This window comes from Ahaetulla prasina, chromosome 13, assembly GCF_028640845.1.
Source record: "Ahaetulla prasina isolate Xishuangbanna chromosome 13, ASM2864084v1, whole genome shotgun sequence".
Classification (NCBI taxonomy): Eukaryota; Metazoa; Chordata; class Lepidosauria; order Squamata; family Colubridae; genus Ahaetulla; species Ahaetulla prasina.
In genome coordinates, this window is record NC_080551.1 from 20,085,344 (window position 1) to 20,154,546 (window position 69,203).

At 44.7% G+C, this 69,203-nt stretch overlaps 1 protein-coding gene across 5 annotated transcripts; it reads left to right on the plus strand.

Moving 5' to 3' along the window:
- The first annotated feature begins 4,355 nt into the window (after positions 1–4,355).
- On the plus strand, positions 4,356–54,182 carry AP3B2 (adaptor related protein complex 3 subunit beta 2). 5 transcript variants are annotated; one of them, XM_058156350.1, is made up of 29 exons: positions 4,356–4,584; positions 14,068–14,143; positions 15,070–15,144; positions 16,143–16,238; positions 17,627–17,787; positions 19,988–20,054; positions 23,978–24,160; positions 27,036–27,212; positions 29,285–29,382; positions 30,546–30,600; positions 30,808–30,879; positions 31,919–31,981; positions 32,115–32,247; positions 32,701–32,810; positions 32,919–33,095; positions 34,738–34,924; positions 35,017–35,135; positions 35,389–35,445; positions 36,982–37,093; positions 37,691–37,880; positions 39,521–39,716; positions 40,630–40,705; positions 42,211–42,317; positions 44,041–44,272; positions 45,429–45,513; positions 48,363–48,460; positions 49,755–49,778; positions 52,408–52,546; positions 53,752–54,182. In XM_058156350.1, the coding sequence occupies exons 1-29, from the start codon at positions 4,472–4,474 to the stop codon at positions 53,903–53,905; spliced, it is 3,432 nt and encodes a 1,143-aa protein (XP_058012333.1). In that variant the 5' UTR covers positions 4,356–4,471; the 3' UTR covers positions 53,906–54,182. The 5 variants fall into 5 exon arrangements, with proteins under 5 accessions (XP_058012333.1, XP_058012334.1, XP_058012335.1 ...); XM_058156348.1 differs by lacking the exon at positions 4,356–4,584 and adding an exon at positions 10,427–10,813; XM_058156351.1 differs by lacking the exon at positions 49,755–49,778.
- Positions 54,183–69,203: the final 15,021 nt, after the last annotated feature.

Below are 69,203 nucleotides of genomic sequence, written 5' to 3' on the forward strand. Positions count from 1 at the left end.
ATGGAAAGATAATTTAATCAATGAATGTAATGCAATTTACATTTAATTACAAGAATGTAATTTACATTTACATTTACATTTACATTTTAATTACAAGAATGTAATGCAATAACTTTTATGAAGGGTTTGCTATTAGAATAGCAGTTACAGTATAAAGAAGAAAAGTGAAACACGTAGAAAAAAACGAGCTATACAAAAATTATCACCATAGAAAAAAGGAGCTATGCAAAAATTATCACCATGTCAGTTCATACTTGGTTGGGTAACCTTTAGCATGAATGATGGCCTTACCACATCTTCCCATGGAGTGAACCAAGTCTTTGAGTTCTGCAGCTGTTATCATGTGAAACCCAGATTGAAGGATGGCTTCTATTAACTGGGTTTTATTGCTGGGTCGCTTCTGATTAACAAGTTTCTTTAGTCGGCTCCATAGATTTTCAGTTGGGTTCAGGTCTGGGCTATTCCCAGGCCATTCCAGCAGTAGAATAGGATTGTCTTGAAACGTCAAAAAAAAAAAAAAGTGGTGTTATTAGCCATCAAACCTCAAAAACGCACTTTTCCCAAAAGGTTTCCACAATTTTGGCCACTACTGTAGATTGTGAAGTCTGTTAAGCAGCAGCCCATACCTTGGTCTTTCCTTGGGAGAACGGCTGACTCGGATGCTGTCTTTGCACCTTGGTCTTGAGTCCACTCAGTTGAGGGGGAAAAAAAAATCCATCTCTCCAGTGGGGATTTGAGGAGGGGGAAGAGAGATGGTGGATTAGCTTGGCCCACCATCTGTCATTAGGCCAATAATCACTGCCTGAAGCCAATCCAATTGTCATTGAAGTATTTAAAGAATAAGGCCATCCTTTGCCCCTCAAAATCATTTAGTTAACCCCATTAAGCAGAGAGAGACTTAAAATGAAGTCATCTGGCAAGCCCCCCCCCCCAGGAAATGCAAGTAGAGCAATGGGAAAGTCAAACGACTGGAAAGCTCTCTCTCTCTTTATTCTCCATGTGTTGGTAGAATAAATAATTAATTTCCCCCCAAGCGTGGTTGCATCAGAGTCTACTCAAGCTCACCATCCAATCCTGGTTGAAGATAGAATAGAATAGAATAGAATAGAATAGAATAGAATAGAATAGAATAGAATAGAATAGAATAGAATAGAATAGAATAGAATTTCTTTATTGGCCAGCTGTGATTGGCCAAACAAGGAATTTCTCTTGGTGTATATGTTCTCAGCGTACATAAAAGAAGAGATACATTCATGAAGAATCATAAGGTACAACACTTAATGATAGTCATAGGGTACAATGAGCAATCAGGAAACAATATCAATATAAATATAAGCCTAAGTGTTATTTCTATCTTCCAGGCATAAAGCAAGGCTTTATGCTCTGCAAAGTCTTTGGTGGCGACATGCGAGAGCTGAGTTAGTCCTCGTTTGGGAGGGAAAAGAGACGGTTGCATGCCAGGCGCGGAGGATAATCTAAGGGGTTTGCGCAGAAAATTGCAGCACAGAACCTGCTGCAACCCACCTCTGCTTATAGCACAAAATGCTTCTAAAAATGTAGATACGTTTTGGCAACTATTAGAGTTGAAAGCAATTCTCCAAAATGGAACACAAAGAATGTTTAGTTGTGTTATTCCCATATGCAAGATGAAATGATTGAGTCCAAAAAGAGGATGCACTTTCTGCCTTCTTCTTGGATTACCTTCGAAGTATGTTTTGTTCATATTTACAGGCTGTAGATTTTCCACTGGTTTATTGGCATGAAAAGATTAGCCAAAAGGTCTTGGTAGAAATACCAGTAATGGTGTGTGGCTCCCTCTGCTGTTTTAATTTGGAATTGCAATATATATTAGATTTGCATTGTGTGTATATACATCTATCTATCTATCTATCTATCTATCTATCTATCTATCTATCTATATGTAAGTCTTGGCGTATTCGGGTCTTTTCCTGTATAAGGTTGAGAGTATCTTGGCGATGATATATATATCTTGAAACCAGCAATAAAATCATAAAAACAGCATTCAGAGTTGGCCTCGGTCAAGGTAACGTATTTTTAGCAACAGACACTCCAAAACAAATTTTAAAAGGCCACGGTTGTTGTCACAATGAGTGCAGGCCAACTTCCCAAGTGAACACCAAAAGCCAGTGGTCACCAACTGGTGGTCCATGGACCACTGGTGGTCCATGAGAAAATTTTAGTGGGCTGCAGAAAAATTATTTGCACTTTTTATATTGCACTAAATCAGGGGTCCTCAAACTATGGCCCCTGGGCTAAAATACTGTACATGTAATGAATGTTTGTGTTGCTGCAGATTCTCCCCCTTTGAGGTCTTTTTGTGAGGGTCAGAGGGGGACAGAAATTCCGACCTGGGGTCTGCTTCGGCCTCCTGGTGCGGGGCTTTGGGTGAAGGCTGGAGGGAAGAGCTGGAGGACCTTGTTCCAGTGGGACTGCATCATGGCCTGGAACTGGCTGACCATTTCAGCCTGCTGAGCCTCCAGGCGCCAGTACCTGGCCTTGCACTCCCGCAGGTCTTCCCTCTGCTTGAAAAGCCTATGTTCGTAGTCCTCAGTGAGGTGCTTCTACTGAGCCTCCTTCTTTGTCAGATCCAATTTGAACTGAGCTGTTTTGCCAACTCTTTCTCATCGTGGCTGCTTAACTCCAACAACTGCTTCCTGTTGGGGCCCTAAGGACCCTGGGCGGGGAGGCGAGGAGTTGGCCATGCCCACCCAGTCACATAACCACCTAGCCATGCCCACCCAGCCGGTTATTAAACAGATCATATTAGTGGTCCACGGGATTTAAAATTGTGAACTTAGTGGTCCTTGAGGTCTGAAAGGTTGGTGACAACAGCTGATTGTCCGTTCTACTCCAAATCTACTTTTAACAGTGTCCTGGAAATCAGACCAAGTTCTCTTCCTTCTATTAGCAGGAGAAAGGAAGTTTGTCTGAAAGACCGTTTAGGGAAATAACAACACCGGTTCTGCATTTCTGAGGTTAGAGTGAATGCCGGGACTTTCCACTGAAGGGATCCATAAAACAAAGCAAATGTTTGAGAAAGAAAGGATGACTATTTTCTGTGCAAAACCCTTAGATTATCCTCCACGCCTGGCATCCAACCTTCTCTTTTCCCTCCAAAACAAGGACTAACTCAGCTCTCGCCTGTCGCCCCCAAAGACTTTGCAAAGCACACCGGCCCCTCGCTTTATGTGCGGAAGATAGAAATAACACTCAGGCTTATATTTATATTGGTATTGTTTCCTGATTGCTTATTTGTACCCTAGGACTATCATTAAGTTTTTTACCTTATGATTCTTGATGAATGTATCTTTTCTTTTATGTACACTGAGAGCTTATGCACCAAGACAAATTCCTTGTGTGTCCAATCACACTTGGCCAATAAATAATTCTATTCTATTCTATTCTATTCTATTCTATTCTATTCTATTCTATTCTATTCTATTCTATTCTATTCTATTCTATTCTATTCTATTCTATTCTAAACTTATTTACCACTTCACAGGGCTTTAGAGCCCTCTTAAAGCGGTTTAGAATCAGCATATTGCCCCCAACAATCTGGGTCCTCATTTTATCCACTTCGGAAGGATGGGAGGCAGAGTCAACCTTGAGTTGGTCAGGATCGAACTGCTGGCAGGCAGCAGAGTTAGCCTGCAATATTGCATTCTAACCACTAGGAAGGAAGGAAGGAAGGAAATAGCAATAGCATTTAGACTTATATACTGCTTCACTGTGCTTTAGCAGCCCTCTCTAAGCAGTTTACAGTCAGTCTCTTGCCCCCACCAATCTGGGTCCTCATTTGACTGACCTCGGAAGGCTGGAAGGGTGAGTCAACCTTCAGTCGGTCAGGATTGAATTGCTGGCAGCCGGCAGAGTTAGCCTGCAATACTGCATTCTAATCACTGGGAGGGAAGGAAGGAAGGAAGGAAGGACGGAGGGGGGCAGGAGGAAGGAGGGAGGAAGGAAGGAAGGAATACTCCATTCTAACCACTGGGCCACCAAGATGCCCATCGTGGCTTGCCGAATCAACCACCATGGGCTCCCTAACCACACTGCCACCCTTCTTCCATCCCGGCTTATAGGCCCCAAGGCTGAGTCCTGCCCTCTTTGCAAACCAAGCAAAGCTCCGAAAGTGGGGCAAGCGCTTCTTCCCTCTTCCCGCCCCAGTCCAGGGCTGGCTTCACCGGTTGGACGGATGGGTGGGTGGGTGAGGGGTGGGGGGAGGTGCGAGCCTTTGCAAGCCGTCCTGCCTCTTTAAGGGGCGGGGAGGCGCTTCTTAGCCCGGCTGCAGCAGCCGCTCCCCCGCGCCGCTGACATCAGCCGCATCCAGAGAGAGCGAGAGCCGCCGCCGCTGCTGCTGCCGGGGCGCGCCGCCCGCGTCCCCCGTGGAAGCCAAGCCAAGCCAAGGCAGAGCAGGCCGGCCCAGACGTCCCTTCTGCCTCCGGCCGCAGCCATGTCCTCCGGCCAAGCCTACAACGAGGAGAAAGGCGGCTCGTCCAGCCTGGGAGAGCCGGAGTACGGGCACGATCCGGCCAGCGGGGGGATCTTCTCTTCGGATTACAAAAGGTGCGGCTCTCCCCTGGGGGAGGGAGGGAGGCGGGAGCGCAGCCCCGATCGCGATCCAGAGACCGGGGTGGGTGGGGGCGCAGCGTTGCAACCCCAGGCCTCTCCCGGCCCCGGAGCACCGGTGGGTGGGTGGGGGGGGGGGGAGGTGGGACTGATTTCTTCTGCTCGCCCCCCCCCCCCCCAGCGCCATCCTCAACCCGGCTAATGGGTCCCTGCTTTGCAAAGGATGGCCCAGATTTTCGGCTGCTCCTTGGCGACGCTTCTTAGACCCCCCACCCCACCCCGCCCACCCCCCACCCCATCTGGGGGAATGACGCCAGGAGCCTCCGAGCCAATCTGGGTCAGGAAAGGGGTCCGGCAGCCGGGAAGGGGGTTGCCGCCTCCTCCTCCCTCCCCTCCCGCTAAAAAAAATAATAAAATAAAATCCCGGCAGGGGAAACGGCGGAGTGGGTGGGTGGAGGTGGGCTTTTGGGGATGATGCCCTTCCTGGGTGGAACGTCCTTGGCTGGTCTCCAAAAGGCCGAGCAGGTTGGACCTCGTTGGTGCTGGGATGGGAGACCACCCAGAATCTTTAGGATTGGCTGGGAAGTCAGGAAAAACATTTTGGAAAGGAGTGTGGGAGGCGAGGTGGGGGGCGGGGGGAACACCTGTCCCAAAGCTTCGGAGCTGGCTCTGTATGACGTGCCTTGCTGAGCCAAAGAATGTTGTCTTATTTAAAGAATCTCCATCTACCCAGGATAAAAATCAGAGATATATAAATATCAGAGGTATATAAATCTGATTTTTATCCTGGATAGATGGAGATTCTGGACAATCCAGAAGTTCAATAAATCATTATCTATCTATCTATCTATCTATCTATCTATCTATCTATCTATCTATCTATCTATCTATCTATCTATCTATCTATCTTCCTTCTATCATATCTATCTATCTATCAAAGTATATATGTATACTTTTTCTCTTCCCCTCCTTTCACCTGAAAAAAATCTTTACTTTTCATTTTCATGTTCAATCTTGTCCGTTTTTCTCTTCTACTTGTACAGCAACTTGCAATTTCCATCCCATTCGGTGTGTGAGCCACCCAGGGCAGGTTGTTGCTTTGTTGCATTTTTATTTCCCTTTTTTCCAAATTTTTGGGGTCCATTCCTGGAGTGCTCCCCCCTCCCCCCAATATTATCCCCAGTCATCCTGAAAAATGGATGGGGAAGAATTAAGAAAAACCCGGCCTAACATTTCTGAATGAGGTTATTTGGCTAATCCTGGGCTTGAGGCTAAAATCCCCATCTTGCCATTGGTTCGTACCGTTTCTCTGCTGTCGGGGATTCTGGGTGGTGTAGTCCTGGTGCATTTGCAAGGCACCAGGTTGAGGGGGGCTGAGCTTTGGGGGAGACTTGCATGTTGGATATAATGGTTAATGCCATCGCACAAGAGCTTTTATTTGTGATATTTGGATCCTCTTTGGAGCGGCCTAATTTTTATTCTGGTTCTGCATCGCAGCTTTGCATTTATAAAATCGAGTCATCATGTTAGTTTCTTGCACTGGCCATTATTCATTTCTGTGAGTAGAAGCTGAGATGTTTTCTGCATAGGATACTGATGCGAGAACAGCCTTTCGGTACAGGTGGTATTGCTTGAAGCGGGTTTTAGCACTGAAAAAATAACCCAGCTTTTTTCAGGCCCTTTGGTTCAAAATATCCTGGAATAAAGAAAATCACGCTTTGATTCCATTGTTTGAAGAAAAAAAAAGTCACAAAAATCGAATCTTTTCGCTGACCGGGCATATTGTGTAAATCAGTGTGGTTTTGACCTCATGTAGTGCATCAAGAGTTAAATTATGGTTTATGGCTTAGCATGTTGTAAGAATTCAGTCTGTGTTGGCTTGTTCAGTGAACCATGCCCTAATCCCATGTCAGGACTCAGCCTATATGCCACATCTGGGTGATTTGGCATACCATGAAGAGATCTAAGGCCTGGTAGGGCAGGGAAAACATGGCTGAATAAACAGGAAGGCGGAGATATGGCTGTGTCAGCAGAGACAGTCTCTGAGGGCAGGCCCTTTTTCCAATACATGTGAACAAGCTGTGTGGCCTTGGATATGGTAGCCCTGGTACCTTCTCCCCTGGTACCCAATTCAGCCTAATAATTGGAATGATATTTGGATCAAGGCAGGTTATTTTTACTGTCCTTAAAAATGTGTTCTGAATCTTTCTTCCAGAATAAAAGAAATCTTTGGATGGATGGATGGATGGATGGATGGATGGATGGATGGATGGATGGATATGAGACTAAATTAATATCAGGTCATATTATCCCTGTTTGTTGAAAGCAGCTCCTTAAAAGTTTCATGCAAAAATGAGCTTTTCCCATTTTGTGCTTTCTGATGTTTTCCTTCCTTTGCTGAGGTCCCCCTGCATGAGAAGCAAGATTTCTTCCATCAGTTGGTTAACAACGATAACTTATGTGTGTTGGAATGTTTTGGTTGGTTTTTGAACCCCATAAGGACTAGAAACTTGTCAGCGCTTTCACATGGAAGTTGGGAGTTCCTAAGGATACTGAATCCTTCTGCCAGTTACAAACCTTGTGTTTTTCTGGTAGGGTGTGTTTAAAAGTAGGAAAGTTGTTGTTATAACGTTGAGGCACACAGCATATATCCTTGCGTGGTCGATCTGCATGGGTGTTCTGCTTGGCTGCGCACATTACCGGCATAGTGCCTGGTTGTTTATTCTTCAGTGGAAAAGCTCAGCTGCTCAATAATTCTGTAATTTGTGTCAAGGTGAGTTTTGCTCAATTGGGCATTTGCCAAATGTGTTGACTTTTCTGCTCCTGATCACCCAGCATTGCCAAACAAGACATGCTGTTACGTTTGTGTATGTGTGTGTGTGAGTGTGTTAAGGGAAGGGCTGGCAGATTAAAATCCAGGGTCCAGGTTGAGAAAGACTTCTCCCTTAGGAGTGAGGCTATAAATATAGTTTCGTCACTTCTGTGTGGTACATTGGACAGCTCACGTGCTCCTTGGATGAATGAATGGACATGTCTTCCCTTTCTCTCCGCTTGCTTCTCTTGGATGCAAGAGGGAAGGAATTCATTATTGGGAGGACTTCTGAACCCTCTTTTGGGGAGTGGGCATCTGCAGCCCCTTTCTAGTTTTGTGTTCTTTAGCTGAAAACCGTTCCTCCCATCTCATTTTTTGTCTCCCTATAACTCTCATTTCCCATTTCCGGCACTAGGAAGCCACCCAGAACTGCAGATCTGTCCATGGTGCTGAACCTTTTATCTGTATTCATTATTATTTTTTTGCTGCAGGCTAAAAACCAGCCAGCCAGCCAGTTTCTTGACATTTTGATGCAAGAGAAACACACACACACACACGCGCACACACACACACACGGGAACAGAAGGTTCTGTCTTAAAGGAAGCTTAGAAAGCAAGGCAATAAAAGGCAGTGTAGAAAAAAGAAAATAGAAATTCCTGCTGTAGGCAAAACAGTGTGACAGTCCCTTGGCTGTGGTTGGCTTGATAATGGTTTCTTGGTTAGAGTTGGTTAAGTTCAGGGAAGAAGTCACAGAGAAGCAAATCCCATTATGGGTTATAGAGTTGTGTGGAGAGGGCCTTTGTGTATTGTTCAGCCAATAAGGCCCCTACCCTCAAGCTGCCAATTGCAGCCGGGACCCCTGAAACACTAACTGTGGGGAAGATGAGAGAAGTGCCTAGAAGTGGGGAAAGTTGATGGGGAATAAATTGAGGTCTGCTACTTGGGAGTTGCTGCCAAATAGCAAACATCCTCTTTACATGCCAGACCGGATGAGGAAACTGACTTCATAGGAAGAGCAAAATTACTGAGAAAGGCTTTAAACGTATTTGTCAGCTTCAGCCGCTTTAAGATACAAGACTTCCAACCATTCATTTAGAGACCATTCGAAGTTATAACAGCACTGAAAAAAATAACTTACAACCGGTCCTTCCATTTATGACCGTTGCAGCATCCCCACAGCCACATGGTCAAAATTCAGGCTGCCAGAATCACACTTGGCCAATAAAGCTGTTCTGTGCTGTTCTGTTCTGTTCTGTTCTATTCTATTCTTCACTATGCTGTTCTGCTCTGCTCTACTCTATTATTCTATTCTACTCTACTCCATTCTTCTGTGCTATGCTATGCTATTCTGCTCTACTCTATTCTTATATTCTATTCTATTCTAGTCTAGTTTAGTAGTCTAGTCTATATATTCTACTCTACTCTATTCGCTTTTCTATGCTATGCTATGCTATTCTGCTCTGCTCTACTCTATTCTACTCTATTCTACTCTATTATTCTATTCTATTCTAGTGTAGTCTACGCTATTCTTTTATTCTGTTCTATGCTATGCTATGTTATTCTATGCTGCTCTGCTCTGTTCTACTCTATTCTATGTAGTTAATGATGATTGCAGTGTTCTGGGGGTCATGTGCTCACCATTTGTATGTGTATACGCGCAAAAGCCTTTTGAGACACTTTATTGTCCCAAAAGAGTTCATGGCCAGTAAGCTCAAGTGTTAATTTGGCGTGGCTTTCGGTCACTCCTCCTAGCCTACTTCACAGGGTGGTTGTCCCAAAGGTGCTGTTTTCAAGAGGTGACTGGACTTCCTTGTTTTGTCTTTGAGGACGTTTCGCTTCTCATCCCAGAAGCTTCATCAGTTGTGACTGGATGGTGGGGAATGGAAGGATTTATACTTTTTTGTTTTTCTTTGAAGACGTTTTGTTTCTCACCCCAGAAGCTTCTTCAGCTCTTAGCTCAGAACTGAAGAAGCTTCTGGGATGAGAAGCGAAATGTCTTCAAAAAAAAAAAAACCCCAGAAAGACCAGTTGCCTCTTGGAAAAACAACCAGGATCTGGATGGCTGAGAATCTCCACCGTCACAGGGTGGTTGGAAGAATTTAAGAAGGGAAGGAGGATGCTTGGAGGAAATAAACGCATGGGCATCCAAAATATTTATTTATTTTTATTTATTTAGTCAATCATATATAAGATAACAGGTAAAAGTATAAACATAATTTGAATACATGAAAAGAGTAAGTAAAAAAGGAATATTAGGACAGGGACGGTAGGCATGCAGGTGCACTTATGCACGCCCCTTACAGACCTCTTAGGAATGGGGTGAGGTCAACAGTGGACACTTTAAGCTCAAAGTTTTGGGGGTTTGGGGAAGAAACTACAGTCAGGCAGTGCATTCCAGCCACTGACCACTCTGTTGCTGAAGTCATATTTTCTGCAATCGAGTTTGGAGCGGTTTACCTCGAGTACCTCTATTATGTGCTCTTGTCTTGCTGTGGTCGGAAGCTGAAGTGGTCATTGACAGGTAGGACATTGTAGCAGATGATTTTATGAGCTAGGCTCAGGTCAGACTGAAGTCGGCGGAGTTCTAAGTTGTCTAAGCCCAAAATTTGGAGTCTGGTGGCATAAGGGATTTTATTGCGAGCAGCGGAGTGGCACCGGAAAGCCTGCTTAAGCGGGACCCACAGGCCGTCTCTTTCCCCCCCACCCCACCCCGCCCCGCCCCCACTTCCCAACATACCAGGAATTCGCTCCTCCCGGTCCGCCCCCCCCCCCGCCAACTCCAGCGCCCCTTCGCAGACCCCAGCTGGAGCTGCAGGCCGGGACAGCTCCTCCCTTGGGCCGCCAGGTGGCGCTGCGCCCAACGCCTTCGTGGCTGCCGCTGCTGCCGCTGGTGGAATCGGCGGCCGGCGCGGCGTCTGGTTTCAGCGGAGCAGCCGGCAGGCGGGCGGGCGGGGCGGCTGCGAGCGGAGTGGCTGGCGGCTCCCCGAAGCCCCGCCCGCGCCCGAGCAAAGCCAGCGAGGCGGCGGAGCTGCTAACGTGGCTGGGCGGCTGAGCCGGCGAGCTCCAGCGCTTTGCAAGGCGTCTGTGGCCGTGGCGAGAGCCGCTCCGGGGGAAGCCCAGCCGCCTCCTCCTCCTCCTCCTCCTCCTCCTCCTCCGGGCCATGCAGAAGCTGCTGCAACAACTCCCCGCCGGCGCAGCCCATTTGGTCAAGGCGCCGCCGGCGGGCACCGAGGAGGCCAAGAGCCCCGTGCTGGTGCCCGATGGAGCGCCGCAGAGCTGGTACCGAACCCTGGAAGGCGACGAGCTGAGGCTGCTGAAGGGCCCCGACCCAGAGGCCGCCCCCGCCGGCCAACAGCAACAGCAGCAGCAGCACCAGGAGCGCAGCTTGGAGGGCAGCGTGGCGCAGCCGCTCCGGTATGGTGTTGCGGGGGTGGGGAGGCGGGGGAGGGGCTTGGCTCAGGGGACCACCGCCCCTGCCTCCCCTCCCCTCCCCCCATCCTGCCAATCAATCAATCAATGAAGGGGAGGGTCAGCCAGCTGAGTCCTGGGGTTGCATTCCCAGGACCAAGTAGACCCGGGTCTGCCCAGCCGCTCTCGTGTCAGACTTCACTTGTGAGAAGTGAGCTGGTGCGCGCTCTCTCTCTCTCTCTCTTAAGCTTAGAGGCTGTTGGGTGTGCAGCAGCTATTCTCACAATGGGGAGCTTCCCTTCAGCTGGTCCCAGGCTAGGGTGTTGTGTGAAACTGGCCTTTTGGGAGAGATTCAGGTCAGTGGTGAGAACGGAAGGAAAAGGGTTAAGTCTTGTGTGTCATGCAAAGGCTGGGTGAGGTGGGGGGTGTTGGGTTGGGTTCACATAACTCTCTTAGCCCAGGGAAGACCTAGCACGGTAGCTCTGTTGGTCCCAGAAGGCTAAACTGGGTTAGCATCCGACCTGAGTTAGTGGGATCCCAGCTTTGTGCAAATGTAGTTTGCAGCTCAGGGTGGCATTGCCGAAGTCTTGAAAACGGATGATAATTCAGTTAGTGGGAAAAATCACCACTGACTGACGTTATAAACACCAAAGCTGTGAGTGTTGGGTGAAACTTGAATGGTGTTTATTCAGCTTAACCCCTTCTGCATAAGGGAAGGGGAGAACTGCAAAACATGCCCTGCTGGGTTTGTGTTTTAATGTGAGAGAGGCAGGATGATTTTGATGAGATGAAAGATGAGATGAAAATCGCACATACATAGTGGGATTCTCTAAACTGGATAATCCGGAGTTTTGATGCAATTCCATGCCCCCCTTACTGAAGCCCCTCCCCGCACCGAATCAGTTCAGAGGATGGTCTGTTTTACTTCCTTCATCAGTTGGGTCCGCCAATCATGGCTTGTTTAATCATGGTCTCTCTCTGTCATAACACACCATGTGAGCTCGGCCAGCGTGGCTTATAAAACAAGGGCTAGGACTTAGTCACACCAGTGGGTGTTTTTACTGTTGCAGATATTTTGGGTGCGTTCATGCGAGAGCAATTGTGTCCAATTATTCGAAGTTGATTAATCGTATCAAGAAAAAGAAAATGGGCTTAGAATTGGTTGCGTTTTGAGGCTTCGTTTCCAGAGGTGGGACAATTTTTTTTAAAATTTGAATTTATATCCCGCCCTTCTCCGAAGACTCAGGGCGGCTTACACTATGTCAAGCAATAGTCTTCATCCATTTGTATATTATATACAAAGTCAACTTTTTATTGCCCCCAACAATCTGGGTCCTCATTTTACCTACCTTATAAAGGATGGAAGGCTGAGTCAACCTTGGGCCTGGTGGGACTTGAACTTGCAGTAATTGCAAGCAGCTGTGTTAATAACAGACTGCATTAGTCTGTTGAGCCACCAGAGGCCCCGTACGTTACCATTCTATAGTATTATTTCACAAACACCTCCCTTCCCCTCTACTGTTGAATTATCCCCTTTCTACTGCTTTACACCATTTTATATTGGGGGTCTATGGGCAGGGGTTTCATCGCAATGTCTGTTGAATGCATTCAGACATGCAAAGGATTCCTTGACTGGCTTGGATGTTACTGTCAGCTTGGAGCAAGATGTGCTCCAACGTGGTTTTAAGTGTGGCTTATTGGATCAGCTCTTGTTGGCTGGATTTGCTGGTTCTCCTGAGCTGTGAACCAAGCCAGGTTCCTGCAACCTGCTCCTGTCACAGTGAAACAAGCCATTTTCTTAGTGCTGTCTTTCTCACTGTTTCTGCCTTCTCACTTTCCTGTTGCTCTGGATGAATTCACCAGGTGTTAAATATTTCACAGCCTTCTGTGGGACTGGATTGCTTGGGTATAAACAAGTCCCACAGATCAAATTCTTTCAACAAGGCCCCGAGATCAAATTCCTCTCCAGATGGTGTGACCGATAAGCTTACCTTCTACAGGTAGGCCTTGATTTATGACCATAATGAAGCCCGATATTTTGGTTCTGAGTCATGATGGTCATTAAGCATGTTATACATGTGATTATACATCCAATTTTATGACCTATTTTGCAGAGGTCATGAAATTAATGCTGCGATTATTAAGGGAACCTTTAATTGTTTGCTTTGGGGCGTTTTTTGTGGGGGAAATGGGAAGTTAAGTGACAATTTTGGGCAAAAACATTGTAAATTGTGGTCATGTGGTTGCAAAATGCTGCAAATGACTATAAATCTGGGCTGGAATATGATCCAGGTTGACCGTGGGCCAGGTTTGAATCTGGATCATAAGTAACTTTTGGGGGTCCAACATAACTTCTGGTCATAAGAAGCCTTACCTGTATTCCTCCATCTTCACTCTGCCATGTTTTGAAGTATCCTGGCAAGCACAGCTCGAAGAAACAATTGTTGGGTTCACACAATACAATAAGCCCTTATCTTGGTGGGTAGGGATTGAGGAAGGTATATGAATCTAGCCATCATGTTTTATGAGTCATAGCTTGTACTGTAGCTCAGCATTCTGGCCTGTTGACCAAACCATGGCTCTGCTTGCTTGAATCCTGGCCATTGTGGTATTCATGAATGAACTCAGCAATGATTGGTTGACTTAACCATGATTAGTTGGATTCACGTAACCTTCAGCTAAAATCTGAGCAAACCCCATGGTGGCTTATATGCCCAGTTGTATAAACGCACTTGAAAGATTTTTTTGTTGGGAAGAAAGAGAGTTGAATTCTGTTTTGGATGGAATAGCCATAGAGTTACTCTTCGTTATTTTCATTAAGCCTAAATATGTTGGCGTGTTGTGAGTATCTTTCTTTTTCACCCAGTGAATAAGATCTTTCATCTTTGGAAGGTGGACAGAAATTGACCAGTCGTTTTGGCCAATGTTTCTCAACCTTTTCAACTTTAAGCTCTGTGGCCTTCAATTCTCAGAATTGCCCCAGCCAGCATGCTTAAAATGATGGCGGTTGAAAAACGTTTGGCTTCCTTTTTCCAGGTTTTCTTTAGTTTAGAATTGGGAACTTAATCTCTTCTCCTCCTTCCCTTCCATCTGTCTTTCTTTTCTCTGGCTCCCTCCACTGAGTTGGACATAGCTCCCAGCTCAACCCAGGTGAGAATTCAGCCCCTGAAGTCTACCTAGTTCATCAGAAACTGGGTCAAATACACCAGGACTCCCATTGTTTTGAATTCCTGCAACCGTCTCTCTGTTTTTCTTTGTAGACATGATGATCTCAAGGAGATGCTGGACAGCAACAAGGATTCCTTGAAGCTGGAAGCGATGAAGAGGATTGTGGCGGTGAGTAACTCTTCAGTGCTGCTGTCACATCTCTTTAAGAAACTCAGCCTTTGATTGTGAGATGATGGCCAAGACCCAGCTTGTGGTCCAGCATGAGGTTCTCTCCTTCTGAGTCCAAGATCTAGCATCCTCTCCTCTCTGGTTTGAAGGACTTTGGTGAAGGTTATCCTGTCTTTTTTTCCCCTCTCCACTTAATGACAACCTTTGGGAATTGTTTCCTTGTTAAAAAAAATACAAAAAACCTCCTTTGAGGTTTTATGAACAGGTTAAGGTAAAGGCTCCCCTCGCACATATGTGCTAGTCATTCCCGACTCTAGGGGGTGGTGCTCATCTCCGTTTCAAAGCCAAAGAGCCAGCGCTGTCCGAAGACGCCTCCATGGTCATGTGGCCGGCAAAGGCGCATGGAACGCTGTTACCTTCCCACCAAAGGTGGTCCCTATTTTTCTACTTGCATTTTTTACATGCTTTTGAACTGCTAGGTTGGCAGAAGCTGGGGCAAATAATGGGAGCCCACTCCATTACGTGGCACTAGGGATTCGAACCGTTGAACTGCCAACCTTTTGATCGACACTTTGATCTTAGCCACTGAGCCACCGCTGAGCCTTCTATATGAACAGGATCTTGAGGCCAAAAATGACCATGAGAATGTGTCATCTCATACCTTCTATCTAAAGCAGTATTTCTCAACCTTAGCAACTGTAAGATGAGTAAATTTCAACTCCCGGAACCCATGGCTGGCTGGGGAATTCTGGGAGTTGAAGTCCACTCAAATCGCTAATGTTGAGAAACACAGTTTGAAAGTTTTCAGAAAGAGGTAGGTTGCCATCACCAAGAAGGGTCCAAAGGGACCACAACATTTCATGATGGAAGCTCCTTACACCGCATTCTCCACTAACTAATCCCATGGCTGTTTGTCCTGCCCCCAGATGATAGCTCGAGGCAAGAACGCATCAGACCTCTTTCCAGCCGTGGTCAAAAACGTGGCTTGCAAGAATATAGAGGTAAGTTGTCTTGTTCCATGCATTCCCTCTGTCTACACATTGCACTAAACTGAAAAAGCAGGTGCTTGTTTGGAACAAGTTATATTCTATGACTCCAGTCGTGTGGTTAGGAAACTATGGCTTGTAGCCTAGTGCAACCTACACACTTAGCCAAGGAGAGCCCGCTAAGAGTGTTTCTCTGCTGAAGATGCTTATGTCAGGGTTCCAAGTAACACCCCCAATGAAAAGAAAACTCCAAGGCTAGAAGTTCCTCAAAGTTCCACTTTATGGGAGCTCTCATATTGGCACATCTGGCAAAACCCGAATCTGAAAGCTTCCAGGTTTTTCCCACCCAAAGGGAAAATCCAAGTCCCTTCCCCCTGCACCCACATGTCCATCACATGGTCCGATCAATGCACCATCCCAACTGGAGATGCCTCCCAGCCACGCCACTCCAGGGGCAGGGCAAGATGTCCTTGACTCTCAAGAGTTTTTTTTTGATGGGTTTCAGCAAGGTGGAGAACCCCTTAGATTTTCAGATTGTAATTTTTATTATATGCACAGGGCAACAAACAGAAACAAACATTTTCTGAGGTCCCCGGGTTGCCTCCCCCTGGCCTAAGTAAATATTAAGTAATAGAGCAGGGCTCTCCAACCTTGGCAACTTTAAGACTTGTGGACTTCAACTCCTAGAAATTCTGGGAATTGAAGTCCACAAGTCTTACAGTTGCCAAGGTTGGAGACCCCTGGAATAGAGGGAGTTTTAGTAAACTCAAATTGTTTTCCGAATGAAGGTCCATGCGACATATATGCTAATGCTGCTGTGGACTTCAAGTTTAAACCAGGAAGCAATTGTTTTGGTCCAAACCCCTTAATCCTGAATCCTGTGGATGTTGGCGGTTGTTCTTCAGTTGCTAAGTCGTGTCCGACTCTTCGCCAAGCGGAAAGGTTGATAGCTGAAGAAGAACATAAGCCACGTCCTCAGTTCCTGCCTGATCCTTCTGCCATTTTCCTGCCAGGTGAAGAAACTGGTTTACGTCTACCTTGTCCGATATGCAGAAGAACAGCAAGATTTGGCCTTATTATCAATCTCGACGTTCCAGCGAGGACTCAAGGTTGGTCACTGAGATACTCGGAGGACAATCTCTCTTGTAGGGCATGTGCCGATATAAAAGGTCTTCCAATTATGACTGTAGTTGCGAATAGAATAGAATAGAATAGAATAGAATAGAATAGAATAGAATAGAATAGAATAGAATAGAATAGAATAGAAAGAATAGAATTTTTATTGGCCAAGTGTGATTGGACACACAAGGAATTTGTCTTGGTGCATATGCTCTCAGTGTACATAAAAGAAAAGATACGTTCATCAAGGTACAACATTTACAACACAATTGATGATCAATATATCAATATAAATCATAAGGATTGCCAGCAACAAGTTATAGTCATACAGTCATAAGTGGAAAGAGATTGGCGATGGGAACTATGAAACGATTAATAGTAGTGCAGATTCAGTAAATAGTCTGACAGTGTTGAGGGAATTATTTGTTTAGCAGAGTGATGGCCTTCGGGGAAAAACTGTTCTTGTGTCTAGTTGTTCTGGTGTGCAGTGCTCTATAGCGTCGTTTTGAGGGTAGGAGTTGAAACAGTTTATGTCCAGGATGCGAGGGATCTGCAAATATTTTCACGGCCCTCTTCTTGATTCGTGCAGTATACAGGTCCTCAATGGAAGGCAAGTTGGTAGCAATTATTTTTGCTACCAATAGAATGAATAGAATGAGAGGAGAGGAGAGGAGAGGAGAGGAGAGGAGAGGAGAGGAGAGGAATAGAATAGAATAGAATAGAATAGAATAGAATAGAATAGAATAGAATAGAATAGAATAGAATAGAATAGAATAGAATAGAATTCTTTATTGGCCAAGTGTGATTGGACACACAAGGAATTTGTCTTGGTGCTTATGCTTTCAGTGTACATAAAAGAAAAGATTCAAGGTACAACACTTACAACACTTAATGATAGTCATAGGGTACAAATTTAACACTTAACGATACAACAGTCACAGGCTACAATTAAGCAATCAAACACAGCTGTCTGTCATTAAGCCAGCCCATTATTCATTAGGGGCCAGCAAAACCGTCATAAATAGCGGTCACACAACAGTGTAAATTACTGTAAATGAGAGCTGGTTGCTGAGCACCTGAAATGTGGTCATATGACCACGGGGGAGCACCAGATGTTGGAAAACCAGGTTGAAAGTAGCTCTTGGGTTACCTGTTGTAATTTTGAGCAACTGTTCGTAAGTCAAGGACGACCTGTAACAGGGACAGGGGTGGAATGGGATTTCCAAGTGCATTGAGCACTGGAGGCGATTTCCTCCGACTTCAACAGGTTTACCTGTGTCCTTACGAAAGCAGGATCAGGTCAGCTTGAAATCATCTAGCTGGGAAGAACCTTTGGCTGCCGTTGAGGGTCTCCTTCCCAATTTCTTCTTGGCTCCAGGATCCCAATCAGCTGATTCGAGCCAGCGCCCTCCGGGTCCTCTCCAGCATCCGTGTCCCCATCATTGTCCCCATCATGATGTTGGCCATCAAGGAGGCAGCATCGGACATGTCTCCGTATGTGCGCAAAACTGCAGCTCACGCCATTCCTAAGCTGTACAGGTAAGGGCGATCTCTTCAGAAACATGGCTTGGTTGTGCCAATTGCAGCTGCAGTTGAGAGATTCGGGCAGCAGGCAAGGGTGCACAAACCAAGGTCTTTTGAGCTTCCTTGGTCTAGAGGTGAAGGCATCAGACTAGAAACCAGGAGATGGTGGGTTCTAGTACCGCCTTAGGCCTGAAAGCCAATTGGTTGACTGTGGGCTAATCGCCAGGAGAACGTGAATTCTAGTCCCACTTTAGGAATAAAATCCAGCTGGTTGATTTTGGCCCAATCCCCAGGAGATGGTGAATTCTAGTTCCGCCTTAGGCATGAAAGCCGATTGGTTGACTGTGGGCCGATTACCAGGAGACTGTGAATTCTAGTCCCACTTTAGACATAAAATCCAGCTGGTTGATTTTGGGCCAATCCCCAGGAGATCGTGAATTCTAGTCCCACCTTAGTCCTGAAAGCCAATTGGTTGACTGTGGGCCGATTACCAGGAGACTGTGAATTCTAGTCCCACTTTAGGCATAAAATCCAGCTGGTTGATTTTGGGCCAATCCCCAGAAGATGGTGAATTCTAGTTCCGCCTTAGGCATGAAAGCTGATTGGGTAACTTTAGGCCAATCCCTCTCTTTCTCAATCCAATCCACCTCACAGGGTGGTTGTTGTGGGGAAAATAGGAGGAGGAAGGCATATTAGATCTATTTGCTGCCTTGAGTTATTTATAAACATAATAAATTCAGGGTTTTAAAAAATCTAAATCTAATCGGTTAGATATAAGTGCTAAAGCAATTGACCAAGAGGCTAGCACACATGTGCTAAATACTGTATTACCGTGTGGCTTGGCTCACATCCTTTTGCCCGCCTGTTTGCACAGGGGTGTGCAAAATTTCTAGCTCAGTGCCATGTTTGTTCTTCGGAAAGTATGAAGGAGGCACCTTCCCACAGCATAACTGAGCAAGGACAAATACACGAGAAAGCAGGGTAAAAGCTAAATAAATATGGGTAGATTAAATAAATTCATTTTCATGAAAGACACGTAACATGATTTCTCAGATGTGTTTAATGATTGTCTCCTTTTGTGGTCAGGAATTGGGGGAAGCCCTGGAGTGACTACCAAAGCTTTTGAGGGTGTCATGTGATCCTAGATTTTACTGTGGGCTTTTGTGCTTAAAAAAAATGGGGACACGGTGGCTTAGTGGGTAAGACGCTGAGCTTGTCATTCAAAAGGTCGGCAGTTCAGTGGTTCGAATCCCTAGTGCCACATAACAGGGGCGAGCTCCCGTTACTTGTGCCAGCTTCTGCCAACCTAACAGTTTGAAAGCACGTAAAAAATGCAAATAGAAAAATAGGGACCACCTTTGTTGGGAAGGGAACAGCGTTCCGTGCGCCTTTGGCATTGAGTCATGCCGGCCACATGACCACAGAGACATCTTCGGACAGCACTGGCTCTTTGGCTTTGAAATGGAGATGAGCACCGCCCCCTAGAGTCAGGAACGACTAGCATGTATGTGCGAGGGGAACCCTTACCTTTACCTTTTGTGCTTTAAACACACACACACACACACACACAACATATATACAGACCAGTGGTGAAATGTAAAATTTGTTACTACTGGTTCTGTGGGCGTGGCTTAGTGATGGTGGGGTAATAGGACTGGGTGGGTGTGGCCCGCTTTTTTTTTTTTTACTTTTAAAAGCATTGTTTCTACAACCTCTTCGGCCGAAGAAGTTATAGAAAAAAATGCTTTTCAAAGGCTCTGACGATCCCAGCTGAGCCACGCAATTATCAGAGGCTTTTTTTTTTTTACTTTTAAAAGCATTTTTTCGGCCGAAGAAAAAATACTTTTAAAAGTAAAAAAACCCCACCCCTGATGATCGCGCGGCTCACCTGGGGATGGAGGGGGTGTGTGCAGGGATTTTTGCTACCGGTTCTCCGAACCACCTGCCACCATCGCTACCAGATTGGGCAATCCAGTCCGAACCGGGAGCATTTCACCTCTGATACAGACAGACGTGTTTCTGCGTGAATGAAGAGATGAAGCCGGCATGTGAATTTCAAACAGTGAATCATGTTTAAATGCATCTCTTTGTCTTCATCTCAAGGACCAAGCTCAGCCCAACATGAAATAATTCACATTACGGTAGGAACACAGTGTGTTGACTCAGCTTTCGGAGAAGGTTTGTGCACCCAATAGCTTTTGTCTGTTCCTTCCAGCCTTGATTCAGACCAGAAAGACCAGTTAATTGAGGTCATTGAGAAGCTGCTGGCTGATAAGACCACGGTGAGTAAGACTGTCTCTGGAGATAAGGGAAGAAAATTGAGAAAGGGGGGAAAAATGAATTTGCAAAACGCTTTGTTGGAAGAAATGTCCATCTGGGTTCAGTTCCAAGTGGGGAAAAAGACACTGGGAAGGTGGAGACTGCTTGGAAAGGTGATTTAATGGTAGACAGGTTCACATGGTTTGAGTTCCTGAACAGAAAAAGGGACAGAGATGCTGAGCGCGCCTTGGTTTTATGTCCTCTCTGAGCTTCCTGGGGCACAGGAAGAGTATCCTGATTGGTTGTCAGACCCCCAAGGGGTGGGGGTCTTAGCTAGCCTTGCTGGCTGATGTAATCTTCCCAGGTGCCATGTGGGGAGTTTCTATTGCTAGATGGGTCCTATTGTGTTGCAGATGATAGTCCAGGGGTAGTCAACCTTTTTTATACCTACCGCCCACTTTGGTATCTCTGTTAGTAGTAAAATTTTCTAACCGCCCACCGGTTCCACAGTAATGTGCCGTGTATCGTCGTCTGCGCATGCCTCTCGCACATCGTGGATTGGGTTTTGTGAGGGGAGCTCCGGCTACCGGCTCTGCTGGTCTGTTACAGCTGGGTGGTGTGGGGGGTGATGCGCGAGCTATTCTGGGACGAGGCTCTTTTGTTTGCGGTCGCACTAGAGCGCCATTTTGTTTCACTTACGTAACGTGAACTAAACTTACGCGCGGGCGATACAAATAGTATATTTTCAGAAATTTAAATTGTCTCGGGGAATTTTATGAAAACCTAATGAAAATGTTTTTAAATAATGCTATGATTTTTTTTAAAAAAAAGTCAATTAAATTAAAAAAAAGGAAAGTGCTTCAGTTTCGGACAAAACCCCTACGGCCCACCATGAAAGCTGGAACGTCCACTAGTGGGCGGTAGGGACCAGGTTGACTACCACTGGGATAGTCCATTGACAAAGGTGGGGGGGGGATTGGGTTTCTGCCTCTGGCCCATTGACAAAGGTGGCGGGAGGGGTGGCGGGGAGGCAGGAAGGTGGGAGCTACTTTGTCTTCAAAACATCTTTCTCTATTTCTCATCCAGGGAAATATATTCTGCCTTTTTAATATATCCTAAAATATTTCATTCTTCTAGGAGAGGAGTGGATGCTAACTTCCTACAGCTTTAGGATTGGCATCTTGAGATAGCATTTCTTTAACCCTGGTTGACTCCCAGAATTCCACAGCATGCTGAGTAGGGTATCCTGGGAGTTGAAGTCCATGCACTTTTTAACATTCATAAGCAGTGGTGGGATTCAAATAATTTAACAATCGGTTGTCTGCCTTAATGACCAGCTGGGTGGGTGTGGCCGGGTAGTCATGTGACTGGGTGGGCGTGGCCAACTCGCCTGGCCTCTTGTGGCCACGGGGATGCTACTATGGTCGTAAGTGTGAAAAACAATCATGTCGCTTTTGTCAGTGCCATTGTAACTTTGAATGGTCACTTAGTGAGTGTAAGTCAAGGATTGCCTGTACAAAAATACACAAAAAAGCTGCTTTGCTTGCAAAAAGCTGCCCTAAAATACCAATCATTAAATTAGAAATACCTGCAAGGTGGAGTGAAATATCAGGCAGGGGGCCAGAGCACCTTGGGGAATTAAAATAGTTAAAATGCAAGGATAACTATCAGCGGCCAACTCTTGCTCATCAAGTGAAACCCTTTAGCACAGGGGTCTCCAACCTTGGTCCCTTTAAGACTTGTGGACTTCAACTCCCAGAGTCCCTCAGCCAGCAAAGCTGGCTGAGGAACTCTGGGAGTTGAAGTCCACAAGTCTTAAAGGGACCAAGGTTGGAGACCCCTGCTTTAGCAGAGAGGTCATTTAAGCTCTCCAGAAAGAGCACACCCAGGCGAAGCCATCCTTGGATCCATTTGCGCCACTTAAAGATACCAGCTGGTCTCACTCGCCTCACAAGATATCCTAAGGAAATCATCCAGATTTAAGGAAAGATCACAGGCCCCCCACAAAGGCAGTAAAAAAAAAAATCAGTGCCAAGCTTGCATCCTGCCTCTTGGAAGTACACCCCAAAATGACAGTGCCAGAACCACTAACGCAGGGGTCTCCAACCTTGGTCCCTTTAAGATTTGTGGACTTCAACTCCCAGCTTTGCTGGCTGAGGGACTCTGGGAGTTGAAGTCCACAAGTCTTAAAGGGAATACCTTGCAGGTATTTCTAATCTAATGATTGCTATTTTAGGGCAGCTTTTTGAAAAGTAAAGAAACTAAAAGACAAGCTCACACCCCAGGCAAGCTGGAGTGTAAACACTTGAGATAAGCCTAACAACAAAGAAAGCAATTAGCGCTAGTTTGCAAAGGAGCAAAACACAGTACCTGTTGCTTGTTAAACCAATTACCAGAACAAACAGGCACAGGAACTAGCCGGTTTCTGAATCCTGCTTCTTTTCAGGAATGGAGATTAACACTCTTCCTTCCAAACAAAACTGAATAGGGAAAATTACCCCATCAATAAACACAGAATTAAACGTCACCAAAAACCAGTTTTAGACCAAAACTCAGAACCAGTTTTAGACCAAAAGTCAGAAAGGGGATGTAAACTCAAATGTTTGAATGTCAATCTTTCTAGCTAGCCAAGAAGCCTTGCTGAATGTCACTCATCTTGGTTCCTTGTCATTAAAAGCTTCTTTCTGCCAGTTCTGCTTTGTTGTTATATTATTTCTTCGAAGTGCTGATCCTTGCATCCCGGCTAGAAGGACTCCAACAGGGGCAGGGGGAGTATTTTCTCCCAACAGCAGTGTAAAAAGATTAAAACGACCCTTCCCCTTTAAGGAAGTCCCAGCAAAGGGGAGTCAGTAAGTCTGGGCGTGCTGCCAAACACCTCTAGCTGTCAGATGTAATAAGGGTTAACTGAGAGGCAGTTTTTGTAAGTAGGGTGATAAAGATTAGACTAGAAACAAAACCAGAACGCCTTCCTTAACAGGCATTCTGGATTAACCCTGTAAAGTGGGGGGAAAAACAGGAGGAGATTTCTTCCAACAACCGGTTCTCCGAACTGCTTAGAAAGTTAACAACCGGTTCTAGACAATAGGTGAGAACCAGTAGGTTGAGCACGACTGTTGTAGATTAACAGGCTGGCCAAGTGATACTGTTTGGATTATGAGCTGCAGTGGTTACAATGCAGTACTGCAGGCTGCTACTTCTGCTGCCTGCTGGCTTCCTGTAATTTGGCAGTTTGAATCTCACCAGGCTCAAGGTTGACTCAGCCTTCTGTCCTTCCGAGGTGGGTCAAAGGAGGACCCAAATTGTTGGGGCCAGTAGGCTGACTCTGTAAACCACTTAGAGAGGGCTGAAAGCACTGTGAAGCGGTATATAAGTCTAAGTGCTATTGATAGTGCCATTCCTTCCCTTCCTTCCTTCCTTCCTTCCTTCCTTCCTTCCTTCCTTCCTTCCTTCCTTCCTTCCTTCCTTCCTTCCTTCCTTCGCAGTGGTTAGAATGCAGTATTGCAGGCTAGCTGCCCACAGTCAGGAGTTTAAGCCTCACCAGGCTCAAGGTTGACTCAGCCTTCCATCCTTCCAAAGTGGGTAAACAACCCAGATTGTTGGGGGCAATTGGCTGACTGTAAACCGCTTAGAGAAGGCTGTAAAAGCACTGTAAAGCGGTATATAAGTCTAAGGGCTATTATCAGGCGCCGGATCATCATAAAATCTCATGCTTCATTTTTGCATTCAGGGTGCTGCAAGAGTTTAAAGAAGGATGAATTGATAGGGAAGACTAAAAAAAAAAATCCATTTTAAAAAGGGACTTACAGTCCCTTTGTCTCCTTTAATAGGACCGAGAAAGAGTCTTCTCACAATTGTTGAAGAAACCTATAAAAGACGCTTGTGTTTCCGCTCTGAACCTGCACACTGCTTTTCATTTGTGAATGGTGTTCTCTGTCTTTTTGTCCAGTTGGTGGCTGGCAGCGTGGTGATGGCCTTCGAGGAAGTCTGCCCTGAGCGCATCGACCTGATTCACAAGAATTACCGCAAGTTGTGCAACCTGCTGATTGATGTGGAGGAATGGGGCCAGGTGGTGATCATTAACATGCTGACCCGCTATGCCCGCACCCAGTTCCTCAGCCCCAACCTGAACGTGAGTCAAGGAGCAGGTGACAGAGGTGTCCACTTATCACGGGATGTGTGTGTTTGTGTGTGTATGTGTGTGTCAAACTCAATTTCATTGAGGGCCGCATCAGGGTTGTGTTTGACCTTGTGGAGATGGGCGAGGCTGAGGTGGGTGTGGCCAGCTCGACATCTCTCATCGAGGCTCTGTTTTCGGCCGCGACGGCCCCCAGCTCTCTGCCAGCAAAAATGGAGCTCAGGGGGGTTTAGATGGCCTGAGGGTTGCAGGAGGCCATTGTGGCTGAAAACAGAGCTCGGGAGGGCTGTGCAGAAGCACCGCAGGCCAGTCTTTTGCTGTTTCCAGGGTGCCCCCCCTTAGGCCGGATGCAGCCCCCGGGCCTTGAGTTTGACACCCCTGCCCTATCAGATCCTTTAGTAGCTCCCTGAATAGGATGTGGTGCTTTATCCAAGCACGATTCTCAAGAGGCTTCTGTCTAGCAAGATTTATTGAGATGGGTTGGAGGTTAGCAAGCGCGTGTTCGAGACCCAAGTGCTGCCATAAGGTGGGGTGAGTTCCCATCCTTTGTTCCAGCTCCTGCTGAGGACATGAAAGGAAACAGCCTCCCCCCCCCCCCAACTGGGCATCTCAAGGGCAACAGTGATGTTACCAGCTAATCCTTTCAACCGGGAAGCACCTCAGTGCTTCTGACACGATGCAGATTGAGATGGGAAGGGGTAAAGTGTGGTGGAATGCAGTCTGGATTCCCTGGAGGGAGGAACCGCATTCCAGAGGAGTAAGAGGCGGCAAAGTCTGGTTGTGAGGGGGGGAAAAAGAGTTAAGAAGAAATTCTCAGATTAGACGTACAGTGAAGGCCAATAATCGCTTTGGTTTGGCAGGATTTCTGTCATTGAGGTTGAGTGTCAAGGTTCCAGAAAAACCTCTTCTGCATAAAGAAAACTCAGAAGCCATTGTCTTTAAGAGTTCTTTACTAGCATGAGGAAACTGGCACACGATGAGTGAAATTCCAAAACTGAACTTCCGGATTCTTTTCCCAGTTATACAAACCCCAAGAGTCCCACCCCCCTGACCCCTTTGCTGGTCACATGGTCCCACGTTCTCCCAGTTCATTCAAATATCTTCTTGCCACTCTTCCTGCAGATGTGAACACCATCCGACCTTGACCGCTTGAAGAATGTTACCATACCCCTCAGCCCCCCTTCTTCCCCTCAGGGGAAAAATGTGGCAGCGTCTGGAACCCTAAAGTCTAGTATGGTTTCCAGTCCTGACATTGAGGAGAACAATAAAGGAAATTGCTCAGAAGTTATTCCACAGGTCTTTTCTTGGTTCTTGGGGCCTGACAAGGCAGGGGCTACAAGAATCCCAACAAGGGAACATATTTTCAACTTAGAATCAGTATATCCCAGAGGGACATTAAAACGGAAATGTCCTGAATCTCTTTTTTTCAGAGACTTAATGGTGTGTTGGAGAAAAGGTTACGGAGAAATCAACAAACCATAACATAATAACAGAGTTGGAAGGGACCTTGGAGGTCTTCCAGTCCAACCCCCTGCCCAGGCAGGAAACTCTACACCATTTCAGACAAATGGCTATCCAACCGGTTGTTTACATTCCCTGAATCTTTTCTCAGTTAAAACCTCCAAGCGTAATACTGGGGTCAGAGTTATTAGCTGTGACTGAGGTCAGAGTTATTAGCTGTGAGAACTTGAAGCATCCACATTTCAAGGGCACCCTACCTGCTTTTGTGCAAACCTGTGTCGTCGTCCCCACTCCCAGGGCCTTGTTATGTTCTTAGAACAGGATGTCCCAGTTCTCACGGAATGTTCGATTTGACTAGAACAGAGCCGAATAGCTTGTGATTGCAAGAAGCACAATTGTCTTTGTCTACTCGGTGAGTCAGACCATCACTACTGAACCAAAATGTGATTTATTTGTTCTTGGGAGTATAGCATATTATGCAAAGCAATCCATTTTATTTCACGTAAACGATGGGAACTAAATCAAGCGATTGGGTTTATGGCTCAACGAGCCCAACTAAGGAGCGATGTAGAGTAGTTCAGAAGTTTATTTTATTTTATTTATTTGTCACACAGTATGTATAAGCATAGGGGCTCAGGGTATGTATAAGCATAGGTGGCTCAGGGGCTAGGATGTTGAGCTTGTCGATCGAAAGGTCGGCAGCTCAACGGTTCGAATCCCTAGTGCTGCCGGGTAACGGGGTGAGCTCCCATTACTTGTCCCAGCTTCTGCCAACCTAGCAGTTTTGAAAGCACGTAAAAATGCAAGTAGAAAAAATAGGGACCACCTTTGGTGGGAAGGTAACAGCGTTCCGTGCGCCTTTGGCGTTGAGTCATGCCGGCCACATGACCACGGAGACGTCTTCGGACAGCGCTGGCTCTTCGGCTTTGAAACGGAGATGAGCACCACCCCCTAGAGTCGGCAATGACTAGCACATCTGTGCGAGGGGAACCTTTACCTTTATATATAAGCCTAAGCATGTAATAACTATACAATATATAAGCATATATATAAGTATGAGTATGTAATAACTATATTAATTGGATATAATGAAAGGAAACAATAGGACAGGAATGGTAAGCACGCTTGTGCTCTTATGCATGCCCCTTACAGACCTCTTAGAAATGGGATGAGGTCAATAGTAGATAGTTTTTGGTTAAAGCTTTGGGGATTTTGGGAAGAGACTACAGAGTCTGGTAGTTTATTCCAAGCATTAACAACTCTGTTACTGAAGTCATATTTTCTGCAATCAAGATTGGAGCAAACACTAAGCTTAAATCAATTGTGTGCTCGTGTATTGTTGCAATTGAAGCTGAAATAGTCTTTGATTACCAGCCTCAAATACCTTTCGTTGTTTTCTGATGGGCAGGAATCTCTCCTGGAGGAGAGCGCCGAGAAAACCTTCTACGGATCCGAAGAAGAAGATGCCAAAGACGACAAGGCCAAGTCAACACCCTTGGCAAAGCGCAAGCCTTACGTGATGGATCCTGACCATCGGTTACTACTGCGCAACACCAAACCCCTGTTGCAAAGCCGCAATGCTGCAGTGAGCCCTTTTCCTGGGGTTGGGGTTGGGGGGGGGGAAGCTCACCTTGAAAATTAAGAAGCCCCTTCCCCTGTCTTGGGGGGTCACCAAAATGGGTGAAAAAGAAAAGAAGAAAGGAAGATAGATCCTATGCAAGGGCGTTTTCCGTGGTCAAGCCAATTGAACTTGACCCAAGTGAAAATAGCAATAGCACTTAACATAACAATAACAATAACAATAACAATAACAATAACAATAACAATAACAATAATAATAATAATAATAATAATAATAATAATAATAATATTAATATTAATATTAATAATAATAATATAATCCTCTCCTCTCATTCTATTCTATTCTATTCTATTCCATTCCATTCCATTCCATTCCATTCCATTCCATTCTATTCTATTCTATTCTATTCTATTCTATTCTATTCTGGCCAATTGTGTAAGTGGACACACAAGGAATTGGTCTTTGATGCATAAGCTCTCGGTGTACATAAAGAGACAAGATACGTTTGTTAAGAATCAAAAGTTACAACACCTAATGATAGTCATAGGGCACAAATAAGCAATCAAATCGTACTAGGAAACAATATAAATCGTAAGAATACAAGCAACGTTACAGTCATAAGTGAGAGGAGATGGGTGATGGGAACGATGAGAAGATTAATAGTAGTGCAGATTTAATGAATAGTTTGACAGTGTTGAGGGAATTATTTGTTTAGCAGAGTGATGGCCTTGGGGGGAAAAACTGTCCTTTTGTCTAGTTGTTCTGGTGTGCAGTGCTCTGTAGCGTCGTTTTGAGGGTAGGAGTTGAAACAGTTTTATGTCCAGGATGCGAGGGATCTGTAGATATTTTCACAGCCCTCTTTTTGACTCGTGCAGTATGCAGGTCCTCAATGGAAGGCAGTTTGGTAGCCATGGTTTTTTCTGCAGTTGTAATATACCTAATCTAATATAGTATATTATATAATATACCGCTTCACAGTGCTTTCCAGCCCTCTCTAAGCAGTTTACAGAGTCAGCCTATCACCCCCAACAAATTGATTCCTCATTTTACTGACTTTGAAAGGATGGAAGGCTGAATCAACCTTGAGCCGGTCAGGATCGAACTCCTGGAGTGAGCAGTGAGTTAACCTGCTATACTGCATTCTAACCACTGCGCCACCATGGCTCTTACTTTCCGCTCAGTCTTGAGCATCTTAAAGTGAAACTTGACCTTATTCTGTGAAAAAAGGACCGTTATCTGGTGGCAATGCTCCTCCATCCCAAGTGTTGATAACCGTGACACAAATTTCAGGCATTACTTAAGATCTTTGGGCAAGAAGAACAGATGATTTCCACAGAATATTTTCTTTTTTCTTACTGGTCTGTGTCGTGTCCCACTCCTCCGCTGACGGCCGGGTCGGGGAAGTCCGTATCAAGCGTGCCTCTGCAGCTCTGCCAAAGTCCTATCAGAGTTCTCAAGGCAGGCAGGAGACCAGGAAGTGACTTCAGCAATCCAAGTTAGACTTTGCCTGACTCAGAGAATGCCAGAAACCAGATCCTTTATATAGGCCATGGGGTGTGGCTCTATGACTCAGCACTTATCCAGGCCTGCCCCTCCCTTCTTTTTGCTGACGTCGCCTCTCAATTCTCCGGAAGCGAGGATCTCTCCAACCTCCAGCTGTTGGTAATCTTAGCTCATGTTGGCTTCATATTCTTCAGGCTCACATGCTGTGAGGGAGGGGTTTAGTTGCTCCGTTTGCCTGGGCATGGTGCCAGGACTGGGGGCTGAAGGCACATCAGGCCCTTCGTCTTGCTCGGCCTGTCCGGGCATGGTGCCAGGACTGGGGGCTGGAGGCATGCCAGGACATTCTTCCGAACTATCAGCGTCTGGCAGGAGATAAGAGGGGCCCGGCTGCGGCAGGGAGAGCGAGCGAGATACAACAGTCTGCTTCCCACCCCAGATTCCTTGCGTTTGTGGATTTTGGATGTTCTACATTCTTTTTGATGGCCTTATTTCATTTTGGTGACTGCAGCAAGCAGGTGAACCTCTTGGTGGTTCTACCAGCTTGTGTCCCAATGACCTTCTCTGTTTTTCAGGTGGTGATGTCAGTCGCTCAGCTCTACTTCCACCTTGCTCCCAAGGCTGAAGTTGGGGTCATTGCGAAGGCCCTGGTGCGTCTCCTGAGAAGCCACAGGTCTGCAGATGCTCCCTTCCCGCTTTCTACAACCCCAGCACCACATTTCCCTTTTTCTGATGTGTTTGTTCTTTCAGCGAAGTGACCAAATCAGGGCCTTTCTGCCAGTTTTCAACAACTCTTGATTGCATGTTGTTTTGTCGCAATGTTTGCTTAGAAAGGGACAAAATACTATAGTATAAGATGGCTCTTTTCAATGACCCAGGCATTTCCCCCTCACAAGATTCCAGTCCATCCACTCTTTCCCTTTTTCCATCTCCGCTCCCCCAAAGTGTATTATTTGTAAACATTCAGTTGCTATCAGTTATATAGCCATCAGTTTAATAAGATTTTTCTCAAACTAGAATAGAATAGAATAGAATAGAATAGAATAGAATAGAATAGAATAGAATAGAATAGAATAGAATAGAATAGAATAGAATAGAATAGAATAGAATTTATTGGCCAAGTGTGGTTGGACACACAAGGAATTTGTCTTTGGTGCATAGGCTCTCAGTGTACATAAAAGAAAAGATACGTTCGGCAAGAATCATAAGGTACAACACTTAATGATAGTCATAGGGTACAAATAAGCAATCAGGAAACAATATCAATACAAATCGCAAGGATACAAGCAACAGAGTTACTGTCATACAGTCATAAGTGGAAGGAGATGGATGGTGGGAACAATGAGAAGATTAATAGTGCAGATTTAGTAAATAGTTTGACAGCGTTGAGGGAATTATTTGTTTAGCGGAGTGATGGTGTTTGGGAAAAAACTGTTCTTGTGTCTAATTGTTCTGGTGTGAAGTGTTCTGTAGTGTCATTTTGAGGGTAGGAGTTGAAACAGTTTATGTCCAGGATATGAGGGATCTGTAAATATTTTCATAGCCCTCTTTTTGATTCATGCAGTATACAGGTCCTCAATGGAAGGCAAGTTGGTAGCCAGTGTTTTTTCTGCAGTTCTAGTACTAGTACCGTAGTACACAGGTATTCCAACTCCTATCTGCTGGCTAGAAATGGGAGTTGTAATTCCATCACTTCTGGAGAACGGTTGGTTGAAGGAAAGCAGATATTCACTAAAATTCTTGTACAAACTAGGGTTAACCCTATTTTTGATGATCGCAGATCTCAAGATTGTCCAACCTGATTAATGTCCATTTGTCTGTCTATCTGTCTTGCAGTGAGGTTCAATATGTGGTGCTTCAGAACGTGGCTACTATGTCCATCAAGCGTAGGGTAAGTGCCTCTTTTCTAGGTGGGAATTATTCACATAATTTATGGAGGCCTGTCACGTTCCACTTATTCTATTTGTCAGAGGGGAAGCAAAATTATAAATCCCAAAGAGAATCTTTTTTGACTTCTAGAAACCCAGAGAATCTTACAGAATTTTTTAATTGAATCTGTTTCTTTCTCCTCCACCACCTCCTCCTCCTCCTCCTCCAGGGAATGTTTGAGCCCTACCTCAAAAGCTTCTACATCCGATCAACTGATCCCACCCAGATTAAAATCCTCAAGGTATATTAGATGTTCGGCTATCCCGTACCCCAAAAATACACCGTATTTTTAGGAGTATATAAGATGCACCAGAGTATAAGACGCACCTTAATTTTTGGGGAGGAAAAAAAATTCTGCTTACCAGGTATTCATCTGGCTAGCGTCTTTAGTCTGGTCAGTTTTACATTAGTTCATTGGTTTTGAGCGTTTGGGGATAAAAAACAGCTTCTAAAGCACAGCTGATCTTCAGAGAGAGAAGCAATAAGAAAAGCAGGTGAAGCTCCGAAGATCACTTCACTCGTTAGCACCTCGTTAGGACTGGAAAAAAGCTTTGAAAAAGCTACATTCAGAGTATAAGACACACCCAAATTTTCAGCCTCTTTTAGGGAGGGATAAAAGTGCGTCTTATACACCAAAAAATACAGTATATTTTTGTTTCCAAATAACACATTATTTTCTTTTCAATATTAAAAACTAACAACTAAAGCAGAGATGAAAAAAAGACATTAAAAGGGAAAGATTGACAATAGTGTGTGTTAATGGTGTTAAATTTATGATGAAAATTATATAGGGTACAAAGCCCTAATGTGACTTAGTCACACTAATCCTAAACTAATGGATGGACCCAGCTATGTTCATTAGCAAACCATGGTTTGCTGAATGTTACGTCTGAAACAGGCCACATTGCTTATTGAACCATGGCTTAAGGTTGTCCTCTCAAAAAGCAGACTATATCTAAGTAACAGATGCATACGCCAGATACAAACCTAACAGCGAAATTTACCCCCATGTTTATTATTTAGGATAAAAATGAACGAAAAAGAAAGAACTTTCTAGTGTCCCCAACACGTTGTTGGCTGTTTGGTTTTTTCTTTTTAGAGGACAGCTAGCAAACTCTCTTCAAGTTTTCCTATTATTTGAATTTTGCTGTGGCCCAACTGCCAATCTTTACTCGGCTTAGCTCTAATTATTTGCTCACATTTCTGCACGCTCAAAGAAGCAGTGATATTAAAAGACATTTAAACCTCACCCGTTCTGCTTTTGTCACCTATCCTGACAGCTGGAAGTTTTGACCAACCTGGCTAATGAAACCAACATTTCTACCATATTGCGGGAATTTCAGGTAATATATAGAACATTTTATAGCCCAGGGCGATTTTCCACCTCAGGGTATGATGTATATAATAATGAACTTTTCTATCAGAAGCAATTATTTCTTTTTGTTTTGATAATGTTTGTTCCTTCTCTTCCTGCAGACATATATCCGGAGCATGGATAAAGACTTTGTGGCAGCCACAATCCAGGCTATTGGCCGTTGCGCCACTAACATCGGCCGAGTGCGGGACACGTGTCTCAACGGACTCGTTCAGCTGCTCTCCAACCGAGATGGTGAGATCATAATGCCTTGCAATAATGTGGACAAGTCACGGAACATTTTCTTTTATGGACACTGAGAGCCTATACACCAAGACAAATTCCTTGTGTGTCCAATTACACTTGGCCAATAAAAAAATCTATTCTATTCTATTCTATTCTATTCTATTCTATTCTATTCTATTCTATTCTATTCTATTCTATTCTATTCTAACATACTTGGGGGGGTGTTGTGTGCGTGTGGCCGCAGGCCTTGAGTTTGACACCCCTAATGTAGATGATCCCCATTTAAATCAGAAACTAGAATCCTGGGCTGTGTGACCCATTGCCATGTTCTTGAGAGGACGTCTTGTGAAGTTGCCTGTGATGTCTTTCTCAGATCTCCTGAGACCTTTATCTCATCTTCTCTAAGAGTTGAGCTGGTCTGGTGTATGTCTACCGTTCTGTTTTCTCTATCATCCTACTTAGAACTGGTGGTGGCCGAGTCGGTGGTGGTCATTAAGAAGCTTCTACAGATGCAGCCATCACAACACAGTGAGATCATCAAGCATATGGCCAAGCTGACAGATAACATCCAGGTTTGAACAAGAACTGAGGAAGAGGACTCTCCAGCCTCTACTTGGGTAGCATGTGATGGGCCGTGAGAGGATGAAGAAGGCCCAGATGTCACTTTCCTTTGTGTATAGGTTCCCATGGCCCGGGCCAGCATCTTATGGCTGATTGGTGAATACTGTGAGCATGTGCCCAAGATTGCCCCAGATGTTCTACGCAAGATGGCCAAGTCCTTCACCAGCGAGGAGGACATTGTGAAGCTGCAGGTCATCAATCTGGCAGCCAAACTTTATCTGACCAACTCTAAGCAGGTAAGGTTGTCAGGGTGTGTGCAGTGCGACTATGTGAGACAACCCAGGAGCAAATAAAGTAAGCAGAGGTTTGTATTTAAATAGTGGTTTTATTTACAAAGACTATATACATACACATACTTTAGTCAGACCTTCAACAAACAGCAATCAGCAATTATAGCACAGAAGCACAGACGGAAAGAGAGATACACCCTGACAGGGCCTCTTCTTCTTATAGGCTCTTAAAGTGATATCAGCCAAAAAACCTTGCTGATTCATTCCCAGCATGACATCATCACAGCAGCTGGTCAGCTCTTAAATCATTATCTTGACAAAGGTTATTTCTAAAAATAACCAGGTAGTGTAGGCTGGTACCTAAAGGTGCTGTCATAGACATGTCAAGGAGATACATATCAAATGCCTCCTAACTTCCAAAGTAAAACAAAATGTAGGTAGACATGTTTCATACTGGAACTATTGCACATCTTAGGATGATAGTTAAATATTTCAAAAAAGGACCCTCTTAATATGTAACAACTTTCCAATCAAGGGTTCAAATTTCAGATGGTATCCCTAGTCCAGAAAGTTTTGGGGAAAAAAAAACCCAAAAGTCCAGAAACTATTGGACAGGCCAGCTACAGCATATTTAATCTAATAAATAAAGAGTAGGTTCACTCAATTTGAAAGTCCAGCTGCGACTTAAATCCATTTCCAACCTTAAGGGTGAACATCTACATGTTTTAGCAGATGGAAAAAAAGAAAAAAAAAACCAAATAGAAACAGTTTTATCCTAACAAAGCCAGATATCCTTGCAAGGGGGAGGCTTATATTTTTAAAAATAAAGTCAAAAGAATTCCAGATGGAGAGTTCAGCTGTTAAGAGCTGGAAGAAGTGAAGAAAATCCAAGTTCCAATCAGGGGTGAAATGCTCCCGGTTGAGACCGGATTGCCCGATCCAGTAGCGATGATGGCGGGTGGTTCAGAGAACTGGTAGCAAAAATCCCTGCCCGCCCCCAATGCCCAGCTGAGCCATGCGATCATCAGAGGTTTTTTTTTCCTTTTAAAAGCATTTTTTCTTCCACTGAAAAAGTGCTTTTAAAAGTAAAAAAAAAAGCCTCTGATGATCGCGCAGCTCAGCTGGGATCGTCAGAGCCTTTTAAAAGCATTTTTTCTACAACCTCTTCGGCTGAAGAGGTTGTAGAAAAAATGCTTTTAAAAGTAAAAAAAAAAAAGTTAGCCACACCCATCCAGTCACATTACTCCCCCCACCCCCCAAGTCATGCCCACAGAACCGGTAGTAACAAATTTTACATTTCACCCCTGGTTCCAATGATATAAAATAATTTCCTTGCAATACTCAGAGTGATGTGTATATTCATGGAAAAGACAGAATTAATGGTTTGCAGTTGGAAGGTCTTCTAACTTTAAAGTTATATTTAATAGTTTTAATTTTTATTTATTACATAACGTTTAATTTTATTTATTACATAACGTTTAATTTTATTTATTATATTTATGTACGTAATTGAAATCTCCAGATAGCTAGCCTTTGGTGTAAGACTTTGCGAGGAATTATTGTGCCCAAAGTGCCCAGCTGGTAATTTGAGACTGACTCCTCATTTTTGTCTTTTTTATTCTCTGCCACATTGCTATGGCACCTACAGAGTAAGCTGCTGACCCAATATGTGCTGAATTTGGCCAAGTATGACCAGAACTATGACATTCGGGATCGTGCCCGTTTCATCCGCCAGCTCATTGTACCCACGGAAAAGAGCGGTGCCCTTAGCAAGTACGCCAAGAAGCTTTTCCTGGCACAAAAGCCCGCTCCCATTTTGGAGTCCTCTTTCAAAGGTAAGGCATGGCAACGAACCAAAAGTATCTTTGAAAGGACCCTGATGGCGTGGCCTTCAAAACAGGGTGGACGGTTTGCTTTTTCCTTCCAGATCGTGACCACTTCCAGCTGGGCTCCCTTTCACACCTTCTCAATGCAAAAGCGGTGGGCTACCAGGAACTTCCTGAGTGGCCAAGTGAAGCTCCAGATCCCTCTGTGCGCAACGTGGAGGTAGGACTAGCCTTATCTTTTATTGATGGTAGGATGTGGGGATCCTTTGAAACCGGTGCTACTCATTGATATTCTGAAAATGTTGGGTGTCAACATGTCAATGATCCAGTCTTTGGCTTGTACAAGAGTCAATGTGGCAGATGAGGCCACCATATACCTTCTACAGGTTACTGTGCTTGCATTATCCAGTGGTATGTATTGTTCTGTTTTTTGATGAAAGGTTGGTTCCTACACCCCATGCTTATTTTTTTAGGAAGACTTCATTGATCCTAGAGGAAGCCACATTGGGCTACTGGGTGGACCCAAAGAGGTGGAGCTTGTGTGTGCAGTGATAGTTGATGCTTTTCCATTCTCCTTCTCCTCTTCCAGCTTCTCTCCCTTGTGCTGTGCATCTCTTGACTGTGTGCTAGTTAGGATTTCAATCCTAAAGATTGAAAATACTTTTTGATGGACAAAAAAAAAAGGGCCCCGGACTTAGCTCATGTATTTATTTTGAAAAACATGATTATAAAAGCTACAGGACCTCTTTTAGTGAAGGCGTTCCACGTTTCCATTCTCATAGCAGATCAGAGAGGGGTATCGCTAGAAATTCCAGGTCATAATTGTCACAAAGGTGCTTTTTCAAAAGGCAACTGGACTTTTCTTTGTTTGTTTTTCCTTGAGGAGGTTTTGCTTCTCATCCAAGAAGCTTCTTCAGTTCAGTGTCAGAACTCTGGGAGTTGAAGTCCATAGGTCTTAAAGTCACCAAGATTGGACATCTCTGGTCTAAATTATGACACATAAACCCAAGAAAAACTTTGAAGAGTGGCTGCAGGTCAAAAACCTATCCTGAACCGTTAAAACAAGGGTTTCCAAACTTGCAGCTTTTGAGACTTGTGAACTTCAACTCCCAGAATTCTCCAGACTGTATGAAATTCTGGGAGTTGAAGCCCACAAGTTTTAAAATTGTCACGTTTGGAGAGCCCTGAGTTAAAAGAACTAGGCTAGGAGACGATGGGAAGAGATTTGGGGTTTCTGAAGGGATGCTGGGTGGAGTAAAAATGTAGCAAGGGTGAGGAGCCTGTAACCCTCCAGAGGTTCCTGAACTACAGCGTCCAATAGCCCTGCCAAGGGGGCCATTGTGGGAATTGCTGTCCAGCAGCATCAGGTTTTTCCTCCTCGAGGCATAATTTGAACTGGGCTCTGAACATGCCTGCTTTTCAGGTGCATTGAAATCACATTTTAATGGTTGGGGTGGAGGGAGGGAGGGGGGGTCTCCAGATCTTCACCCAATGTCCATTAAAGGCAGGATGGATTGAATCACATTTGTTACTGAGTTTTTGCAAGTTTTGTTGTGGAAATTTGGTCCGTTGCATGCCATGTCGACCGTATTCACAGGCCACTAAAATGGAAAATTCACTGAATTATGGCTGTTCAGAGCTCCTGCCGCGCAGCTATTAGTGCATGACCGTCATGCCGATCTGCAGAAATACGCAATCTTCTCTGCCTCATCACTCAGATTCTCACCTTAGCTGAAAACTCTTGAGGGCTGCATCCCATGGACATTCTTCTAGACCCCTCTGATAAGGATGCATGCCTCTTCCCTCTCGTGGGCTCACGGCGTACATGCACTACCAGCTGCAACCAAAGAGATGCCACTGAATGTTCCTCTCCCGCATGCGGGCTCGTTTGGTTGTTTTGCACCGAGGTAATAATCCGTGCAGGGAATCCACTGCGTGAAACCGAGCCCGGTCTCTGGTGTTCGAGTCTCGTTTTCTTTGCTCCTTTTGTGTAGTAGGTTTTTTTTTTTTGACGTGCTCAGTTCCCGTCTTTGCAATGATGTTTCCTACATCATGGCTCCATCCAGGTCCCGGAATGGACCAAATGCACCAGCCGTGAGAAGAGGAAGGAGAAGGTGGAGAAACCTTTCTATTTGGATTCAGAGGGAGAATCGGGAGCGACGGAATCTGCTGACAGTGGTGAGAATGGCGGAGCCCACATTTACGGCTATAAATTACGATTTATGGCATTTTTGCTAGGAACTGGGATTTAGAATAGAATAGAATAGAATTTTTATTGGCCAAGTGTGATTGGACACACAAGGAATTTGTCTTGGTGCATATGCTCTCAGTGTACATAAAAGAAAAGATACGTTCATCAAGGTACAACATTTACAACACAATTGATGGTCAATATATCAATATAAATCATAAGGATTGCCAGCAACAAGTTATAGTCATACAGTCATAAGTGGAAAGAGATTGGTGATGGGAACTATGAAACGATTAATAGTAGTGCAGATTCAGTAAATAGTCTGACAGTGTTGAGGGAATTATTTGTTTAGCAGAGTGATGGCCTTATTTCCTGTTTCTTATTTCCTTATTTCCCGTTTCTGGCAAAAAATGCCCCATGGCAAACTATGGGCCCACATAACTGCCATGTTTGCTTAAGAGCTGCAGCAAAAAAAAAAATATTTTTTTTTTAAAATCCTGCCTTTATTATTTTAATCAGTAACGCTCAAGACGGAGAACATAACTATCTTCAAAACTCCTTCCCTCTTCCTTTTTTGCTTGCAGAGCCTGAGACCATGAGTGGATCTGAAAGCGGAAGCGAGAGTGGATCGGGATCCGGCAGCGAAGAAGAGGATGAGGAAGACAGCGAAGAGCAGTCGGAAGAGGAGGAGGAGGAGGAGGAGCAGGAGGAGAAGAAGAAAAAGAAGAAGGGGGAAACTCCCCGGAAAGGTCTGCTGGAGGAGAGCGCTGGCAGGTAGAGACACCAGGCGAGGCTGGCATTGGGTGCAAACAAACAGGGAGGGTTTAGGATGTCACCCCCTGCCACCTGGGCAGGGCCACAAAGGGCAAAATGCAGCCCATTGTTGTTGTTTTTTAAATGTTTGTTGCACGGCTTGAATCACATAGTTGCGGTCCACCATTTTGACTTTTTTGACCCTGGAGTGGATCAAAGGCCTGGAGACGAAAGCATAGGAAAAACGGCCGCAGGATTTGGGTTTGGCTAGCCCAGGGGTCTGCAAACTTGGCTCTTTTAAGACTTGTGGATTTCAACTCTTGTGGCTCAACAGACTAATGCAGTCTGTTATTAACACAGCTGCCTGCAATTACTGCAGGTTCTAGTCCCATCAGGTCCAAGGTTGACTCAGCCTTCCATCCTTTATAAGGTAGGTAAAATGAGGACCCAGATTGTTGGGGGGGCAATAAGTTGACTTTGTATATAAATATACAAATAGGATGAAGACTATTGCTAACATAGTGTAAGCTGCCCTGAGTCTTCGAAGAAGGGCGGGATATAAATGCGAATAAAAAAAAACAAAAAACTCCCAGAGTTCCTCAGCCAGCTCTCTGGGAGTTGAAGTCCACAAGTCTTAAAAGAGCCAAGTTTGCAGACCCCTGGACTAGTCTAAAGAAAAGAAGGACCGGGGTGACATGATAGCAGTCTTCCACTATTTGAGGGGCTGCCACAAAGACGAGAGGGTCAAATTATTCTCCAAAGCACCAGAGGGCAGGACAAGAAGCAATGGGTGGAAACTAACCAAGGAGAGGAACAACCTGTTGTGTCTCGCCCGCTTTCACCGCAGCCGGGGCCTTCTTATCTGCTTCCGAACGCTGAGGAATGTCCTAGTATGCCTCCCGGCCCCAGCCCTGGCTCCATGCCCAGACAGGCTGAGGAGGAAGAAGTACCTCCAGCCCCCAGCTCTGGCTCCATGCCCAGGCAAACGGAGCAACTAGACCCCTCCCCCTCCCTCACAACATGTGAGCCTGAGGAAGGTCAATTACCAACAGCTGCAGACTGGAGTGACCCTCGCTTCAGAAGAATTGATAGGCGGCGGCGACAGAAGGAAGGGAGGGGCAGGCCTGGATAAGTGCTGAGTCATGGAGCCACACCCCATGGCCTATATAAAGGATCTGCTTTCTGGCATTCTCTGAGTCAGGCAAAGTCTAACATATCTTGCTGAAGTCACTTTCTGGTCTCCTGCCTGCCTTGAGAACTTTGCTAGGACTTTGGCAGAGCTGCAGAGGCACACCTGATTCGGATTTCCCTGACCCGGTCATCAGCGGAGGAGTGGGACACGACACAACCTGGGATTAAGGAGAAACTTCCCTAACAGTGAAGACAATTAATGGAACAGCTTGTCTTCAGGAATCGTGGGTATTCCATCACTGGAGGTTTTCAAGAAGAAACTAGACAGCCACTTATCTGAAATAAGATAGGTTCTCCTGCTTGAGCAGGGGGCTGGACTAGAAGACCTCCAAGGTCCCTTCCAGCTCTATTCAGAATGGAGTTTGGAGCCAATGACAGGCAACGTGGACTTGGAAAAGCTCTCCGCCATCTCTAGAAACAAGGAGACGACCCACATTTCAATTCTCTTATTTTTTCTCTCTAAATTCTAGTGAGGAGGAAGAGGGCAGAGGAAGAAGAGGAGGAAAGGAAAGGAGCAAGAAGAAACGATCCCCCCAGGGAGCAAAGGAAGACTCGACCTCCTCCTCATCCGAAGAGGACAGCTTGTCTGAAAGTAGCTCCACCGAATCGGAGTCTGATTCCGAACCGGAAGAACCTCATCCGGAGGAGTCGAAGAAGAAAAAGCTGGTAAGGGGCGAGAAGGGTGGGGGTGGGGGGTGAATGAAAAATGTGAGCACCAGGCTGCGGTGAAATCTGGCTGGATCTATCAGGTTTGCGCAAACTGGTAGTGCCAGCGGCGAGAGGCTCTGACCACCCACCGGGACATTATTACGTCCCATTTTTGACCCTCTGTGTATGCACAGAAGGCTCACCACTGACACCAGGTTCATGCAAAAGCAGTTTGGTCTGGTAGGGAAGATATTAAGCTGGAAACCAGGAGACAGTGAGTTCTAGTCCTGCCTTAGGCATGACAGCCAGATGGGTGGTCTTGAGCCAATCACCCTGAGACTGTGAGTTCTAGCCCCACCTTAGGCATGAAAGCCAGATGGGTGGCCTTGAGCCAATCACCAGGAGACCTGAGTTCTAGCCCTGCCTTAGGCATGAAAGCCAGATGGGTGGCCTTGAGCCAATCACCAGGAGACTGTGAGTTCTAGTCCTGCCTTAGGCATGAAAGCCAGATGGGTGGTCTTGAGCCAATCACCCTGAGACTGTGAGTTCTAGCCCCACCTTAGGCATGAAAGCCAGATGGGTGGCCTTGAGCCAATTACCAGGAGACTGTGAGTTCTAGCCCTGCCTTAGGCATGAAAGCCAGATGGGTGACTTTGGGTCAGTCTCTCTCTCAGCCCAACCCACCTTACACGGTTGTTGTGGGGAAGAGGAGGGAGTGTTTTATATGTTCGCTGCATTGAGTTATTTATAAAAATAATAAAGTTGGGATGTAAGTAAATAAATAAATTTAAAAACGTATTATTTAACTCTCTGACTGAGCACGTCTCCAGTTTAATCTAATTGCGTTTGATGTTCAGAACCTGCACAGTTCCCAACCCCATCAGGCCTGCGTAGTTCCATCGTCTGTTTCCTCTCGTCTTTTCTCTTTCAGCTTCCCAGCAGGAAACCTCCTACTAAAGCACCCAAGAAAGGATCAAAGGAGATCTCTCTGCTTGATCTGGATGACTGTAAGCATCCCTCAACCAACCCTCCTTCTGAGCCTCCTTCTTAATCTTTTCTCTCTTCCTCTTAACCCTTCTCTAGGACTATTCCCCTGGGGTACCTTTTATTACTTTTTAATCAAGCTTTCCATAGTCTGTGTTGAGGTCCGCCAGCGGAGCTGGCACCAGAGTCAGACAGCGATGAGGCTGAGGAAGAACATGGGCCAGTCCTGGAGACTGGGGGAGGCATGGATGAGGGCTCTGCATCGGAGGCAGAGGTGGGGCCAGGGCCATTGGGGATTGATGTGCGGACTCCAGAGCCTCCAGAGGCTGACAGTAGTGAGGCAGAGGAACAGGAGGAGCCTGTTCCTAATGCACGCATGAGAAGAGCTGCCAGAAACAAGAGCAGCTAAAGCAAAGAGGACGACTCGGGAATAGGACAAGAGGTGATTGGCCCCTCCCATAAGGCTTAAAAGACCAGCAATGGCATTTGGGCTCTTTGCCGGAAAACAACATTGATAGTTTTGTCTTGTTGCATTTGTGTTGTATCGGTGTCTTCTGAACTTTTGCCAAGAAAGGCCTTTGGTAGTTTTCCTATTGGACCAAGGTTGGTGATAGGACTGAAAAATTGTGTTGGGAGGAATTTGCTTTAATTTAGTTGGACTACGCTGAGAATAAGTTAATTCTCAGCTGTTCTAATAAAGTTTGTTTTTACACTGACTGAGTTTCCTACTACCTACTTGGGCCTGAGTTACAACAGTCTGGGCACTTGGGAGATGTATGGATTTAAACTTCTCAAATCCTTAATGGCTGCGTTGACTGAAAAGTTCTAGGATCTGAAGTCCATGCATTTGGAAAGTGTGAGCTTGGGGGAGGCTGCTTTAAATGAGCTTCCAGTGGTTGTTTCACTATATGTCCAAGAGCCATAAATCTGGCTTTTTTTGTTCTTCTGTACTTATTTTTTTCCTCATTGTGTTTCTTCCTTTGCAGGAAGCTTGTCTTGTTTCCATGAATGATGGAAGACTTCCTCCTCCAGGAGCTCCAAAATTTAGCGCAGGGGTCTCCAAACTTGGCAACTTTAAGACTTGTGGGGTTCAAATCCCAGCATCGCTCGGCAAGGAATTCTAGGAGTTCAAGTCCACAAGTCTTAAAATTGCCAAGTTTGGGGACCTTTAGTTTGGTGGATCAACCACTCCTCATGCAGAAGGATTTAATTACACAGTTGTATCCCCCCCCAGCACCTTCATATGGACCTATAACATATCCATGGCTGCCTATTACTTACTCAACGTGTCTTGGAGTCACATCAATACCTCAGTAGCGATTTAGGAATGGCTGTCCATGGCTATCTACATTATGGGATCTGTCCATGGTGCTGAAGTCTATCTAGCTTGCATTGAGTGACTATTCTAAGCCGTTTTCATTCTCAACCATGTCTAGTCTAATTTCCATTATTTTCTCCCTCAACTTTGACTCGGTCTTGGAAGTATACAATATTGATTTCTTGGTTTTCTGTTTTCTTCAACCCACAGTCACACCCCCATCTTTGCAGCCGATTACCAGCAGCCCAGTTCTCTCCACTAGCCTCGTGACCGACCTGGAAGGTCTCACCTTGACCGACACGTCTCTGACTGCAGCTGTGAGTGTCCTCTCTGATTCTAGTTTGGAAAGGTAGACATTAAAGGCTGTTAACAATCTCAAAGCAGCAAATGTGGTGTCCATCCGTTTATAGTCCCCTTAATATATTGGTGAGATAGAACATGCTTTTAAAACAGGGGCAAGTTGATTTAGTTGAGATTGGACCTTAGAATTTGAACTTCACAAGATGTTCTGACTTAGGCTCCCTGAGAAAACTTAAATCACATGCTTTGTCCCAAAAAATTCCTCTTTTATATAAAGTGCTGTGAATTATGGTCATTCACAGCCCGTAATAATTCACAAGCATCCTGTGAAGAGTCCGACAGATATCTGCCACAGTCTTTCAAGGTAATTCTGATAAGCACCCACCATTATCTCCTTTGAAACGCTGCCAGAGACCTAACTGCCAATTAGTTTTGCAAGGCCAAATGGAGCACAGAGTCAAAAGAGTTTGAACTGAGCAGAATGAACAAATTGTTTCCTGAAAAGGGTCACGTCCGTTTGCTCCTCTCTTATGTCTTATGGGAGGGACCAATCATCTCCAAGCCTTACTCCTGAGTCGCCCCTTTTGTCTTAAATGTTCTTGCCTCCTGGCAGCTCCGCGCATGCGCGCACTGGGAACAGGCTCCCCATTCTTCTGCCTTGCTGATGTCAGATTTCGGATGCTCCAGAGGCAGCACATAATTACCAGATGGCCCTGGCCCCCTCTCTGCCTCCGATGCAGATCCCTCATCCGAGCCGTCCCCAAACTCCAGGACTGGCCCACATTTCCTCCCAACCTCCTCACTGTCCGAATCTGCTGCCAGCTCTGCTGGCTTCTGCCGGACCACAACATACTCCAATGTACTAACCACTATGCATTGCTCTTCTTTTGTTGATACGGCTGCAAGACAGCCCAAGTTAGGATAATTCTATGCCTGGGTGTTAAAGGTACGATGGTGCTTTTTCTGGCTTTGCTTGTTAGAAAATTGATTCTTGGGTGTGGAGTCTATGACCTGAAATGGGCCAAGGAAGAGAGAGAGATCTCAGCATAAAGACCTTGCTTATTCCAGGTTCAATCCATAGCAAATAAGACTGAGAAGAACCTTTGTTTGAAACCCTACTGAGATGCTGACGGTCATTCTGGTGGCTTCTTTGACTTCTAATGTCAGATCTGGAAGCCATCTTTTACATTTGGGCCTTCAGGCCTGCCACATTTTCTACTGTGAAAAAATGGGAGGGGGGATTGTATAGAGTATGGGTGATATGTAGTCAAAATAACATTCTCTTCTCAGAGAGTCCTGCAGTTGTGATGAGGTGACTGGGAGGCATCTCAGTTTTGGATGGTGCCTGATTGGATCATGTGATGGACATGTGGGTGCTGGGCAGGGACTTGAACTTTCTTTTGGGTGGGGAAAACCTGGAAGCTTTCAGATTCGGGTTTTCCCAGACGTGCCGATAGGATATCTCTAATAAAATGGAACTTTGAGGAACTTCAAGCCTCGGAGTCTTCTTTCGTTGGGGGTGTTACTTGGAACCCTGACATCTAGCTGTTAATTTGCAACTAAGTGCTACTACACCTCTAAAAGGAGATAGATTTCTCCCCAAACCAACTGGGCATAGAGATCATTATTTTTATTCTTAGAAAGGTAGTAATTTCTGAAGAGATATTTTTTTATTTTTGTGTTTCCCATTTGATGGCATCAACTGTTTTTTTTCCCCTTCTTTTGCTCTTCCATCTGTAGATGATCAGTCCTGTCTTTGGGGCAGTGAAGAAATATGAGCTGCTGCATCGCATGACCGGAGAAGGACTCTCCGTAGAATATTATTTCAACCGGCAACCTTTTGCTCCTGATCCCCGCATGGTAGCTGTGCAGATCCAGATCTGCAATAACATGGCAACTGAAGTGAAAAACATCCGTGTGACTGAGCCCAAACTTCTCTCAGGCATGCGTATCCAGGAGTTCAAGGAGATTGGTACGGGGCATGTGCTCTTAACGCTCTATCTGGGATGAGTGGTGAACAGTGTTGGGAAGGGAGGCATCTTTAGGTGAGCCTAGGCCAGCGGTCTGCAAACTTGGCTCTTTTAAGACTTGTGGACTTCAACTCCCAGAGTTCCTCAGCCAGCTTTGCAGTTTGCAGACCCCTGGCCTAGGAGATATTGATCACTGATAGAAGAGAAAATTTGTAGCTTAGGGTTGAGCTGTGGGGCCCTGGGTGCTGTCTGAGCTTGGTAGTTTTCTTGCAGACGTTTCATGACCCAACTAGGTAACATCATCAGTGCTAGAATAGAGGAGGGTTTGCGGAATGGAGGAGGAGGAGGACTATGGAGTCCTTAGTGCTCTCTGAGCGTAGTGTCAGGATTCCGACCAATAAAATGAAGAGTCTCAAGCCATTTAGGAAGAAAAATCCAGTTTCTAATCATTAGTGCTAGCGATGTGTTTAATTTGTGGACAAGAAATGAAACTACCGTATTTTTCAGAGTATAAGATGCTCCGGGCTAGAAGACACACCTACCTTTTTTGGCTAGGAAAACAAGAAAAAGACATCTGCCTCTGCCTCCCAGCAATTTTGCCTCCATGCAGCAAACAGCAAACAGCCTGCTTTACTTTCATTTTCGTTTTCAGCATAGCTTGATTAGCACAAGAAAAAAAAAAACTGCTCCCAGCAATTTACCTCCTTGCAGCAAGCAGCAGAGGCCCGCGCAGCAACAGCAATCCCTGCAGCCTGAAACAGCTGAGAGTCGGGAGGCCGATCCAAGGGACAATCAACTTATGCTAATTAGGCTGTGCTGAAGCTGAAATGGGCTGTTTCTTCTTGCTGCTTGCTGCAAGGAGGTAAATTGCTGGGAGGCAGAGGCCAAAGGGTGGGGGCCAGTGGGTGAGCGGGGCTACATTTGGTGTATAAGACGCACCCAAATTTTCACCCCCTTTTAGGGGGGAAAAAGGTGCAGCTTATACTCTGAAAAATACGGTATTCCAGTGTATTTAGGATTGCTCCTGCCCATTTGACATGCTTCACTGCATGTTGTTGTAAGAGCTGAGGAAATATCTTCATTGCCTTGGTCTGGTAGAGGTGTAGACAATGGCTCCCCTAACATCTTTCTCTGGGTCTTTTTTCCCTCCACTTGCAGAGTCTCTGGCCCCTGGGGAGACGGTCAGTGTGGTGATGGGCATAGACTTCTGCGACTCTACCCAGGTGGCGAGTTTCCAGTTGTGGTGAGTACCTGCTGTAGTTCCTTTTGCTGCAAGGTTGTGTTTTCTCGACTTCCTATACAACTTCCTATACAGGACAGACAGGATTGAAGAACCGAAGGATGAGTCCTGCTGCAAGAGATCAGGAACTTATCTAGTCCTACTTTTGATGTTAAAATATAGATGCCAACCAGATAGATTTAGGAAGTTTTTAAGGAAGAGGGGGGAAAGCTAACGTGACGGCTTTTCATGGCTGCCTTCCAGCAATTTATTGGTACTGTGGAGGTAGCAACCAAGCCATCAGACTACAAGTCTGCAGAGTCCGTTGAAGGTCAATGATTGGTCCATTGGAGGTCCAATCCTCCATGAAGATTTGTCTAGCCCTGTGTTAAAAATGGATGCATATCTCCACCTGTGATGGGAATAAATCCACGGGTGAAATGCTACTGGTTTGTTCTGGTTTGAGCAAATCGGTAGTGATAAAAACTACCAGTTTGGGCAAACCGATAGTAAAAAAAAAAGCTACCGGTTCAGTCGAACCGGTAGTTTAAAAAAAGCTACTGATTCCTCCATACCGGTATTTCCGACTTATCAGCTGTGCCATGGGGTTTAGCTTTGCTAGAAGCAAAGCTTTAGCTTTAGCGAAGTTAAATCACATGGCACAGCTGATCCCCCCCCCCTCGCTGTTCTACTTACCTTCCCAAGCCTCCTTTTGGTGCGTACCGTGCATGTGCGTGCATGCACATAGCATGTGTTTGGTACACACTGTGCATGTGCACGCAGGCACGCGTTTGGTGCATAGCGTGCTTGCGCAACCAGCGAATTGGTAGCAAACTAGTTTAGATTTCACCACTGAATAAATCCCATAATTACAGTCCAAACTAGAGCTCAACAATCATTTGGGGGCATTAGTGGACACATTTGGGGCGTTGTGAGGATGTTACAGGCACTCTCAAAATTGATTCCTTTCAGAAGTCTACCCCGTCCCAAAGAGCTTAGTTGATTTTTATTCAAAAAGTTTTACAAAAAATTTTCGCCCCTTTCCCCCCCTCCTCTCCCTCCTTCACAACCCCTCCCCCGACTTCCCGGAACGGGCACAAGGTATAGTTAAAAATAAAACAAACATATGCTAAAAAAATTTCATCCCAACTTAATTATACCCCTACAATCATCAATTCCTAACTTCCCCCAAAAACAATCAAGAATAATACATCATAATCATTCAAAAACAGTCTGATAACTCTTAGTCTGATATCTACGTTGAATATAGTCAATCCATTTTTTCCATTCCTTTAAGTATCTTTCTTGCGTATTGTCTTTCAAAAAGGCTGATATCTTCGCCATCTCAGCCAAATTGGCAACCTTCAATATCCATTCTTCTATTGTAGGTACTTCTTTTTTCTTCCAGTATTGTCCTATTAGTAATCTTGCTGCTGTTATTAGATTTAAAATCAATTTAGTCTCAATTACTGTACAATCCGTAATAATTCCCAACAAGAAAAATTGCGGCAGGAACTTTATCTTCTTTTTCAAAACATTTTGTAAAATCCACCAAATTTTTATCCAAAAGGCCTTTATGTCCTTACAAGTCCACCAAATGTGAAAATATGTAGCGTCATCACAATTACATCTCCAACATTTTGCTTGCATATCTGGATACATACACGATAATTTTTTAGGATCTAAATGCCATCTATAAAACATTTTATAAAAATTTTCCCTCAGATTCTGTGCCTGCGTGAATTTAACATTTCTAACCCAAATTTTTTCCCACGTTTCCAATAATATTGGCTCCTGAAAATTTTGTGCCCACTTTATCATACAGTCCTTTACCAAATCCCTTTCAGAATCTATTTCAAGTAACACATTATACAATCTCTTTATATGCTCCTGAGACTAAGAGCTTAGTTGATTGATTATACAGGTAGTCCTTTACTTACGGCCAAAATTGTGAGTCCAAAATTTCTGTTGCTTGCCCATTTTATGACTTTTCTTTCTACAGTTGTGAAGAGTTGATAACTTAGTAACCTGGTTGTTAAGTGAATAACATAATAAATGCCTCACTCAACAACAGAAATGTTGGACTCAATTGAAGGATTACTGGTCTCTTTTTTTTTTTGCCAGCTTTCTCTGCCAGGCGCTGCATTTGTCTTGTCTTGGCAGCCCAGGGTTCAAAGGTTTGTCCTCTTTGCCTGCTGAGTCATGAGCTGAATCATAATAATCCCACAGAGGTTGGGAAAACAAAGCATCAATAAAGCAGCATTCATGACTAAGGTCTCCCGTTCTGTTTAAATATTGGCTTTTTTATAAAATAGGTGTTTGAGAAAGTGATCGAAGAAGGAAAAGTTTAAAATCTCAGCGGGTAAGAGATGGTCTTGAAGAATGGCTTATACAGTGACCAAATCTTATGATTGTCTAGAAGCAGGTGTGAGTTTTAAGTGCTGTCGGAAAACCAACAAAATACTGATTGAGGTTGTGCAATGGCAGATATCATTTTGAGTCTAAGCTAATGTTTCTCTATTTCACAATGTGACTTCAACTCCCTGAATTTTCAACCCAAGAGAACATGCTGGCTGGGGCCGTTAGTTCATCGATCTGCATGTCTTCCAGTTTGGAAACTTAAAACAAAACCTCCGTACAGGATTTCGGGAAAGGAATATAGAGAGAATTTCCCCTTTCTAAAATGCCAACAGCATAAAAGAATTTTAAACATGGGAGCAGGAAACCGGTAGAAAGAATAGGAAGGGGGGAAAAAACAGCTGTTGTAAGAGACAAAATTGCAGAGTTTTAGTGGTGATTTGGCAAATAATTTAATCTCTCCAGACACTGTAAATGCTAACTCAGTTTGGCTGCTGTGTTGTTTCTGTCTCCAGCACACATACCCGCCAGTTCTACCTGTCCATCCAATCACCAGTTGGGGAGCTTATAGCTCCAGTGTTCATGAGCGAAAACGAATTCAAGAAGGAGCAAGGTAAGTGAGTTTGGGGGCAGGAGAAACAGGGAAAGGCCGAGATATTTCATGGCATTCGCATAAATAGGTTCACAAACCTCTGCTGAAGGAGATCCATGTTGACTTCTTTCATGCCTTTCTCCAGCCTCCTATGAATCCATCCGGGACCAAGGGCCAGACAGACCCCAGCTTCTTGAAATGGGGGGTGACCGTTTCCCACCGCTTCCTTAAGTTGCTCAGACTTCCTGTTCTGACCTAGGCTTCCTTAGAAAGTTTAAAGTGCAATCTTAGTCCTGGCAAAACCTCTTTTATTTACACGGCGGTGAATTATTGTCATTCCCAGTCCGAAAGGCTTCTCAAACAGCCTTTGAGGAGAATGTTTACAAACACCCACCTTATCTCCCTTGGAATGCTGCCAGAGAACTAATTGCCAAATGCAGGGCAAGGCCAAACTTGGCACAGAATCAAATAGAACTTTTCAAAGCTTGAACCGACCAGATGAACTAATTGCTTCCTGCAAAAGCTCATGTCCTGTTCGCTCCTCTTTTATGTTTTATGGGAGGGACAATCATCTCCAAGCCTTACTCCGAAGTCGACCCTGTTTTCTTAGTTGTTCTTGTCTTCCGGCAGCTCTGCACATGTGCACACTGGGAACAGGCTCTCTCGCTGTTCTTCTGCTTCGCTGATGTCAGACTCTGGAGGCAGCACATAACTATCAGATGGCCTTGGCCCTCTCTCTGCCTCCGATGCAGAGCCCTCGTCCGAGCTTTCCCCAGCCCCCAGGACTGGCCCAAGTTCCTCCCCAACTGTCTGACTCTGCTGCCAGCTCCGCTGGCCGCCGGCGGGCCACAACACTTCCTTGGGAGACAATCTCATGGGCAATATACCTCTGAAGAACCATGTAGATGGGGTAGAGGTCTCTGCAGGATATGGTCAAAGACATCAAGATGGTGGCTACCATCAAAGCTCTGCCTGTTTTCAGATGTTTTTAAATCGTATTCTGCAAACACCCCCGACAGATAGATCACCTTTCTTTGTTGATGCCTATCAATCTGTCCTCCAGCTGCCCATGCCACCTTCTCTTTCTCCTAAGCTTCTTGTGAATTTATTGTGGGCATCGCCCGCCCTTGGTCCGCAGAGACGTGGGAGAGGAGCCTTCTTCCCCAGAAGGAGAATATCCATTGCAGATCCCTCATGTTCTCCTCCTGCCCTGCTTGGCTGTAGGGACAGCATCCCTGGACTCTGCTGGTGCTAATTGTTGTGCTCTGTTCTTTTCCGCTGCCTCGTGCATTCTCCCGTATTTTTTTTTTCATAGAGCATCTGTTAAGGACGGTCGCGGGTAAGTGCCAGCCACAGATGCTACACCTCTCTGCTTCTTCGGCCACAGTGCTAGCTGCGCTTCCCCGAATGCTTTCTTTTCTTTTTTCTTTTTCTTTTTTTCTTTCTTTTTCTTTCCTTCCTTCCTTCCTTCCTTCCTTCCTTCCTTCCTTCCTTCCTCTCTCACTCTCTTTTCCTTCCTTCCTTCCTCTCTCACTGTCTCTCTCTTTTCCTTCCTTCCTTCCTTCCTTCCTTTTCTTTCTTTCTTTCTTTCTTTCTTTCTTTCTTTCTTTCTTTCTTTCTTTCTTTCTTTCTTTCTTTCTTTCTTTCTTTTTCTTCTTGCTGTCCAAACAGCCCTGCTGCTTCCCTGCCTCCCTTCCTGTCTGGCCCTAAGCACAGGCACTGCTTTCCAAACACGCTGAATCCCACCTTTTCCCTGTTCCTGGTGCTAGGATGGCTTCTGTCTTGGACACCCTTCTTGCCTCTTTCTGTAGACCTGAGCCCTGCCCTCTGCTTCTCCTGGCCTCCTAATTAAAGATCAATATAAGTAGTCTTCGACTTATCACCGTAATAAGTCATAAGTCGTGACGGTCATATTTTACAATTTCACATTCTTTTTTTTTTTTTTTTGCAGTGGTCGTAAAGGCGCTGTGGGGTTGTTAGACCAACACTGTGGTCATGAGTCCCAGAGGTGCTTTTTCAAAAGGCAGCCGGACTTTCTGTTTCTTTGAAGATGTTTCGCTTCTCATCCAAGAAGCTTCTTCAGTCAGAACTGAAGAAGCTTCTTGGATGGGAGGTGAAACGTCTTCAAGGAAAAAGAAAATCCGGCTGCCTTTTGAAAAAAGCACCTTTGGGACAACCATGATCTAGATGCGGCCATTAGCAAACCAATGATTCACTATGGGTCCACAGTGAACCATTTCGGCAGTTTTGCTGAACATTGGAAGTAACTTTGGGTTTTGGCAAAACTCTCGTAAAACCCAATCACATGACTGTGGGATGCAGAAAGCAGCCATGTGGTCCTTTTGCCAGGCGCCCAAAATTTGATCGTGAGGCTGCACTTCCAGGATACCATGCCATAATATGCTTGCTTGTTTTAATGTGGTGTCTGAATCCAGCCAGTTCTGGTTTATCAAGGTAACATGGCCTAGGGCAGGAGTGTTCAACCTTGGCAATTTTAAGATCTGTGGATTTCAGTTTTTAGAATTTCCCATGCTGGGAGTTCAAAGCCACACATCTTAAAAGGGTTTGGACCAGGGGTGAAATCTACTTACCTTCCTTACCGGTTCGGAAGTGCATATGTTGTGCACGTGACCTTCTGCGCATGCGCAAAACCTTCTGCGCATGCGCAAAAGGCAAAAAACACAAAACCGGGAAGTAATGACACCCAGGCGGGTGGGCGGAGCTTCGCTACTGGATCACCGAACCACCGGCCATGATCGCTACCGGATCATACGATCCGGTCCGAACCGGGAGCATTTCACCCCTGGTTTGGACACCCCTGTTCTAGTGAACTGTGTGAATCCAGTCTAAGGCTTCCAGCATTGTTGTCTCTTAGCTTCTCTCTGCCTACCTCTGCATGTCTTTTATACCCTGCTTCTCACCACAAGCTTCTCACCACAAGCCAATTCAGGCATATTTCTTGGCAAGAGGAATTTTGAGTCCCTTGCTGTTGCTTCCTGCTCTCCTGTGTCTTGGACAGACTCTTTGGCATTTCCTGGGCTGCTGGTGAGCACCAGACTTTTCGCATGTTCCCATGAAGCACCTCTTGGCATGAGAACTTCACCCTTCAGACCCAATTCACAGTTGAGCCCTCTAGTTCCTGCAAAGCTGGCTCCAGTAATTAACTTAACCTACTTTTTTTTTTAAGTTGCCCCTTCCCATGGCTAATAAAAAAATACTAATTATGGAATGGTGCTTGATATTAAAAAGGTTCCTGGCTTCTGAGAGTTTCCACTTAGTGTTGAAAATGCACAACTCTCTAGTGAGCGCAATACGAGAGTTCCACAAGAGTTTGCATGCATGTTCAGACATGATTTTGACTTGCACTGGTTCCACCTAACTTTGGAGAGCTTTAATCGGTATCTTTCATTTAGCTAAACTGCAGGGAAGCACCATTTTGGATTCTGTATATAACATAGCAAAGGAGTAAGCTAGAATTGTTTGCTTGCTTGACTTACGTCTGTCTTTCCTTCTGAAACTTAAAAGAGGTTGTTGACTTGTTCCAATCATGACACCCTTGTGAGAAAGGTTGGGTTGAAGGAGAGAGATTGACCTGAAGTGACCTTTCCATAGCTAAGGGTGGGTTTCAATGTAGATCTCCCAGTCCTAGTTTGACTTAAGACATGATCTAGGCTGAGTAACAATGGCAATTTCATGACCTATGGACTTCAACTCCCAGAATTCCTGAACCAGCCATGTTGACTCTGGAATTCTGGGAGTTGAAGTCTACGGATCGTAAAATTGGCATTGCTGCCCATCCCTGCACAAGATGGCATCCATCTTGAAATACTTTGGTCCATCAAGGGGGATCAGTGCCCAATACAGGTAAGCCCACAGCTTACAGCCATTCACTTAGTGGCCGTTCAAGTTACAACAACACTGAGAAAAATGCCTGAATTGTTATTGTTTTTGTCTTTTCTAACCTCCAGGAAAGCTAACAGGGATGAGTGAAATCACAGAGAAGCTGACTCTCCCGGACACCTGCCAGAGTGACCACGTGATTGTGCAAAAGGTGACAGCTGCTGCGAACGTTAGCCGGGTACCCTGCGGTTCGGACAAAGAGTACAGGTGAAGAAATGACTGCTGTTCCCCCCCCCCTCCCCCAGTCCTGGCTGCCTTTATTGGATCCTCTCTTGAAAGGAGAGATTCCTTGGATCCATGGCAGATCCTCTCTTTGCAAGTACATCAGGACATCTCACTATTTTGCGAAAGATTTTGAGCCAAAGAGAACCAGTTTGGTCTAGTGCAGAGGTCTTGAAACTTGGCAGCTTTAAGACTTGTGGACTTCAACACCCAGAATTCTCCAGCCATCATAGCTGGCTAGAGAATTCTGGGAGTTGAAGTCCACAAGTCTTAAAGCTACCAAGTTTCAAGACCTCTGGTCTAGTGGTTAAGACACCAGGGTAGAAAGCAAGGGACTGTGAGTTCTAGTCCCACCTTAGGCATGACAGACGAGTGGGTGACTTAGCCAATCACCAGGAGACAGTGAATTCTAGTGCCACTTAGGGCATTGAAGCCGACTGGGTGACTTTGGGCCAATCACTAGGAAACTGTGTTCTAGCCCTGTCTTAGGCCAGGACAAAACCAACTGGATGATTCAGTAGTGAAATCTGAACCAGTTTGCTACTGGTTCCCTGGCTGCGCATGCGCAGTATGTGCCAAACGCACACTGCATGTGCATGCACAGTGCGCGCCAAACACACGCTGCAAAAGGAGGCATGAGAAGGTTAAGTAGAACAGCGAGGGGGGGGATCAGCTGTGCCGCACGGTTTAGATTCACTAGAAAACAGGATTTCCAGCTTTCTAGTGAATATAAATCGTGCGGCACAGCTGATCCTCAACAATACCGGTTCAAAGGAACCAGTAGCTTTTTTTTTAACTACTGGTTCACCCGAACCGGTATCTCTTTATCACTACCAGTTCGCCTGAACCGGTGCGAACCAGTAGCATTTCACCACTGGGATGATTTTAGGTCAATGTTTCTCAACCGTGGCAAGTTGAAGATGCGTGGACTTCCAACTCCCAGAATTCCCCAGCCAGCCAAGGTTGAGAAACACGGAGTTAGCGCATTCTGACCTTGCTTGGAAATTCCCGATTTTCTTTCTCCAACCATCTTCTGCCTTTTTTAATCTTGCTGGTTTCTACCTTAGAGATGCTGGACATTCACATTCAATACATCCAGAAAGCTATATTGGTTAGGAGCGTTATTCTATTATTTGGCAAAAATAAATATTTTTTGTTGCCGTTTTTCTTGGTGTTTTTCTCCTGGCCAGGTTTGCTGCTAAAACAGTGAGTGGGGAATGTCTCATCTTGATCACGCTGGAGAAGAAGGTGGACAACTCGGCGCAGCTTACCATCAACAGTGAGAAGATGTTGATTGGTACCATGCTGGTGAAAGACATCATCCACTCCTTGACCCAGGAGTGATGGAGATAGAATTGGGAGTTCCATCTCCCAGGAATATCAATCATCTGAGCCAATGCTTCTGTTGGCTGAGGCCTACACTCCAATGTTTCCGTCGGTTGTGGTTGTAGTCCACGTGGAAATGCTTGGAGGAGAGTGAAGCTGTGTGTGTGTGTATGTCTCTGTGTTTAGAGCACTGGGAAGATTCTTGTGACTCCACAGCCTTTGTTGTCCCTGCCGTCTCCATTCTTATGTTCTACAGCTCTATTTATTATGAGCAGAGACTGTTCAATAAAATGGCTTCTTGGATTTGGCTTCGGTTTACTGGCTCTTTTGGGTAATAGCAAAAAAAATTACTTAGGAGGACAGGATTTAAGCAGTGGAGAAATGCAATTTATTTTTTTTGCTACCGGTTCTGTGGGCGTGGCTTGGTGGTGGTAGGTCATGTGACTGGGTAGGCGTGGCCAACTTAAAAAAAACTTTTTTAAAGCATTTTTACTACCTGTTCAGGTGAAAAGGTAGTAAAAAAATGCATTAAAAAAAGTATTAAAAAAAAAGGTTCCAACAATCACGCAGCACAGCTGTGATCGTCAGAACTTTTTTTTTTACTTTTGTAAAGCATTTTTTTTACTACCGGGTTCGCCTGAACTGGTAAGTTTTTATCACTACCAGTTTGCCCGAACCGGAGCGAACCAATAGCATTTCACCCCTGGATTTAAGCCAACTTCTTTTTACTCCATGATTCATCCTCCTAACTGCTGCTGGGGGAGGGAGTATGCACTGTTTATTTAACATGAGAAGAGTACATCACTAGTGGACGCTTGAAAGAGCAGAGGCAGAGATAACAACTCCCAAGTGCTAAAACTACAGGAATTTAATTTGTAGAGTGTGTTGGAGAAGTTTTTTTTCCCCCTAGGAATTCTGAAGGAAAAGAAAGGAATAAGTTTGGGAAATGAAGGGCAGCTTTATGCTAGACAAATGTTCAGACCAGATTCTGCTGTTTTAGCTGGTTATTAAAACATGGTTGCAGGTCTTTTTTTTTAAACAAAGCATCAGCGAAATAGAGTGGTGCAGTGACCTACAGGTGGAGCTCTCCCCTCACAATCATGAGGCTGTGAGTTCGATCCTAGGTAGAGGCAGATATTTCTCTCCTTGGGCACAATGAGAATATACCTGCTGAATATCATCACGTCCCGTTTTTGACCCTCCGCGCATGCGCAGAAGGTTCTGCGCATGTATGGAGGTGGCGCACATGAGCGTAGCGAGCGCACGTACTCACATTTGCGAACCGGTAGCGAAGGTAAGTGAATTTTACCCTTACACATCTTCACAGCCCTATTGGTTGTGAGCTCCATGACAGTCCCTGTTCTCCGATATAACTCCTTGGAAAAATGAATTGCCCACTCTATACTATAACAAACCTTTGTGCCTGGCTGTCTTTGGCTGCTCTTTCCTTCAGCTCCTAAAGTACCTGATAAGCTGGTTGTAAATCAGCACTCCTGTTGACTGATAGGGGACCTGTTTTTCCCAGGCTTCAAACATTATTCATTCCAGTACAGATAAATCCACCGAGGATGGGCTCCAGCGCAAATCCGAAAACCCGAGAAGACTAAACCTCTGGTCCTGTTGACCAACTCAGATTGGATCTTACCTTCAAAATATATTGGATCCTCCTCCTCCTCCTTGTGCCATATCCGTCATCGGACGCTGCCGATCATGTTGGCAATCCTATTTTTGTCCACAGCCGCACTGCTGTGAGTTGAGTGCTGCTGAGTTTTGCCCAAACCAGTCCCTTAGATCAGGGGTCTCCAGCCTTGCCAACATTAAGACTTGTGGACTTCAACTCCCAGAGAACTCTGGGAGTTGAAGTCCACAAGTCTTAAAAGTTGCCAAGGTTGGAGACCCCTGCTTTAGATCTTGAAGCCATGATGTTCTTCTGCCTGGACCTCATTTGTCTTCAATCTTTCCCTGGAGGATTAAGTGAAGGATTCTGTATTTTTGCTTATCACCTCCTCAGTTTATACATAACAGCCATCTGCAAATCCACATTTCAAATGCTTCTAGTTTCTTCAAGTGGTTTTCCGTCAGAGACCAACTCTCTACTCCGTAGAGCAGGATAGAAAAGATATTAACACCTGACAAGCCTGATTTTCAGTCTTTTGTATCCTGGGACACATTTGTTCGCCTTTCACCCTTATTCATTTTATTTAACTACTGAGCTACAAGCATTTGAAGCTCCAGGCTCAGGAAGGCAACTTCTTTTCCAGGCTCAAAAAGGGGCCTGCAGACCCCAAATCCCAAAAATCTGCTAAAGTCAGGCAGCCTTTCAGAAATGCCAGCTTTTTGAGTTCACCACAAGGAAAAGTAAAAACGGAGGAAATTAAATGGAAATTCTGCAGCTCCTCCTGCTTCAGCTGTTGGGTTACCGGAGTTCCTCTAATAATGCAACATTTCCAAGATCAGACTTACTCGAGAGTAAACCCACCGTTTACTAGTTTCCCATTTCCCGATTTATTTTGTCATTATCTAGTTGTTAGTTCAGCATCTGCCTATGAACGCAATTTCCCTTCAATTAGTATTTGGCTGAAGTTAAATGCCTTGCAGCGATGTAGCAACTAAATGTCAAGAGAACGCCCATAGATAATCGCCCATAGCCTGTAATTTTTGCTTCTTGTATCGCACTGAACGATCGCGGAGTTTATTTGGGAATCGAAACTACATGCATACGCGGACACCAGTCCATTCATGGCCATGGTTTGTTCCCTCATCAAACCAGGATTTCATCAAACCGCGACTTAAGAACAAAACGTCTCCCCGCCTGCTGTTTCTTCCAGAAACTCCTCTTGTAAAGCAAAGACGGGGGGGGGAGGGGAAGCAACCCCTTTTTTAAAAAAAAATAATAATCCTAAATTGCCAGTTTTTTGTTTAAAAAAAAAAAAAAACAGCGCACCGTCTTTGCTCGCTGCAGAGCGAATCCTGCAAAGTAAAACTTTTGCACGGTTTTATTTCTTTCCCCCGGCCCCCCCCAACCCCCCCACGGCGGTTGAAAAGGCGGCGATCGGACCTTAATGGATCAATCTTTCCGATTTCTTTTGTTTGCTTGCTTGCTTTTTAAAGTTTGCTCGGCAATCAAATAAAAAAAAAAGGGGGGGGGGCCCAAAATGAATAATCGGGGTGTCGCCCCCCCCCAACTCCCCCTTTTGCAACCGCGCAACTCTATATTATCTATGAGGACCCAGATTGTTGGTGGGGGGGCAATAAGTTGACTTTGTAAAAATATACAAATAGAATGAGACTATTGCCTTACACACTGTAAGCCGCCCTGAGTCTTCGGAGAAGGGCGGGATATAAATGTAAATATACATATATATATATAGATAGATAGATAGATAGATATAGATATAGATATATATCCCGCTCCCCACCCCCACCCCCTGTGCTCGCTGCAAGACGTGGTCGCGCGTGCACGGGGTTCGAAGCCCACCTCCCCACGTGCTGCGAAGCCCCCCCGCTCCTTCCTTCCCTCCCCCAGCCTGGAGCTGGGGGGGGGGCACGTGCGGGGAGGGGAGGGTGCAAGAGAAGAAGGAAACCGCCCCAGGCAGAGCTTGCTTTGCAAAACTCCTCGTTTGGGTCGCGCGCGGGCGCGGTGCCCTTTTTTTTTTTTTTTTGGTTAATTGCGCCTCGAGCTCCCCCCCCGCCCCGCTTCCACTCCCAGGCTATAAGTCTCCCGCGCCTGGCGCTCGTGCGAGATTTCCGGAGCATTGACTCGACATGGCTTTCCCGCCCCCGGTGAGTTCAGGCGAGGCGAGGGAACCCCACGAGCCTTGCTTGGCGCCTCCGGCCCCGGGGTTTAGGGCTCCCCTCCCGAGGCTTGCTTTGTTTGCAAGGCTGCATCGTCTCTCTCTCCTGCCCTCCACTCCTTGGAGGTGGCTTCTCACGTTTCTTGGCAGACACGCGTCTTTTTACCCCACCCCACCCCGGCCTTTCTTGCTGTTTTGCACGGCAGCGCTTGCCTGGGAAGAGCCGGTCGGCTGGAGGAGGAGAAGAAAAAGAAAGAAAGATTTTCTTTGCAAAGGGCCCTCCAGGTCCTTTGGTCCTTGACGGGTTGGTTGGTTGGTTATGTTTCCCTCCCTCCGTCCCCGACACGTGCCAGGAACGCGCGCTCCGGCTCTCCTTTCGGCAGGCCCGTTTGCCTGCCTCGCCCTGGAAGCCCTCCTGCTTGAGGGAAAGGGCTGGACTAGACGACCTCCCGGGGACCCCCCCTCCTCCCCCAACTCCCGTTCAGCGCGTTGTTCCCGACTTGACTTTTAAACCGAGTTTTATGGTTTTCACCAAATGCCCTTCGCTTCAAGCGCGGCTTGGTTTTCCCTTTGCGGGATGCTGGGTTTGTGTGCGCCAAACGGTGCATTTATTATTATTATTATTATTATTATTATTATTATTATTATTATTATTATTATTATTATTATTAGTCATGCATTCATAGCGAGTCACACGCCTAAAATACACGTTACTACATGGTTCTGTGTCTCCTCCCGTTTATACGGGTTTCCACACGGCTGCCTCCCCTCTTCTTAACCCGTTGCCCCCTAATATTTTTTTCCCCCCTGCCATTTTCTTTCTATTTCCAAAGGACATATTTGGGTTTTGGTTGTGTGGTGTTTTGTGTGTGTGTGTGTGTGTTTTTTGCTTTAGCCTCAGCCAAAGAAGAGCGTCTTCTAGAACTTCCCTTGCTGAGTCCCCCATTTGCCATGGGGAGGGGCTTCCTCCAGTTATTTTTTTGGGGGGGAGGGCAGAGGCCTTCAAAAGCGGCCTTTGTGGGTGAGGTCTCCCCAAAGCTTCCCAGCTGCAAATTCTGGGTGTTTAGAAAGGGAGGGAATAAGCTTCCCTTTTTAAACATGGACTGGATTTTGAAAAGGTTTGGTTGTGTTGGGTTAGCATAAGGCTTGGGGTGAGTAGGAGTGTATCTTCTTTACTACTTGTTTTTCTTTTTCTTCTTCATATATATATATATATATATATAATTATTTGCATTATATATATATATATATGTATGTATGTATGTATGTATGCTTATACCTCCTAATATTTACTCACATATATGTTTATATACTATATAATCTTATATACTTACGGTATATATATTGTTGTGACAAAATAAATAAATAAAATAAATACTTTAAAATAAATATGGGAGGGGGTGTCCAATCTTGGCAACTTTTTAAGATTTGGGGGCCTCAACAACTCCCAGAACCAATGGTAGTTAATTTGGAACAGAGAGGGACAGAAGAAAGGGAAAAGGAGAGGAAGAAAGGGAAAGGAAATAAGAGTGGGAGAGAGGGTTAGAAAGGGGGGAGGAGTGGAGGGAAGGAGAGGAGGAAAGAAGAAAGTAGAAGAGAATAGGAGGAGGGAGGGAAGAGAAAGAGGGGAGAAGGAGAGGAAGGGTTGTTGTAAAATAAAGGGGGGATGGAATGGTAGAAGAGCAACCCCAAGTATGCTTTAATTTTTTTTTGGATGAAGAATGAATTAATATAAAAATTAAAAGATAATATGTGTTATTAATAACGGACGAGATTGTACATTTAAGTATGTTTATGAGAAATAAAAATTAGAAACCCCCCCCCCCCAAAAAAAAAGATAGTTCATAATGGTAGTTAAAAGTTCAGAGCTGACATGTTGGGTTCTCCTGGTTGCAGAGAGAGAAAACTTCCAATTCAATATTAATGATGCTAGGTTAGCAGCGGTGAGGGATAAATTCATGCCATTTTGGAAAAAATAAGCTACAAAGCAGAAGTCTCCAACCTTGGCAACGTTTAAAGGCTTGTGGACTTCAATTCCCAGAATTCCCCTGGGGCTGTGGGCTGACTGGGGAATTCTGGGAATTGAAGTCCACAAGCCTTAAAATTGCCAAGGTTGGACACTTCTGCTTTACAGCTTATTTTTCCAAAATGGCATGAACTTATCCCACTGCTAACCCAATACTGTTAATATTGAGTTGGAAGTTTTCTCTCTTTGCGACCAGAAAAAAAACAATATGTCAGCTCCCAACTTTTAACTACCATTGGTTCCCAGTGAACTATCATTGGTTCTAGACATGTGGCTGTTTTTTGCTCCCAGTACTTGCCCCAAATTTTATTCTTGCAACTTAATTCTCTCTCTTGTTTATTTGGGCCTTTTGTAATTTAACTTAAAAAAAAATTAAGGGATTGTGAAAGATAAAAGAGTTTTCCTTTCAAACGGCCTCTTGCATTTTACCCTCCCTTGCGTGCGAAGCCTATGTGAGGTTGAGGTATTCTTAAAAATGGGAGCTGTCCCAGGAACAATCCTTATTCCCAAAATATCCTTGAAGGCCATTACAAGATTTTGAAGACAAGGAGATGGAGGGAGTTACCGGGATTTTCGGTTGAGAACAGCTGCTGCTTTAGCTGTCGGGACAGAATCTGGCCTCGTGATAGGTTGCTACTCAGCCATATGGGAAAATGCATATCTGCACCAATATTACATTTGTTTTTGCGAAGCCAAACCTGCTTCAGAATTAATTGCAGCCTTTTGCAATCTATTTTACTTTCTCTGCTTCAGCAAGTTGTAATAGCGGCATGAGAAATTCCTTGAGCCCCTACAGCTTTAAAAGAACTAGAAGGAGGTAACAATTTTTAAAATAGATCTGTATCTAGGGGACTTTCAGGGAAAGTCCATATGCACCTTTGAGACCTTTACTAGGGAGTAAGGACTATAAATTTATTATTGAGTCAGATTTCATATAGTACGGCTGGTTTCATCTGATATAGGGACTTTAATCCCAGAAAAGGAGAAATATATTTATTTCTATATGGCATTTATTTTACCATCAATCCTAGCATATATGTGTGTGTGTGTGATTGTAATATATATATATATATGTAGGTCTTTGGTTGTTCGGGTTTTTTCCCGTGTAAAATTGGAAATGTCTTGGCAACGTTTCGACGAAGTCTCATTCGTCATCTTCAGGCTTCAGCTTCGTGCTTCTGGGAGCAATATATATATGCCAGGATTGATGGTAAAATAAGTGCCATATATATACACACCCACACGTACAAGTAATCCTCACTCGCTGACCGCCTCTTTTAGTAACCATTTGCAACTGCAAGGATGAAAAAAAATATTTTAACTATCAATCCTGGCGTTTACCACCTTTGCAGATCTGCAAAGCGAAAGGAAGCCGAAATCTGATTGTAAACCAAGCTGTGGTTTCACTTAGCGGCTGCTTCACTTAACAACCGAATGGGCGGGTCCCTGTTGTCAATTCAATGAGGATTACCTGTATGTATGTGTGTAAGAGAGCAGCTTGTTCTTGTAATTATAAAAAATGAAAATCCAGAATTGGGAGTGGATTTTTTTTGAATTTCAAAATCTTGACTGACCATTTCACAGTTGGGGGAACTAAGGCTTAAACGGCTCGGCCGCTATTTTTTTTCCTCCCTATCATTATGTTATTAATGGCAGAGATGGGGATGATTCAGCAGCTGCATTGAGTGTAATTGGTGTCTTGGTATAAATGGGAAAGTATTTCCTTTGCTGTTGTTGTAATAACTTCCTGCTCTCCCCTCTTGCTCTGTAATCTAGCCTCCTAAAGACAGAAAATCATGGCGACTCCATTCTAAGGTTTCGAGGTGCAGAAAACCTTGAAATATAGTGTACTAACTTAATAGCTGCACTAATTCAGATTTTTTTTTCAGTCTAGCTTCTGTCTTTGTACACTCTCTTATTAAAGTGGGGACGGAGGGAACACAATCTTGGGTAATAGATACCATGATAATTTGGGCCTGGATAGGAAAATACTGCACTGATAATAATTCGGTTTCTACTCCAGGTGGTAAAATCTGCAGTTATTCCCAACTATAGGACAGTATTTCTCAACCTTGGCAACTTTAAGATGTGTGGACTTCAAAGCTCAACCAACATAGCTGGCTGGGGAATTCTGGGAGTTGAAGTCTACACATTTTAAAAGTTGCCAAGGTTGAGATACCCTGGTATAGGTTAATTAAAAGTTAATGTGTAATTTTTAATTACTGCTGATAATAAAGATCTGGTGGTGCTAACTTATTATTTTGGGTTGTTTTGAATTAGTGTCTGGATGGGTCCCTGCAATTTTCTTGCCATTGCCTCCTTCCTAGGGCTGAGAGAGAGGGACTGGCCCAAGGTCACCAGTTGGCCTTGTGCCTAAGGCAGGACTAGAACTCCCCGTCTCCCAGTTTCTAACTTAATGCTTTAACCGCTACACTAAACTAGCTAAGAACACAGCAGATAATGAAGTTTGTTGTGTAATGCAACTTATGCGTGAAAACAATGTCATTGTGTGCACAGGGAAGGGAGCAACAGGGAATGTACAAACTAGAGAATGGATGTCTGGGACAGTGTTTGCCATAATTCTTCTGAAAACAACAGAAACTGAAAACTACAATTGGACAACAGTGCGCAGAATTTGGGAAGGGCGGTGTAAATTTTTGCTCTCGAGCAGGCCATTGAGAAATTCAATGAATAGGAAGAAAGTTCATTGTACATTAATTGATTTAGATAATGCACATGAAATTAAGCAGGAATTATGGGATAAGGTCTATGAATATGGAATTGCAAGGTTGCCTGCTTAATGCAATGAAAGTGTTACGTGGCGGAAGTTAAACCTGTGATATTAAATAGACAGCTTAGTGAAGTCCCCTCGTTGCTTGATGCAGTTATTAATAAATGTATAAGGAGCACTTGTGATGTTGGAAGTTTGTTGGTTGTGGAGCTGGTTGTGTAGGTTGCTAATTTATTTATTTCAAATGTTTCCATGCTATTAGTCATATGACTCGGTGGCTTAAGGCATAACATCCAGTACGTATGCATCACAATAAATTAACATTATTTTGGTAGTATGCATACTATTAACTTAGTTTCATTGTAATTTTACTAGTACCATAAAACCTTAACAGCAAGCAGCAGATGGTGCTGTAGTTTTAACTGAGAATGTGAGTGATTTGCGGCACGTGTTGGGTGGATTATATAATGTAACCATGGATGTGAGCATTTCTGAATCAAAAGACCAAGGAAGTTTGTAGTTGGATGGAGTTGATGAGATCCTGAAAAAAAAGAGAAATTAGAATTTTACTGAACAAAAGGAAGGAAGGAAGGAATGGTTCTATAGGAATAACTGGAGAAAGAAAGAATAATGTTAGCCCTTAAAACATTAATTCATTTTTATTCATCTAATTGTAGCTTCAAAACAGAACTTTATATCTAATTTTATATGACTACTCATCTCACAATCGACTTCGGGTGGCATACAGTAGGATTAAAAAAAACTTGATAAATAAACAACTATTGCCATTGTAAAAACATTAAAAAGCTATACAAGACAAAGCAAAAAATAATGTCTCAGGCTGGTAAGAAGCCTGTTATTAGAACACAGCAGCCTGCAATTACTGCAGGTTCAAGCCCGGCCCGAGGTTGACTCAGCCTTCCATCCTTTATAAGGTAGGTAAAATGAGGACCCAGATTGTTGGGGGGGGCAATAAGTTGACTTTGTAAATATACAAATAGAATGAGACTATTGCCTTATACATTGTAAGCCGCCCTGAGTCTTCGGAGAAGGGCGGGATATAAATGTAAATTAAAAAAAGAAGAAAAAAAGGAAATACAGGCCAAGAGATGTTAATAATTGATAATAGGAGAGCCACCTCAATAATTAACTAATAATTCTAATTTTTTTTTAAATTTAAAGAAATTTAAATCCCCAGCTTAACGCTCTTTGTTATAATGAGGAGGGGGAAATGCTGGCAGGCTTTCAAAAGTCTTGTCACTGGAAATTGTATCAATAAAGTCAAATTCCAGTGTTTGTAGACTCGGTTTCCTAATCTGAAAAGCTGACCACAGGGCATGGTTGAATTAAGAATGAAAAGGGTATGCAAAACTATACTGGATAAGGTTGTTATTAACTACTCTTAATTATGTTTCACTTTTTCTCAAACCTTAATTTGCTAGCTTAAGGTTTCATATTCTCTACGTTGCTTCCCCTGTAAAAGGTAGATCAGTAAGTATACGTGTAGAGAAACCTTGATTCAAGTTGGATGCAACCCTTTGCATTTCAGGTGCTTTCAAACCAAGCTTAAAAAATTCGTGGCTTAAGTCTTCTTTTTCTGCCCTTTTTCTCCTAGAAGGACGGTGTTGCAAGGATCACCAAGGATTGCTGGAATAATTCGGATGTTCCAGCTCTCACCACATGCAGCAATGCTGACATTTTTCGACGAATAAACGCCATGCTCGATAATTCTCTTGACTTCAGTGGGGTCTGCACAACGCCCCTCACCAAGGAAAGAAGAGAGCTACTGCCGGGTGACCTAATGAGTAAATATCATTCTACATTCAAATCTTACATTATTATTAGACATGACTTAAAATATCTGTGATTTCCAAGATTGTTCAGATGGCTTATATCATCTTTCCCGCACCCCGTCCATAAGTGGCTGCTTTTCCTTTCTGTTGAATTTCACCTTGCATAATCCCCAAGTAATATGCTCTGGAGGCTGGGGATTATGGGGTTGAAGTCCAGCAAATCTGGAAGAAGAATATCAGGGAGTAGAGAGGCAACCCGCTTGATAAGGTGGGGTTATCTTCAATATCTTTAGCACAGCAATCTACTATTGGGCAGGAAAGGGGAAAGATCATTGTTACAAACCCATAACTTTGATTAAGCGGGGTCATTCCCCCTCCACCAAAAATCAGAATTGGGATAGTCTTCAATTCTGATCCAACCACTGCAGTTTTAGCATTAAATGACCTTGAACTTTGAAAGGTAGCCCAGCAGGAGTTGGATCACAGCAGGCTTCTGGAGAAGTAAGGAGGAGATCCTTCCTTAATTGGCGAGTAAGCTGATACGGTTGTAAGGGTAAGCAAAAAAAAACAAAACAGTTTGACAGATTGATCATCTTTAAATTGATTCCAGATTTCTCTGTGTCATATATATATATATTTTAAAAGGGGAACTAAAAAGAGTCTCCATAAATTAGCTTCAAAAGGCGTATTCATGCTAACTTGATTAAACTAGGATTATTGCAAAACGTGTAAAATTTGAGGGATCCTTAGGTTTCCCTTTGAAAATAAAGTAGTAGTAGATTTATTGACTTGTGTTTGAGACTGGGAACCTTAAATTCTACACTTTGGGTATAGGTTTGCCCCAATTCCATTTTTCCTTTACCTACCTATTAAGTTAGACTGTGAGGGGCGTGCATAAGAGCACCAGCGTGCCTACCGTTCCTGTCCTAATGTTCCCTTTGATCGTATCCAAATTGTATAGTTATTTCATACTTATGCTTATATACATGCTTACATATCGTATAGTTATTTCATGCTTATGCTCATATATACTGTTGCGACAAATAATAAATAAAATAATAAATACTTCAGAGGAGGAACTTGAGCAGCTCCAATAGGACTATTAAGGAACTTTCCCTTTCATTAACCCTCTTCTGGACAACACCCAATTGTTAAAATACAATCAAATTTTAGAAAATGGCTGGCAACGCCAGGAAGGGATTTTCAGCTAATTGCTCGGAGAAGCTGAGGAAGGATGGGAGTGTGTTACGGTACAGTTTGTCTGTCTTGTGGGGCAGTGGACTCTTGGAAGACCATCACTGCAGGTTCTCAAGAGAGAGGGAGCCTAAGCTTAGGGACAGGGGTAGGCAACTATGGCCCCTTTAGGACCTATGGACTTCCAACTCCCATTAATTCCTGAGCCAACATGGAGAAGTCCACAGGTCATAAAGGGCTATAGTTGCACACCCGTCTTAGGAGAACTCCATACACCAGTGATGGGTAACCTTTTTGCCATCGAGTGCCAAAAGCGGGGGGGACGACACCGGGGGGGGGTGTCGTGCGCACATGTTCCCACACCCATAATTCTATGCGCCCTCCTCGCGTATGCACGCGTGACCCACCCTGCGCTGCTACCGCTTTTGGCATGTGATGGCACGGTGGGCCCAGTAGGCCCATTTTTTGCCCTCTCCAGGCTCCAGAGGCTTTTTAGGGGCCTGGGCAGGGCGAAAACAACCTCTCCCCCCCCCTCCCCGAGGTCCTCCGGAGGCCAGAAATGGCCCGTTTGCTGACTTCTGGTGGGACCGAAAGGCCTGTTTTTTGTTCTCCTCAGGCTCCAAAGCCTTTCTAGGAGCCTGGGGAGAGCCAAAAACAGGCCTTCTGCCCACCAGGCCCTCCGGTGGCTGGGAACAGCCCATTTTCCTACTTCTGGTGTGCCCAGACGGCCCGAAAATCAGCTGGCCAGCGCGCATATGCACACCGGAGCTGAGCTTGCGTGCCGTAGGTTCGCCATCACGGCCATACACCATTGTGTCACAGATGTTGCCTTCAACATGGAATGGGCTGGGTGTCCACTCCAGTTGTGGGAACATCAGGAACCCAGAACCAGCCACAAAGAACCTGAGATCCTAGTGTGCTTTTGAGTCATCCTGGTATAGGCTGGTCCTCAACTTACTGACCGTAATTGAGACTGGAATTACAGTTGTAAGTCACTGCAGTCATAAGTTGAGGCGTCACGAGCAGGTCCTCTGCATGTGTGTGTGGTGTTTGTGAGCATGTGCTTTTGAGTCATTGTTGATTTTTGTTAAGTCCCGGCAGATGGCATGGCAAGATGTCAGTTGCGTTGCCATTGGTCTCTCTAGGACTCAAGAGAGTGAGTGGCCCAAGGTAGCTTTATGCCAAAGGTGGGACTAGAATTCCCGGTCTCCCCGTCTCTAGCCTGGTGTCTTGCCCACTCTACATCAAACTGGCTGAGTCCATTGCAGTAGCAATACAGGTTAGTCCTCGGCTTACGACCACAGCTGAGCCCCAAACTTCTGTTGCTAAGGGAGACATTTGTTAAGTGAGTCTTGCCCCGTTTTACAACCGTTCTTGCCACAGTCATTAGGTGAATCACCATCGTTGTTAAGTTAGTCACACAGTTGTTAAGTCAATCTGCCTTGCCCCGTTCTCTGCTTGTCAGATCAAAAAAGATGATCATGTGACCCAGGGACCCTGCAACCGTCATAAATGCGAGTCAGTTGCCAAGCGACTGAATTTTGGTCATGTGATGCTGCAGTGGTCTTCGACTTACAACAATTCGTTTAGTGACCGTTCGAAGTTGCAGCAGCACTGAGGAAAGGGACTTACGACCGTTTTAACAACCGTCGCAGCGTCCCCTGTGGTCACGCGATAGAAATTCTGCCACCTGACTCATATTTATGACGGTTGCAGTGTCCCAGGGTGTGTGTGTGTGTCACGTGATCCTGCTTTTGTGACCTTCAGACAAGCAAAAGTCAATGGGGAAGCCAGATTCGCTTAACAACCCGGTCGCTAATTTAAGAACCGCGGTGGTACGTTTAACAACCGTGGCAAGAAAAGTCGTAAAATAGGGCAAAGCTCACTCGACGAATGTTTCACTCGGCAACAGAAATTTTGGGCTCAACGGTCGTAAGTCGGGGACTGCCTGTGGGACGGGTGGGGCGAGGGGGAGGCATCGCATCAGATACCCTGCGTTTCTTCCCTTGGACTTCTCAAAATAACAGCCCCACCAGAGTCTCTCTTAATTTCAGCCGAGGCTGCCCACACAAACATATCTTAGCAACCGTGAGGCTTCTTAATGGAAGCTGATATTATTAGGAAACTTGCTCTCAATTTTCCTGTGATTAAAAACTGCACGGATTTCGCTTTTGCTGGTGTGGGACGGAAGCAGAAAGAGGCCCCTGATTATATTTATTTTTTATTTATTATTTAAATTTCTATACCGCCCTTCTCCCGAAGGACTCAGGGCGGTTCACAGCCAGATAAAAATACACAATAATATTACAATATAAATACAATTAAAATACAATTAAAAAACTTATTCAATTGGCCGAGATTAAAAATTTAGGATAAATAATAAAAACCCATTAAAACCCATACATTTAAAAAACTAACCCAGTCCTGCGCAGATGAATAAATGAGTTTTAAGCTCGCGACGAAAGGTTCGGAAGTCCGGAAGTTGACGGAGTCCCGGGGGGGAGTTTGTTCCAGAGGGCGGGAGCCCCCACAGAGAAGGCCCTTCCCCTGGGCGTCGCCAGACGACACTGACGCGCCGACGGCACCCTGAGGAGTCCCTCTCTGTGAGAGCGCACGGGTCGGTGGGAAGTATTCGGTAGCAGTATAGGTAGTCCCCGACTTACAACGGTTCATTTAGTGACCGTTTGAAGTTACAACGGCACTGAAAAAAACTGGCTTTTGACTGTTCACACTTACAACCACTGCAGCATGCCCTGCGGTCACGAGATCAAAATTCAGGCCAACTGACTCATATTTATGACGGTTGCAGCGTCCCTGGGGTCACGCGACCCCCTTTTGCGACCTCCCAACAAGCGACGTCCATGGGGCAGCCAGATCTGCTTCACAACCGTGTGATTCACTTAACAATGCAGTGATTCATTTAACATCCATGACAAGGAAGGTCATAAAAACAGGGCAAGATTCTTTTAACAAATGCCTCGCTTAGCAACATAAATTTTTGGCTCAGTTGTGGTCGTAAGTCGAGACTACCCATACTGGCCCATCCAGTATTCTCAGGCAGAGTATTATTAGGATGAGCTTCGCTCCTATCCAATAAAAAAGGAAGCATTGCTGGCTACTTTCTGATTGAACCACTGAGACATCTTTTAAAGATCTAAAATGGAAAAGTCAGTTCAAATGTCATTTCTGGGAATAATTCCTGCCAAGTTACGCTGGAGGGAATTGCATGACTAAACATTTTGCTATATTTTCCTAAGCTAATACACCCTTTCTGTTCCTGAAAGAATGCGCTGTTTTCACTAGAAGAAGCCTCCATAAACCATGATTAGCCACAATGGCTGGTAAAGATGATAGAACTGGCCAAGATGGCTAACTTGATTTCTGTAATCAGAGAATAGATTATGTTGCTGATTGGAAACTCCCTATTAAGTCTTCCTTAGTCTAGCTAGCAAAATCACGTTAACTTCGCATCTGGCTGGTGTTTTAGCCTCCTGGCCTTAACAGAATGGGCTAGATTTATACAACACTACACCAAGCAAAAACACATGATAGCTTAATGTAATGCATGAAGGCAGCTTGTATTTCAGTCAAACCTTGGTGTCAAGGTGATCAGCAGCCTAAATTAAACTTTTAATAGCAACTTTAAAAAAAAGAGGGTTGAAACTTAAGCTTTGCAAACTCTTGATAAGAACATTATTGGGATTATACCAGGTTTTTAAAAATTTCCTATTGGCATAATTAGAAGTGCCCAACATTCGCAAAATTTTGCATAAAGCAG

Bases quoted from the DNA above. Each gene is read 5' to 3' on its own strand.
- AP3B2 (XM_058156348.1), top strand. From the start codon at position 10,560: ATGCAGAAGCTGCTGCAACAACTCCCCGCCGGCGCAGCCCATTTGGTC. The intron at 24,161-27,035 runs GTGAGTCAAGGA...TCTGATGGGCAG, and splicing joins TCCTCAGCCCCAACCTGAAC to GAATCTCTCCTGGAGGAGAG. The intron at 35,136-35,388 runs GTAGGACTAGCC...TTATTTTTTTAG, and splicing joins CCTCTGTGCGCAACGTGGAG to GAAGACTTCATTGATCCTAG.